Here is a 72089-nt window from a genome sequence, read left to right as displayed (position 1 = left end):
AGGCCCCAGCTTTGATTTGTTCTGCGTGCTAAGAAGTCTGCCGTTTTGAAGAAGCAGTTTCTTCAACTTGCCTATCCGATAGGCTATTTCGGATACTTTCGTCGCGAAGTAATAATGTAGATGGAATTAAAATAAACTTAAATGTTGAATAATAAAATTTCAAAATTACCAATACTATAGAAATACAGAATTTGCAAGATACTTTCTAAATTTTTACCGGACAGTTACATCTATCATCCAAACACCAGTGTTAAAAGCTATTGTCCACATTAGGTGTCTCCTCTCGGTACGAAATAAAAAATATATACGTAGCTATATCGATCAAAGCTCTCTTCTAGTCTGTAATTGTAATAACATCATTAATATACATATACACTCACACATAAACTAAATACACCTAATACTCTTCTCTCTCTCTCTCTCTCTCTCTCTCTCTCTCTCTCTCTCTCTTCCTCTCTCTCACTCTCTTCTATCCAAAAAATTGCTCTTTCATAGCCTATGTGCATTATTTCCTCTAAGTTTTTACACTTTGACTGATCTTAAAATTAATTTGAAGTATATTCAGGGGCCACAACAAACATTAATACTTCTTCTGAGTTTGGCTGTTACTGCAATATTTATTTTCTGTCCACGATCATTTCAATTTGGCCTGTACAATTTTATGTTTTGGAAAATAGATAAATTAAAACATTAAATATGTCTTCGGTGTTTTTCATGGCACCTTCTGGCTTCAACTAGGTGTCTCTATCAGTTTCTTTCATTGCTTCATGTATTGCAGTGTTAATTAAAGTACCCGCGATAACGAGTTTGGGACTTTCTTAGTGTATCACTTACATAAATAATGTAAAATTAACAGAAAACTAACTTTTGATTTATCTCTCTGTTTCAGACCATCATCTTCTCGGGAAGAAGGTATAGATGACGCCTACTACGAAGCCGAGCTGGATGGTCAGAATGGTGATTGCGATAAATATTTAGACGGCTGCCCTTTCAGTGTATTTGATATAGTAACAAGATTAGTTCAAGTACAACACTAGATTAATTAAACGAATTAAGCCAAATATGACATTTTTAATTCTTTTTTTTACGTTTCTGGAATTTTCTGGATTTTAAATATTCCTGATACAAAAATTACTAACCCACTAAAAACTCCTCGGTGGTCGCCCTTTGCGCTATGTTAGGGACCCCTGTATCTTCAAATAAATTATCACCACAGCCACGCTGTGCTTTTCTAGGCAATTCGTCCCAGGGTATGCGTTGTTCACGCTACCCATTAAAACCACGCGGTGCTAATACGATGGTTTGACACTACGTCAAGGCATCGTCTGTCTTAGAGTCGCTGCAGCGAGTGGAAGTTTAGAGACCCCACTCTAAACACACTCGACCATGGAAGCTCATTTTAGGGCTGAAAGTTGATGAGCTCATCCTCAAGCTGAATCTCTCCAATGCGAATCCCATACAGTTGTCTCCTTATGGACCCTTAGCACGAAGGCCACGGCCCTACTGATGACCCGCACAGGGTTGCTGACACGATTGCAGAAAAGAAAAGATTCTATCAAAGAAAGGGGCTAATATATAGCTAATTTCCCTATGCAGCAGTATTCATGCAATGAAATGCACCGCCCGCCAGTCCACTATGATGTCTCTTACCTCCATCCAAAGGTCGTCTGGTAGAGATCGCCTCGAATGAAAAGATCGCTTCTCGTACCATATGAATTGTTTCTTTTTTTTCCCTCTTTTTATTGTGTACGGTGTACAAAATAGTGTCAATAAATAAAATAATAAATATATCAAAATGTCAAATAATGATGTAACATATCTACATATAAACATTTTTTTCTACAGGAATATGACAGATTAATAATGTTTTTCCGTACAAAGATTGTTACAGTTAGTTTAAAATAAATTTTCACCTATATATTAAAAGTTTTTTATCAAATAGACATGTTACATGATAAAGTGACTTTGTTGCTGTCGAAAAGTCACTACTCGCTCAGCGAACGTTTGTGCTTACTCAAAGTAATTTTAGTACAAAGTGCCCCCTTCGTTTGAGTCGTAACTCTGACTGGCGTGGACGGAATTCGTTCCTGTTGCCTCCTGAGTGTTTGATAACTTTCCCAATAAAATGACTTTTCAACTTTTCTAACGTTTTCATAACAAAACTTTATCATATATAATCCTAGCAATGAGTTTAGCATTTTTCAACCAAACAGTTTTTATGTTTAATGAACATCATCATTATTTCAGCTGGACGTCCTGCGTAGTTCTATTGCAGATCTTTGGAATCTCAGTTAGTAATTACAATACCTAAATTGTTTAATAAATTTATCCAATATTTTACCGGAGAAATCCAAAATTCCCACAATGCGCCTCTAACGAGTAAGTATTTATTTATATATATAAGAAGAGTGCTAATAACCTATAGATCACCAGCAAAGTGAAGGGCGAAAGAGCACATTTACGCAAGAGAATAATTTTGTCAGATAAGATACATACAACATCTGTCAACACTGATAAACATTAAATATAAGTAGCCAATAGTAGTGATAAATAACGGGACATAATGCAACGAAAGCTGATTAACAAATTTCAGTTTTTGAACAATGGATACCACGAATTGCCGTGGGATGTGGGTTCATAAGGTGGACCCTTGATCTTGTTAAGGTCATCTGAAGATGTTCGAAGGAGATACCTTCCAATAGGACCTCCTGTCAATCTTTGGAAGAAGCCCATTTCCAGCTATGGGCCTGCTACGACTGAAATGGTGGTGATATAAGCTATACTCGATAAAAAAAAACTTTTTTTGCTTCTTAATTATCTTTTCGATATTTTATTTAAAATAATTTAATTTTTTATTAAGTTGTTGAACCACCAGCACGCGGTCGATGCGAGTAGATGTGAACAGCATCGACTTAAAAGCCGCATTTAACTTCGCCCACGCTGCCTGCTACAAAGACGCGATTTTAATTGAACCCTTTCTTGAGAGCATAAAAAGTTGTAAAAGACACTTTTTTCATTATTTCCACTTTTCAATGGCCTCTCTGAAAAGGGAACAAAGGATGAGAATAATGAAGCAATAGAGAAACAGAAATTTTGCGTTCGCGCTTGATTTCGTGAAGCAAATAGCGTATTTTATAAGGAATATTTTTATTTTTTCATAATTAAAAGTTACCTTATAAGTCGCAATGTCTTTCGTAAAATTTTATGAAATCTAAATATTCATTAATGCTTATCAATACATGTGTAAAAGGGTAATGTATCGCATATTTATCAATGTATTACTAATTTTCCTTTTACACGAAAATCACTGTAGATAATCCGAATCCGATAATAATGTAAATTAAACTTTAATTTAATTTATTTTTATGACATTGATCGAGCAGAATTCACAAATTTTTTTTAGTCATTTAATCTTCAGTCTAAGCATGTAGACAATTCCGAATACAAAAAACCATCATCGTCCTTATCTTTTCAGCCTTAGAACTTTCACTGGTGGATATAAGCTTCTCCTATCGATTTTCAAAAGAATGAATTGGAAATACAAAACGAAACTCATACGCTGCTAGATACAAACAATCATTTACCTAACTTACACTAAATTCACACCTAAACGTCAAGTTGAAAAGTTTTCTGCTTTACAAACTGAGTAATATATCGAATTGCAGTAACCACTAGTGCAAACCCGCTCCCAGCTCCGCGGGAAGTATTACAAACTTGCTGTCGTCGCTTCATCCGACGTTCGGATATTGAATCTCGCCGTATAAAAGCACAAATGCCCGTAAAGTGTGAAGAAATTCTCTTTCAAAATCTTTGCATATTTTCGTAGGTGACTTACAGATAACAAATATTTAATACATGTTATATATTAAGCATTATATGTAAGTGGTTCAAAAAGTGCATTTAAAATGAGAATGTCATAGCAATATTCATCTATACAGGGTGATTATTCAATAGTGTTAAACGTCTAAATAGATGAATGTAAAGCTCCTTTGTCAGTGAAAAACCTTAAAGATTTTACATTCCTTGCCCGTATAAAATTGGCTTTTGCCTCATTGCCTCTGTGTTTGGCACTAATCGGTGTAACATAATCCTTGAAGATGTCCCGTGAAGGGGTGAAATACGTGTTGAGTAATTTGGCGGTGGCGGTTGTGTGATTCGCATTGTTTGCCGCATACGCTTTTATCAGCGGGCTGGCGGGCGGTGCATTTGTTGCACGACTACTACTGCATGTGCGGAAGTGGTCTTTTTCTTACTCTAAATTATGTCACATGAACATATTTTTTTCTTTCGAAATACAATAGGCCAATATCTTATTCATTTGGCAGTACAAAATCTGCAGGGACGGTTGGTAAGCAATATTTATTTTTAATATGTAATGATCAGAAAAGTGAAAGAGCCTTTTTACCATTTTATCATCATGTTATTTATTATTTCTGAAACTATTTTATTTAATCCCCCGCCCCCGTTATTGGGGGGAGCCTTTAGTTCCCCCCTATTTCGTTTAGAGATAGAGAACTAACAATTTTTAATTTATTATTTTACATTCTTCTTTTTATTTCTTGCTTTTTCTTTCAGTCTTCTTAAGATCTTTCATTTGGTCTTCTATCATACGTCACATGATCTTACATACTCATCTATTTTTAGTTTCCTCCTTTTCATCTACATCCTTCACCTCGGTTCTCAAATATTATAGGTATTGGGTTTCTTATCTTTTTAATCATTATTTATTTGGTGCTTAAACCATTTTTACTAATTAAAACCATTGATGTTTGGATAGAGTGTACCATACATTAATTTCATACCAGCATAGGATCTATACATAGTCTACCTCTAGAAAATAAGGAAACACGGCGTGGTTAAGCCCTCCCACTAAGAGGACTGACGGCATAGTTGGAGTACCAGGAAGTCGATAGATGCAGGCAGCGTGAGACCGATCATAGTGGCGATCTTTGGAGGAGGCATGTGCCTTGCAGTAGACGTCTATCAGCTGAAAACATAACTAGGAGAAGAGCTATATATTCGTCGCTTTAAAGCTCTTTACTACCTATTTCCAATCACCCTGTATAACCATTTGAGGGGGTTAATATACTTTAACGTACGCAAAGTAACATCACTAATGATTTAGACCATTAAAATACATTTTAGAAGAAATTTAAATAAAACTCGTGAAGTGCGAGAAGTCTTTCGTGGATATTGAATTTCAATATTGCCTTGTATCGGCGCCTGTAAGCGCTCGGGTACAAGAAACCTTTGAATGGAGAAAAGAGTAGAAAAGTAAAATGCGCAATGTAAAATTCCTAGCACTTTGTGTTTTATTGCACTCGGCGCTTCAATATCTTCAGTTTTAGTTTCGGTTTAGCTCTTTCTGTAATGTTCTTTTTAAACGCGTTTAAATTCACGACCTTATGGAGCTAGGACGGTAAATGTAGATTTTACTTTAACTAAAATCCTCACGACATCTCTTATCATAACTATACCGTGGTCCACCCACGGGAGCGTTCTCACACGGACTACATGTCATTCGACGCTGTCACGTCTCAGCGAGAATTTAATCTTTTCTTCTTATAGAAGGAGCACCGGAAAGCAGCGCACCTTACTTCTCAGCTTCTCCATCTAGTGCTGGAGATGGAGTTTTCTCTTAGTCAAGTCTTGTAGTCTTAGTGTAGACGCCCACTGCAAGACACAGGCCTTCCTCTAGGATCGCTAAAAAGACTGATCTGACGCTGCCCGCACTCCTCAACTACTTCTACGGCCTCGATTATGTAGTTTGTATGTATATTATCACATGACAGGTATATTAAAAATAAGCTAATTACATACTTAAATGTCACCGTAAGTAGACTTACGAATTGTTATTCCTATCCGGTCGATTATATGTTTGAGATAAATATGTCTTAGTATGTGACTTGTCTGTAAATTGATAGTGCCATTTATTTATTTATTGTGATATTAGGTTAACATCTATTATTAAAAACAATAGCATTAGCCGTCAAGAAACTGTTTTATCTATTCGTTACACAAACGTAAATTAAAGTATTTGATTTTAGAATGTCAACTTCGGCAATTTAGTCTGTTTGTCCGACCATGACAAAGGTCTTCTCTATTCCATTCTACTACTACTATTAGCAGCCCAAAAAAGCTTACTGCAAACCATAGGCTTCCTCAAAAGATGTCTATGTGGGATATACAATAATCACCACGTTTGGCGACGGATTGGCAGCCGCAATATTATGGTACGCAGGGGACGCTGATGTCCATGCCCTGGAAACTTTTTGGTGAGCAGTGGTATTCCTATATATTTAATGCACAAAGTGTTATATATCTATAAATACCTCTAATATATACCTCTAATAATAAAATAAATTTTCTATATCTAACACTGAATTAATTTAGTAAAAACATACTTTAACGACTTAGCAAAACATGTAATGATTCATTTCTATTGATTCAGTCCTAATGACTGTTCCAGACGGGATACTTCATCATCATATCAGCCGCAAGATGTCCACTGCTGGATATAGGCCTCTTTCAAATATTTTCAATAGTTGGAATCGACCTGCATCCAATGTCTCCCAAGGACCTTAAAAAGGTCGTTTGTTCACCCAGTGGGTAGACATCCTAACCAGTGCTTTTGAGAACCTTAATGCCTGGTATATATTCTACGTATTAAATAGCCTGATACTTAAACTTACAAATTAATATTAATAATTAATATCAATGAATAAATAATCAACGGCGTAGCATTATTACTGTACTTTTGTTGAAGTTCGCTTCTATATTTTTGTTTTATCTGTGAAAGTTTTTAAACGAGCAGAGCAAATCCGTGGGCGGGCCGACAGGTAGCTGCGCAAACTAGTTGCAAAACAAATTCAGTACACGAGGGCAAAAGTTGGAACTGAAACGAAGCGCCATTCTGCATCAAAATTACTCCGAGTGCACTTCTCGTGGAACAGGGCTTAGTGCACTTTTATTAACTGATTTTTACGAGTACCCCACGTGTGGGCTTTATGTGATGAGGGAAATACAAAGCGCGGAGTTTCATATGCATCGGAGTATTACACCACTATGTTCACCACTACGAGAGATTCCATATTGGTGTTTTCTCAATTAAATTATATAGCGCTAATTTGTTTTGTGTGTTGAGTTACAGAAATAAATCATGGTATCTCACTCTGGCCCTCGTTGGTAAGCTTAAAGTCAGTCACAGGCCGTGCAGAGGGCTATGCTTTGGACTTGGAATCGTTCGAAAGTTTTCGGCGCAGCTCATTGGATTTGAAAATGGATAAAAGAGTGGGCAGACCTCATGACGGGCAGATATAATGAACACAGTTTTTTATGCATCTAAACTACAAAAAACTGTATACAAATAATTCTTCTGTGTTCGACTGACGACAACTGGAATGATTGAAATTTTACCCAGGCGTTTTCTATTCATAAACTATACGTCAAGGTTACAGGAAGTCGCCGGATACGAGCAGAGCAAGATTGATAGAATGATAATGATATTACACGATGCGAATGTCTATGTCTACCACTAATTTGTGATAACAGTAGTGAATAATATATTCGAACCGGTGTCTCATACTCTGGGCTTCATTGGCAAAATCAGTCACTAAAAGAGCCATAGATATTGCCACGCTCGGAATTTCTCTACGAAATCAAATTAGGAATGTGAAGATTCGTAGACGAATGAAATAACCGACATAGTCTAGCAGATTGATATAAAGAATACGGAATATGTAGAAGTGTGTTTTGTGTGGCGCCGATTAATTATAATCATATTTTGTGTTCTATTAAAGAGGTTAATGTAAAACTTTTTAAAAAACGCCCTAAGAAATTTCTTATTTATTTTATTATAATTTCTTACAGAATAGTTAAACCTTATAGTTAGTCAATTATAATAATGACTTGACTTGGTTACTTGACTACTTATAACTGACATGTATGATATACTATTACTACTTTATATTATACTGACATATATATACTTTAACCATTTGAATTTATCTTTTTTATATTTGAAGTTCCATGAATATAAATTTTTTTTTACATTAATTTTTTTATTTGTTGTTCATCCTTACCTTGGGAGTGACAAGGTTTTTTGTACAATTCTTTAATATTTTCACTACAATTTTTTTTCTCCTTTTTTTCCGTCACAATTTCAGTCACACATTCCTCTATTTTTCTTCTCATTAATCTGGTTTACTACTTTTCTTCTGCACATCACCTTTCTTCACCTTGCTTGCTTCTTCTTCGATCCCAAAATATCACAGTAGGTTTCCTTTTGTATCATATGTGACATATACCTCCTATTTGTCTATCTTATTACATTCTTATACAATTTTTATAATGTTTAATTATAATATATTCCCAACCCTTACTGCCTTTTATTTCTCTCTATCACACGTACGACGTCTTTGCTGAATTTTAGGAACAAAATGCATTTGATGATATTGTATTAAATTTAAAATAGGTTAACATTATAAATTGACTCTTAAACATACTTATACGTGCTAGTGGTAAAAACATAGAGCGCTATTACCGTGATATATCATATGATATTTGTTCCTTCCTGTTTCAAGTAATAAATTATTTGAAATTATTATTAACATAGCGCTCAGAATTGATTACTGCTAGTGCTCTTCCGGAATGGAGTCAACAGCAAGCGCAGCGTCAAACACACATTAGGTAGACAGTAGTGAAGTAGAGAAAAGACATCGTCTAGGTCATCGGTAGACGCTGAATGCAGGCTGCTTTCAATCAGTCCTATAGTAAATCTATGGTAGAGGCCTGAAATGTTGATAATAATAAAACTGTAAAAATCATATATTATTGACTAGTAACAAACACGCATTAAACGCATTTTAGTTTTATCTAGCAAATAAAAATTATATTTTGATATTGACATAACTGCAGCGTCATCCGAAAAACTGTCAATATCTTTAGATTATCAGCGCATCACTACACGATGAAGTTGCCCGCTAACGCTTGATTTTTGCCGTTATTCGAGTCTTGCCGAGTTAGACAACAAACGCACGCGCAATTTATGTTCGTAAATAAGCTACATTCGCGTGCACACAAGTGAATCACGTCATGGTTACCATTGAATATACCAACATTGTTTTCGCGATGAAATGATATAGTATAATTTTAAAACTAAGACTTTAATAAACAATCATAAATCACAATTTAGTTTGCTTTACCCATGAATGCTGCATTACCACATTAAATCACATGGGAATGTATTAAAGCTCTAATAATTGAAGACGTGTGGCCCGTCGCAATACAGAGCTCCGCATAGCGCAGAATAATTTTAATTAACAACAATTGCACTAACGTCAAACTAACTGCGGATGTTCTTGGAATACTAATTCATTCATGCATCATCTTGCAAACAGAGAGACACGTGAAATTATTACAAAGTCAATCGACACCAATGGCCTAGCGATAGAGAACTGACACTTGCAATCGTAGATCGCGGGTTTTATTCCCGAGGTCTTATACCTAAAGGTCTATTACCTTATTACTCACACTTGGAGGTATAATTATATAGGAATGCCATTTAACACAAAAAAAAACAATTCTAAAGGATAGGCAGCGACTTCTGCGTACCATAATACCACACTACAATCGCCAATACGGCTGCCAAGTGTGGCGATTATGGTATATCCCCATAGATACCCTTCACGGAGACCTGTGCCTTTTAGTAGGCGTCTATGGGCTGAAGCAATAATTGACTTCTTAGTCAAGTGCTAGTATATATTAATGTATCGATAGGCTTGCGTAAAGATTGAGCTCGGTAGAGTTCGTAGTAACAAGTGAAGATCTGTCACTGATGTTGAGACAGCTATAGTTTATTTCAACTACTCTCGCAATATTATGTCATGGTACAAGACATAATATTGCGAGAGTAATTACAGAGGGCTAATCTACTGTAAAACGTGATCTTTGTCTTGTTAAAAATAGCTAGTGATGCTATTTGTTATATCAGTTGTAGTGTCTTAAAAAAAATTATAAATTGTCTATTGTTTACGTTTTTGAAAATGTATTGCATGTTCGCAAAACGTTACCGATTTTAACAGGAAGATATACAAAATGCAAATATCAACAGCACATTTGTTTACCTAAACCTCGACTTCAACGAAGATATAAGTATTTCCATAAGCAAAGTATACAGTTTTAAATAGAATCTATTTTCATCTACTTTTAAAAGATGTCAAAGATCTTTTGTGTATTAATGGTTAGTTGGAATGAAAAATACTTTATACAAGATCGATATGTATATATCAATGTACAAGAGAAAATGCACAAGAATATATGTAATTTTATGTTGTTTAAAAATGTCTCGCTGAGTTTCGTCTGTTCTGCACAGGTGTTAGAAATTTTTCATTAAATCGTATAGCACACACATCTTGATTTATGTAAATAAGAGATGCAATCCATTCGAAGTTGAATAAATAACTTTTGAATTTAAATTCTGAATATAAAAAAGTTTGACGAATCGAACTCAATGGCAAACTTAGACCGGGTGAACGTAAGATTATTTTCGATTTACGAAGTAGGCCTCCAGTTTCGTTTGCCTTAAATTACGTTTTCCTCTTCCCTCCGACTTTTAAACCTGCTATTAAATTTTATACGACAATTTTCAGTCGCTTTCAAGCCTGTGTTATGTAATTACTTCGAGGGCCGCAATAACATTACTGAACAATTTTCTTCAGAAGATTAAGATGTTTGTGGAAGACCTCATGCGAGAAACTCTCTTAAGGCGTAAGTTGTGCACAAAGAATTTTTATTGTCATAAAGCGAATGAACATCATTATATGAAACTATTTATCGATAATTTATTTATTTACATTAGGCCTGCATATGAAGTTATTTTAGAGTAATTATTATATATTTTATCGCAACATATTTTTGACAATTTAATTTTAATTTTTAACAATCTATAATAAAATATAATTTTTTCATTTCAAATTATATTTGCTGACTATTTCTCCTTAAAAGAAGTGGGAAGAAAGAGTTGCTATCACTTGGAAACCTTTTGGTCACTACATGAAATTATGAAGAATACAGAAAAGAGAGAAACGAGCATATATAACATAATGTATATGTAAAGGAAAGATCAGTAAGACATGATAATGTCATATTTTATTCTTTTTAGTTGCAAACGTAACGATATCAGAACAAAACAAAATGACGTAAATACAAATGAACATTTACAGATATTTTATTTTTATGTTACCAATATTGAGATCAATAAATCTTATACATACACATAGGATGGATATAAAATTAATACACGAATATCCTCGGCTTCAAAATTGGATAGTAATGTTTTATGCCGATATTACTTCTTCAGTGTTAATAAAATTTTATTACTAAATACTTTTGAAAGCCTACACTTATACATATCCACTTAAATAAAACTACTACTATTGAAATATAATTAAGTACATAAAAAGTTATTTATGTATGTACGTATGTGCAAGCCATTAGAAGGGCAAGAGAAATATTTAAACAGTTCAGTAAATAAATTTCGTTCGGATAAACTCGTCAAATAAAGGGACGATTTCAAAGGCAGTGTATGGAGCACCTTACAATGGTGATTTTTTTAGAGCGAGCTTTGAAACGAACCTGAGTGAAAAGGCTTGTATATGGAAAGTGACATACATTCAAGTATTTATGTTACCTATCCCACTAATGTCTTTTAAAAATATTTTAAAAACATTTTTGCTTAATAATTTGTTATCGTGATCATGACTATTTCAGGCGTAGGGCGTGAACTGCCGAAAGCAAACCTCCCATACTGATTTCCATCCGGTACATGGTTTCCAGTATAGTACCTTCGGGCCCCGCCGGTCAACTGTTAATCTAACACAGCGATTCCCAAAATGCTCTATATCGACTACTAGGAGTCTATGACAACCTGCAAGGGGTCTACGTCAGCGAAAAAAAATTTGAGGGTCCATGAAATGAAAATGGGGGTCCACGATGGTGGATCTCAACACATACACTGATAGTACCTACCATAAGATAGTATGATGTAAGTAAATATACTTACATCATACTATCTCAGAAGTCTCAGAGCTTCGCTACCTTGCACTGACATATTCAATTCGTCACTCTATAAATACGAATGTAGGACAAGCAAATAAATTTACAAAAAATCAATATCAGGTGAGTAGGGGGTCTACCCAACATAGAAAAACATGGCAAGGGGTCTACGACACAAAAAAGTTTGAGGAACTCTGATCTAACACAACGTAACGTCTAATTATGAAAAAGTATTGTGACGGAGAATAGAAGAATGAGTAAAAAATATTTAGAAAGAATAAAATATGGACGATATAATATACATAGTCAGTGATAATTTTTGATATACTAGTCGCTGAGCAGCAAAAGCAACGTGGTCGTCGATAGACATTGAACGCAGGCTGCTTTCAACCGGTATTATTGTAATCCAATGAGGGAGGCCAGGCTCATATCCAACAGTGGATTTCGTACAGCCAGAATAATAACTATAATGAAGATATAAATTATAACGTATCAAAAGGTTTTTTTCGTATACTTTTTAAATTTCTTTTAATTATAAATTAAATATTAAAAAGTTGTCAACCTGAATCATATTAATTTTACAAAGTCCAAAGTTCCTTACATCTCGAACGTGGAATTCCCATGCGGGCATATAAAGTGTTAATTTACGATCCAACGCCGCGAGAGATCTCCTGCAAATTATCTTACCTTATATCTGTATCCAAGAGCGAAACTCACGGGAATTTAATAGGAAATCTCTGTTTACGTAGGAAAGGGGCGATTGGCACAAGGGACCTTTCGATTAGTTCCCACCCTTTGTAACCTTTAAAATAACATTTGTACAGTAGTTATAACATCTTATTTATAGTTAGCTTGCATTTTTCATGAATATAAGTATATTCATGAAAAATGCAAGCTAACTAAAACATAATAGTTCATTTTGACTTACTCATACATAAGTATGTATGAGTAAGTCAAAATGAACTATTTCTTTGTGTGAACTCACTTGATAAGACTAAATGGATCAAAGAAAAATGTCTGCAAGACCTATATCTCTAAGGTAATGATTTATACCAAATTATATACAACTTAAATTCTCAATAACGAGGTAAGAATTCATTCACATAGAAGAAAAATGTCATTTTGCTTCTGCTTTGCTCTTCCTTGATTGTTCTTTTTACTTTAACTGAAACTTGCTTAATAACAAACTGCACCAAACATTTAACGAAAATCGTAGATTTATTTTCAAATACATATATATATACTACTCTATAATATTTGTATATCCGCGGATCTGTTCTTGCGCCAAACATGCGATTGAAGATTTAAGATCAAGTTCGTTAGAAAAATCTTTAATTTATAGATCTCATCGATATCCATATACAAGAATCTATTTTATATCTAAAATGTTGTGAAGCGCAGAAATATTTCTAAACTCTAGATGTTGTCTTATTATTATTCATATAAACTAAGTATACACCATACATTCGGTGATACGAAGGAAAAATACAAGTAGCTAGTTTACGTTATGACACTACAGTTGTTTCTCAGTTGTGTTTTACAGAAAAAAACCATCAATTCGGAGACATTTTTTCCTATCGATCTTATTTGTACTGACTTTCCAAAAAAAATATTACATTACTGTCAACGCAAGAATAATCATGGGTGATTAAAAAACTTAACGTATACAATACTTATAATTATATTTGATTGGGTTCCATAACACATCAGTACGCTCTCTGCAATGTATAGGCCCTCCAATATAGCCACGATGTCTTGCGCTGGCTGCATCCTGGGACTTCCCGCAACCTTGACTAACCTCCACTTAGTGGGTGGCCTACCCACGCCGCATCAGGTCAGTCGTGGTCATCATCATCAAGTCGAGAATCAACTGCCATCGGTTTCACGAGTGATGAGCCTAACCCACTGTCACTTCATACCAAATAATTTTTCAAGTTACTTCGGTAACTTAAACTGTTACAGTGGATATCCTCATGTCTGATTCGATTTCGTAGGTAAATGAAAGTAAGAAACTAATCAACGATGGTAATTATTTCCATAATCAAAAAAATAACCTTTTGCAAGCCTGTTTTCCCTTTAATATTTTTAATAATATCTGTTAATCTCTACATAGCGTAGAAGGTAAACAAAGTTTTACAGCACACTAACAAGTAACCAGTTCTCAAAGTTTAATAACTGAAATCATAAATCATTTATTTTATACGAACATGTTGAAACGAGTTTAACTGAGAGTTGGTTTAGTTTCCCAGATTATATTCATTCCAACTTTATGGCACTGTAAGGTATACTAAATATCCCAATGTTTAATTTTTTTATGTTAACATTATAAGCTTAGCGGGGAGGAGTAATGCCTCTCAGATTTGTTTGTATTAGATCAAAAGTAATTGACCATTATTACGACATCTTTCTCTAATACTGCGTCACTTGAGCATGGCTTCTACAGTGATTTCTCAAATGGATATGTCTCAGGCTTCGCGTTTTACATCGTTCCATAACTGATTACAATAAATCTTATATTCCATTAACCTTAGAAAATACACGCAAAACTGGACAGTATTCATTATATTAATTTAACAATTATATATCTTTTTGTAGTAACATATTGGTAAAGAAAACGTAGCGTCATATATCATGGTCGCTTGTTTGCCGACAGAAAGCGCACTTAGTGTCAATCAAAGAATATTGCTACTACTCACAATCAATTAGAAGAAACATCGTTTTAGTTGTGTAGAACAAAAGAATCCTCAAGATATATGTCGCTAAACATTCCATATGTACATACATGTAATTTATATCTACACCAATACATTTAAGTTTGTATCTATATACATACATACCCACACATACATTTTTATATACCTATAAATTTTCCAGTGATTAGTACCTTTCAACGTTTTAAACGAATATCAATTTAATAAAACTATACTGTCATTGTATATTATACTCTTCTTCTTCTTCTTCCTTTCCTTTTCCCTTTATTTGGGGTCGGGTCTCCTTATCAATTTGCGCCAGGCCACTCTATCCTGAGTTGTCTCTGCATCAAGTTGAAGGGTTTCCAGTTCCTTTCTGATATTAGACCACCACGTAGCTTTTGGACGCCCTCTCCCTCTTGGGAATTCTAGGAGGCTTAAGGCAGTTTTTACCACGTGGTCATCTGGTTGTCGTTGAATGTGGCCATAACATCGCAATCTATTTTCCTGTAATTTGCTGGGGATCGGAGCTACCTTAAATGAAACGAACCTCTGATATATTTATCATTGTATATTATACTAACGTTATATATTATTAAACAATATTTCCGCAGCTCACGATCAATAAAGAAAAACATTATGAGCCGTCGGTATGTGCCATCTACCGATCTGCATTTATCCCAGGGTCATAAATATAGATATATAGACATGTAAATATGTATTTCGTTTGTAATGACAGGCTCCTTCAGAGAGTGTTTTAAATGGGTAATAACAAAAACATATTGCGGAAAATTATTTTGTTTCCGTCTAAAGTGCCATCGCTAGTTACTGGTAGCCAAATTAGACGTAAATTCCTTTAAAAGCTAAGTAATCTAAATCCTTACAAAATAACTAACACGTCCTACTTAATGAATAATATTTATGCGTATTTATTCACAATTTACAAAACAAAAATCTTAATCATTTTAAAAAAATTCCAGAGGTTTCTGGTTTCATTGATAAAACACAACTTATTTTACTGCGTAGTTTTATAGTATTATTAAACATATAAACTTGAATTTAAAAGAAATTGGGAGCACGCCGTTCAATTTTAGCTGCGAGCGACGTAAAGGTAACAAGAAATCAGCGCATAAAATTTAAAACCCATTCCACAGGTTAAAACTGAATAAATATTTCTCTGCTTTAGTTTGAAAGGAGAGGGGCCTTGTTAGCGAAAGGCGAAAGTTGAAGTTTCACAAACTTTGTACTCACTCCGGATAACAACGACATCTATTGTGGATAATATTAGTGAATAGTTCATGAACTGCTCGCACCGTCTGACTTTTAGCTGCTACAAGTAAAAGAAATTATTAAATGCATGTTTTCGTTTGAAAACTTCACCTGTTCACAATAGGTAGTTATATCAATAGAGAAAGATGGCAAACTAGTTGCGAAAAATCCTTTCTTTAATCCTAGTTTTTTGCCTCTTGATAAAATGGTATTTAAATTTCTCAAAATGGCGATATCACTTACCACTACCTATTATATTTTGTATTGTGCCGAACTTATTTAATGTCGGGAAGTAAGTCGGGTTGTTTTGACACCTTGACACTTGACTTGATGACGCTGTTAATAATGGTGTTATAATGGCGTCAATTGCAACGGCCGGTGGGTAAAATAATTAAAAAAAAAAAAAAAGACAGAACTATGAAATATTGTTTTATTTTTTAAAGTATTCACCTGTATTCGGAAAAAAAATTCTTATTTATATATATATATATATATATATATATATATATATATATATATATATATATATATATATATATATATAATAACATTTAGTCTGTACGAGAGATTTGTAAACATTACACTAATGAAACATTCCCCACGAGACTCATAGAGGAGAATCGATTTAAATGTGCTGAACTCTACACTCGTTAGAAGTGGAATCGAAGTAATTAGATTAGTCCCTAATCGCATAAGTCTTTGCCAACCGATCGAATAACGGTTTAGTCGCCTTCGGGTTATCTATACGATCCATGCGTCGAATACAAATCGTTGGCATCTTTTAATTTTCAGTTTCTGTTAGTACGGGTAAAAGTAAAAGTTTGAACTAAAACAACGAAAATTTTAAAGTAGTAGAAAATGCTAACATTTAACAAAAATTGTATATGATAATACATCTTCTGGAAGAATTGCTCTAATGAATGCATTCGTGAAAATTGTCAGAATAACAGTAAATTTATTGTGAGCTCTTTTCTGATCAGTACGCGTTTGAAAACTTATTCTAATTTTTTGAGACATTTTAGATCCCTAAAATGATTAGAAAATAAAAAAATAGTATTTAATTTTCTTGTTTGGATTAAAACAAATACTATGCCAAAGGTACATGTCGTTCTCACCTCATTAGTTGACGGCTCTAATCTTGAAGTTGTTGACTGATACGTGTATATGCAGTCAAACTAGATAAGGCGATCGATGAGAAAGAGGCCAATCGTCAAATTTAACTCAGTTGAGCAGCGTTTGGGACACAGTGAGCAGTCTCTTACCTCAGACCCCATAGGCACGCTTACAGTCAATCAACAAGCCGTGGAAAAGGCTATGTTCGGGATGTGTCCACTGGATTGAATCAGGAATGAGGAGATTCGTAGACTAAAAGAAGTAACCGAAGATTGAAAATTTAAGTGGCAATGGGCAGTCCACATAACACACAGAGCTGATGACCACACCGACTTTACGGTTCTGAAGTGAAGACCACACCGGGAAGCACAGCGTAAGTCATACACAAGATAAAGAGCCGGTCTTGGTAAGAGGAGTCTTCTTCTTGCGTAGGATGACACGAGATTCGGGGCGCTTCAAATCGGTCCTATTGGAAAACTATGGGCGTAGCTTATTACAATATCTGTAAAATATTTTATAACAAAGAGTTCTGTAACACTATATCCTATGCGTACTTCGTTTACATAAAGCCAAGGTTCGGTTCTCTCAGGCACAAGTGGAATGCTAAACGCTTATCGAATAATCGACCAGCCCATCCCGTCCCATGGAGAATCCATCTAAAAGAAGAGGAAGTCAAGAGGGAAGTCAGAGTAATAGAATATAATGTAAAAAGGTTGAGGTTATGAATCCTTAAGCCTGAAGCTAATAATACCAACGGTCAAGTAACATCGTTTAAGACAAGGACACTATTGTTAGTTAATATATATAGGCATTGCCAGTATAAGTAATAAAGTTCTTAATAACAATTTTCTGTCCAACATATCGTACATGATTAGTGATGCTGTTTAAAGATACAGCCGCAACCATTAATAAATATCAAATAATAAATAAACCATTGCTTAAACTTCAGCAGTCGTTGTTCGTGAATATTAATGGATTCGATTTATACTATCTGAGAATCTCTGACGAATGTTTGCTGCAATATTCATAGTTTTATTGGAAGATTCGCCAAATATTTATGAGTGAGTTTAGCTTATAACTAAATCTCTTTTAATCAGTGTACTGAATACTAATAGTTAGATGGCTTTAGATACTTTTGTAAACATGAATATGCACTTATAAATAGTCCAAAATTTATGCCCGAAGGTTAATATCTTCTATTTTACACTAAAACACCAATTTCATTCGCATTATTTGTAATAAATGTTTTTTTTTCTTTTTAATCGTCTTCTTTTGTTCGCGATTTAACTATAGCAACCTCAAATTATTCGATAGGAATTCCGCTTCTAAATTATTTTTAATTGTTAGATTTAAATGTAAACATTAAAAAGATTAATACTATGATCCGTATGGATTTCCCCGTACCCAATTTCTCCCACATGTGCTACATTAACTCATTACGCGATAGAAACGTAAAAGTCAGCAAATTTAACTCGATGCCCATCGATCTTAGCCCCCGAGGGAACTTTTGGATTCGCTCCAGATACTTCGACTTTTAGGCGGGTTATTTCTTATTTGAAAGTACCACAGTATAAAATATTCTTATTTAAACACAATTTATTTTTGTTTTTATTTAATTTCATTGTGAAAACATGTCTCGTTCATGACTGTTCTTACGTAAATATTTTTGGTAGTGGTTGGACTATATTATTTCAGAGGCTATTCAGCTGTAGTACATCAATTTTTGCCTTTACACTATTACACATTTCAATTATTGTTATAATTATTTACATTACTTTACGGTGATGTTATCAACTTATTTTTTATTAATGGCCCTCGTTATTGAAGGCCTCTCTTTCCACCTTCTTTTTTTTGGGACAGGGATATAAACCTACCAATTTTCACCGTCTCTTTCTTAACTAATTCTATTTTTCTTACTTCTTTTATCTTCATATTATCATTCTCACTGCATTCATTTATATTATATTCACACATTGCCTTCCTTCCCTCGCCACTTTTCTTGTTACACGGTTTCGTTACGCTTAATCACATCACCTATTATCTTATAACAAAACCGCAAGTAATGGCGGCTCTATTCCTCATTCAAAAGGAAAGTGATGCTGATAGGAATGATCTTACGCATTTCCATTTCACAAGCCACTCTAAACCCTCCGTACACGACAGCAAGTAATTGCGTGCACCACGGTCTAGTCCACCGCTGGGTCCGGTATCAATTTATTACAATGCCTTTTACTTTTAAAGTTTATGAAGTCAATTGTAGGGACTCTTCTTCATGATTCTGTCGCGAAACCGAGGTGACACCGTTCACAGGGTTTACTGGACAGAAGCTAACATAGTGGAGATAAATTAAAACCAAATGTTAGAATGTAGATGAGAGAAAATGGTGATGTGTTGAAGAAAAAAATGTGAACGATGTAAGGAAAGTAAAAAATAAATCATAAAGAAAGGAAGAAGAAAGATTAATAAATATACAAAAGTGAAAAAGTTAAACCCGAAATTGTAACGTCTCTGTCTCACACAAAGTAGGAGGAACAAGGAGTCATATGAAAAGAAAGAAAAAATACGTAACAGAGGTACGTGCTCCATGACGTCGAGGAAACGTCATCGGTATCTTGAGATCTGCTTAAAACATATTATAATCGAGGCGAAAAAAACATGAACAATACAAATGTCTTTATTATTACACACATAAAAATAAACCTAGAAGAGTCAAATATAATAGAAATTAGAATCAAATTTGGCTACTCTGTAATAACGTCCTTCAACCTAAAGCTACAAGAGTAAACTCATGCCTATTTTTTTTTTATTTAATGAGAATGTTTTGGATTATATTCAGAGCGAGAGTCCATTGTTATATACCGTAAATCTCGTCTTCTCTTCATTTTCATTCTTGGATAATTTCCGTCATTTATTCATCCAGGTTAACGGAGGTATAGTATCTATCTCAACGAACAGGCCACGCTGACCAAGATCTATTCTATTGACGCTATAAAGCCAGATTAAGCAACGTTAATATGGTAAGAGTTTAAAAATTGAATATGATACTTCTGTATTCTTCAACTCTATATGTTTGTGATATCGAGCACAGGCATTATTAAATATTTTATGTAGTTACAAAAATAGTACAGGAAAAATAAGTGGCGGAAGTGCACCAGCCGCGAGTGCTACGTGTTCACTCAGGTTAATATGTGTAGCGAGAGGTGCTTCGTTTAACTCCTAACTTTGACACAGTGTAGTGAATTTGTTTCACCGCTCCTCTTTATCGTGTATTTCGCTTTACCAGTACCTAACATATTGACTTTTCGTCAGATTCTCTATTTAAAATACAGTTTAAGTTTTGTAACATTTTCATTCTTATTTATTTTACGTGTAGTCGAATTATCGTCATCATTCATCGTTTTTTCTATTTTAAAATATACAGCAGTGGTTTTGAAAGGCAGTCGTTCGATCTTCAAAACTGCAATTTCAAAAATTAACGTTACCCTAACGTTCGCTCACCTTCTTAAGAAGATGGCACATTTAAGAAGAATAATGAGAAGATTCAGCATTTTGGCAACAGGAAGTACAATCATATTCATAGATTAGCAATAAGACCAGTTAAAAGCGGCCTATATCCAGCGTCTTTCGACGATCTTAATAAAGTCGTATGGCCTCGTTGGTTCATGTCCTTCACTACACTTTTCGGACGATGCTTTCCACTTCAGAACTCTAAGACCACAGTTGCCATCAAATCGACGATGCACTGAGATATGTCTGATACTTTCTTCAGTCTATGGTGCCTGTTATGTTCTTTTACGGATCTACTCATTCTCGAGTATATCTAGAAAAACCAAGCATGGCGATCTTCATGTGTCGTTGAGTAATTGTGAACATGCCAATACGACCGCGCACCTTTTTTTGATAGCAGACGGGTATATTTATAATCATAGATATGACAGAGATGTGTGCAAAAGTGTTCCTATAACTCTGCTATATAGAAATTAACACCGTGAAAATATTATTGGTGCAAATCTGACATTACTCTTCCTTTTGCAAGAGCGTAAAAGGAATAGAAAGTTTTTCATAGAATTTTGACAATCATGCAATCTGCATACGTATTATTCGCTGCTAATTTTAAATTAACTTCATTTGTATGTTGTTTTATTGTGAGTCCCTGCTGTGCCAAATGGGCAGAAAAATAAAGAGCGTACGCCTGACGAAGTAGTGATATTATGGGATAAAAAAAACAAGTAAAAATTACTCTAACTGGTCATCTAAAAGAGTGAAATTCATTGACGACTAATCAATGAATATTAGTTGATATGACTAAAAATGTTACGAACTATATTAATAAATGACAGGAAAATAAAAAAATTGTTATGAAAGACAAAAAATTTGAAAATAATTAAAACTAGATATAAACTTTTGCGAAGCTATACAAAGTCAGTTTGCACAGTGATATACACGTCTAATTTTCGCCGTGCATGCCTCAAAATACGTTAAATAGCTCAAAGTTTCATGAGACAAAATTAACATAGACTTAACGCGATCTTAACAATGATTTAGCGGATTTAGCGAGCGACTTGATATATCGCGACGCGTCAAGAGCTCTTGTATATTTAACGAGAAAATTTTAATGTTAAATATACACGTGTAGCTTGCTTGCTACGCATTTTTACTTACCACTGTACATAATAAATGTATATAATGTGTATAATATTAGGCATTATTAAATACAAAGAATAAAAATGATTTTTTTTATATTCTATTGTATTGACAAAACTTACAAAGCGGTACCAATGTGGAAAAACAATTGATTACCGAAAGCCGTGCATTAATTCCGCTTAGACGAAGCAATACACGCAGCCGAAGACCAGCTCAGAGGGTATACACAGTGCGGGACAAATTTAGCAAAAACGAGTCACGATTCTCGGTAAGTCAGTCATGGAACAGAAAGATGAATATTGTCTAAGCTAATGCTTAGTATATATAAGAGCTATGACACTATGTGTAAATTAAATAACATATAAAAAACTGTAAATGTTTGTCATCGGTAACGGATTACTATATTCCTATCTTTTTATTTATACATTTATCTATTTTTATTGTACTAACATTCTTTTGTAAAAAATAAATAACCTTTCAATCGGACCACCGGTTTCTTTTCTCCACGACATTACAAATGAATCAATTTTTAAAAAGTAGCAAATGTAACTAAAAGAATCAGAACAATCTATCATCAACATACCAGACGTAGTATATCCAATGGACTTCTACGTATATAAACGCACAGATATGTATACTACATAATATAAAATTAGTAAAATAAAGATAATTACGTCAATTGTTTCGTCAATAAATTTCGATGTATTTATCTGTATTTTCTGATTATACTGTATCATACTTTTGTACTGGAATATTTTTAATTTGCGATCAATTTTCATGGAATATCACCCTCCTCACTTTGCTCATGAACACGAAAAAATCTTGGACTTGATTATACAGTAGTACCTGATGTTATTTTGGCATCGTGGAGTCTAGAATGAAACTTGGTGTCTACAGATGGTCGTACTAAATCGGATCGGGATTTCGTCGGATTATTGTTTCGAGTAGGTCTTGTGGGACATTTGCTTTTTTAATGACAAAAGTTTTTTATGGTATATCCTGTCCTTTTCGACTGTTTGACCGAAAACTTCTTATATAATGATATGATCACGAAGAATTTTATCGTTAGTGTAGAATACAGCCCATTTATTCTAAAGCAACTTCCTTCTACACCATATCTTGAAAACATCTATATCAAGGGTAAGGAACCTTTAAATCAAAGAGAAAATTTAAATTTTAAAAAATTTATGTCCCCACATACTTAAAGTTACACTTGTTAATTATTTTTAAAAAATATTTATGTGAAGCATTAGATTTAAAAAAATACAAATACAGGCTGATTCCGCAAACGTTGTTTTGCCATGTATGTTATTTCTCGGAAACATTAAAAAACAAATAAAAAATAAGGGTTGATCGTAGAGGGATGAAAATTTAGGGTTGTAGGTATTTTTACATGCTGTATCATAAAAACAATAAAATTTTGTCTAAAAAAAATTAGGGTTGGACCACCCTTAACATTTAGGGGAGTAAAAAATAGATTCTGTCCGTTTCTCCACCCTGGCCGATATGAATGCTAAGATTCAGGAAAATCGGTCGAGCTGTTTCGGAGGAGTTTAATCACGCCCACCGTGACACGAGAATTTTATATATTAGATTAAAAATAATAGAACAGAAAAAAGTACCTTACTTGAATATTTTATTGACAAGTTGGCACTAATTTTTTCGATACAGACTGATCAACGTCTGCCGGAATTGCTGAGGCAACCATACGCAGCTTCCTAATTGTGCAGCCTTGATCGGTGAACTTTTGATTAACTGTTTTGGTATTGTATGTACTACAATTTTATTGCAATTAATTTTAAATAAATATGCTTGCCGTGGACCGACCCGTGGACTGCGAGTTGCTCATACCTGATCTATATGACTTCAGCCGGCTTTCTTCGATGTCAGATAGCATAAGAATTTATTAAAAAATTATGGTATTACAGTGTGCCTGGTACGTGTGTGTGGTTTCTTTAAAAAAAACGGACACAACGAAATTCATCGCTTTATATCGCAACAAAACTCTTCGAACACTTAATAAGTTTAACAATGTTACACAAAAGCCTTCCAAGAACGAAGGGTTTGATTATTTCTAAAATGTATAGAGTGGCTTCCATTGAAAACTATTTTAGAAATTCAAAAGTTTGAGTGAAGTAAAAAGACTTCTAGTGGGTAGGTGGACTGAATTTTAGAATACTTTACAATACACTTGAAACTAATGCAGTACGCTTTGAAAGGCGGTAGTAAGAGTGCAATTTTTGAAAGCAAGATATTTCATACATTACTTCTTAATAATTAATGCTTCGCCTTCCTACTTCATCTCGTACCAATTTATTAACTTAAACTTATGACTATGTTTAGTCCTAAACTATTAGGAACTCAAAATTAATAAAGCAGAACGTATCGATACTTATATGTTATTAAAAAAATATTGTATTACCTTTTTTTATAATCCTATTACGTTCTGGAAGGATCTTATAGAAATAATTCGAAATTGCGCAAAAACTTGAAAAAATGTAAAAAAATATGGTGACTTAAGAGTTACTATATTTTTTTATTGTCATATTATTGTCAAATGCGAAACGGTTTCTTAAACCGTTTCGCATTTGACATTTTACTATGAACTTCACGTTAATTACAATTCGACTGGAACATCGCGCATTTAATAGCTGCAACGGTCATTTTTAATCGATTTCAAAATTGATTTATTTCAAATTTAATCAATAAAGTGAAATCTTTTATTCGTTTACTTTTTTAGATTGAAATGTGACAGTAGAGTAACTTCTGCTAGTACAGAGTCTATCGGGAAAGCTTGTTATTTACAAATAATAAGTAAATATAACCTTGAACTTCTAATAATCTAATATGCAATTTATTAAATGATCTGGATAGAATTTTGATTTTGAGAAAGATTTTTATGATATAATGAGATCAGAATAAAACGACTCTTGATAATAAATGTTTATTTTATAAGATAAGATATTAGCTTAAATAATTTATACATAAATTAGATTAACTACGTACTATTTATTAATTAATCAATTATTTCACAGCCTCTCTTAACACCTATATTATTAAATGAATTATACATACGAAAACCATTTTTAATAATTTACGCATTGTTTATTATAATTTTATATTAAGTTTTTGAAATAATAATTATAAAAATAATGAAATCAAACCTGGAAGTGAATGATTATAATTTATTCGCGTTATATTTACGATTCCAACTAAACAAGACTATTCATACGTTTACGCGACCGTGACTATGGTGATAGTCTACCCAGTGAGGAACCTGCCCACGCCATCTACCAACTCGTGATCGTAACACGAGAATCTTTCGGCCTTTCTTTACTAAATATGTTCTCCTTTATCGTTGCGATTTTATACATATATCATTTTACTTTACTGCCATCGATATAGAAATAATAACATAATGCACATTTTTTTTATCATTAAAGCAATTATTTTTAAAACAAATTGAATTTTTTATAACGAATTTAAAAGTAGAAGATTAATTACAGCCTATTTTTAATTATTTTTGATTAAAATTATTCTATTGAAGTTCTTACAGTTATAACACTGGATGTTTTGTCAGGGGTTTAAAAAATACATTCCTATTTAACTAATGATGCCTATGGTCTCGACATCTGCTGGATAATAGAAGTTATTCTTCTTCATTGGTATAGAAGATATCTGTTGGTCTACCGGGAGCCGAGTGTCGTAGAGAGACGGCGACTGGAAGATAATGCCGAAGGTGCCAACGAAACAGGCGATGGTGAACAGCCAGAGGAAAAACCGATCGAGAACCATCGACATGAATTTCCAATCTTCAACCACCTGCGAATAAATTGGTTGCTTTTTATTATTGTTTTTATACACATAAAAAGTGGTATATATATTATATTTGTTTATTTATTAACTCTAAATAGGCCTACGACAATTCTTTAAGTTTACATTTATTTTGTTTAATATAGTACAAAGATAAATTTGTTTACCTATTGTAGGTGTACACGGCCCTGTCTAAAAACAATTATTTACTAAAACATGTTTTTATTATGATTAATATGATATTCATTATAATACGTGGCTTTTGAACTGAAACTTTCGTGAAAGGACCTAGTTTCAAGAGTATTTCTACGAGTAAAGAGGAATTCTCTATCCTAAACATCAAGTCTTGCGGGTTAGATATTGGACGAAAACATATGTAGATTCAAATGCAGCAATTACGGAAACAAATATAGACGAGAGGAGATATGGGCATACAAGCCGATGTTACAAACCTATGAATTGGAATGCGCATGTGTGTATATACCGAGGTCTTTTATCAAGGGTCTCTTATACCTGGTAAGACCAGAGCGACCACCTATAAATTTAGGGGCCGCCTAACGTGATGGTTAATGTAATGTAACAGCTCTAGATTAGTCTCACGAAGGAGTTCTATAGCTTAGTTGCTGTGAAGTGAGGAAAGAAATTTTTTAGTGTAAAAAATGTACAATATTTTCTCTGTACTTTTACAACTACACGATCCGCCTATGATAAATATCCTGCACAAACAAATACAAAATATCGCGTCATTCGCAGATCATTAGGACCCTCTCCTCCCTTTCGTCGTTTCCCATACGTTCCACATAATGACCACGACACAACATTGTATAAATAAAAGAATGCCCATGAATAAGCAAGTGTATGAACCTTTCGTTATTAATTACTATGCGACAACAGTTGGAAGATTAATATGTTAAATTAGGCAGCGTTGAGTTTGTTGGAAATGTTTCGGTGATATTTTTAATACACAAAATAATTGATTTAAGTTTAATATAAATTAGGTTATTCTAGAATACATCTCTTAGAGTACGTAAGTCATCACTATAAATAGTTTATAAAACGAATCAATGAATAAATGAATTTGAAATTATTATGTGATTAAAAGAATTATTCTATTCATTTATTCGCATGTTGACAATGCGAATTCTCAGCCAATCTCAACCAAACTTTCGCCAATAACCCAAAATATCAACAAAGACTTTTTACACTCTTTGTAGTTGAAAGCATATGTTATCCCGCTTCCAAAACTCCCCTCATCTCTTTCTCATTTTCTTTCTATATCTCTCCCTCCTTCTCTATCTAACATACTATCCTTTTCTATCTAGCCTATGACCTCATGCAATTATCCAACTTTATCTATAATATCAACATGTTACGATATATTACGAAAGTCACAGTGATGTCTATGGTTGATATCTCGAACGCCTTCAGTATCGTCACTAGCGATAACCATTTATCTATTCTATCCTATCTTTCGATCTCTAATGCGCTATGTACACAGCATCTTCTTCTTATTTTAGCCAATAGACGACCACAGCTAAGAACAGACCTTTCCCAAAGATCGCCTCGATGATGTCTCTCGCTGCCCGCATACTTCGCAGGATCGACGATTCTCTATGTCGTCGATCTTTCAAATGTAGGGCCTACCTGCCGCGTCTGTATAGTATACAGAATTATATATGTCTTATTATATTTGTATCACGTTTACACGCCTTACTTGTTTATCTCTGCACCACTCTACCATTACAATTGTATATAAAGACTAAATAAATAATTGATAAACGCAGATCGAAACTAGTAAGCTATTTAAGTACCTCATTATCCTTATCGGCGTCTTTAATATGCTGAGCTATGAACCGAACGCTTTGCAGAGCGGCCGCTACTTCTGGAGACAGGTGACGCGGGAGCATATTTTCTGATTCCGTTACTAATAAAACACGTTAAATTATTAGTACAGAAATAACTTCAATTTTACTTCCTTACTGTCACTATCATTTCATCCGCAGGACGTATATTGCTGGAACTAGGCCTCTTTCAGTAGAACCAGTAAGAAGCGGCATTATCACAGGCAACATCCAACTACTAGGCTAGCATTAGTTTTTAGCATAACATCTAATTTACATATTCAGATTAGTTAACATTAGTTATTTTATCAATTTTATTATTAACGGGTTACTTTCGTAATGCAGAAGATGGATGTTTCCGCAGGCTATAACTTGAGAACTTTAGATACTGTTATAGAGAATTTTCTAGAGTAAAAAATGTCAATACATAGTCAATATATATATGAAAATCTTATTCATGATAACACTATTGATATTGCACAAAAATAATTTCGCAATGTACAAATAAACAGTAGAAATAAAGGCAAGCTTATATCTTTCTCTATGCTCTATAAAATTAGTCAATATGTACAATTGTGGCATTTCTTGCATCATCTCAACTCTTCTGTGATATATTAAATAAATATTGTAGAACTATCAGGGGGACCGGAAAGTAATGTCTTTTCTGTCGATATATTTTACAGAAAATTCGATTGATTTTTACCGCTCCTATGCTAGAAGGCAAAAGGTTAGTGATAACAAAGGTAGATATTGTTGATTAGAAATAAAAACTAGTTAAAGGGTTAGGCATGTGAATTTACCTTAAGAAAGCGACAATAATTCCCGATCCTCCTTATATAATACAATAAATGTATGAACCTCATCAAATAAAAACTGACAACGAATCCTGGTATTTATTATTTTTACGAGACGTATTAAAGACATTTGTGAAAGTTATCGAAAAAAAGCCAGCTAAGTTGAAGCTCAGGATGCATTCGCAACTCTAGTAACTTCATTTTAAGTTCATTGCTTTCATTACATAGCCAAATTAAGTCTAGTGTTTGTAAAATTTGAATCTTCTGGCATTGTTCTTTTGGTGTACACTAGTAACAGCTACAAATATTCAATATGATATACAGTTAATAAATGGATAAAAGGTGACTACATAAACTGGGAACCTCGAACCACATACCAGAGGGCCGCTGATGTGCGCTCGCGCCCAGTATATCGTCCTCTGGGGCAGGCGATTTGCGGTAGTCACCGTTGTCGCCCTTGCTGTCGCCAAACGCGTCGGTCAAGCTGTCTCTACTATAAAAAAATAACCAAATATTAGATTTACGATCGCAATTTAAGTTCGGATACACAAAAAAATAAAAATTTTCACGTCATTTTTGTGATATATATACTGTCTGTTTATACATATTTTTGTATTAAAGAATAGCTGACATCATATATAAACAAGACAGACAGCGCGACTTCATTAGAACAAGTAACTCTACATCTGGAATCACCTAATTTTTATATAAAAATGTAATTATTAGCATCCACAGACATTAGTGTACGTGCCTTTATTTTTATATTTATGATTAATATTTTCGATTGTTTTTTGCTCACGTTTCGTCCACTGCTTACAAACAGGTTCTAGTCCTGAGGTAGGCAGCACCGTTCTTTAAGTACGATAATACTAAACCGCGATCGCTAATTCGTCTACCAAGTATATCCCACATAGATATCTTTGGGGGAGGCAAGAGCTTTGCATTGGACGTCTATGTGCTGAAACTATGACGACGACTAAGTTTTAATATTATTAAAAATGTATATATTAATAAAATGTATATATTAGGGGGACCGGAAAGTAATGTCGTTTCTGTCGACATACTTTACAGAAAAACCGATTGAATTTTACCACTCCGGCATTGAAAATTTATATACTAGTTAGCAAATGGTTGTTGATAACGAAGGTGAGTATGTTTTTGATTAGAAATAAAAACTTGTTAAAAATGTAGCCGTGTGAATTTATCTTAACCAAGCGACATTACTTTCTGATCGGCCTAGTAATAAAATATCGTAAGGCTTATCTAATAGCACGCAATTCGTATTTATTAATTCGTACGCTAACATCACTGTGATGGAAATGTAGCAGACATGTAATAATGTAGCACGAAATGGGTTTATTTTCAAATTTATTCAGAGTCATTTCTATTAGTATATTTAAAACAAATAGACGCTCTATTATTTGTTTTTCGACGTCCCAATCCGATGCGCATGGCTGACCGTGAGTGCATGAAAATCACATTTCGAAATTCGTACTCGTGCTTTTTTTTAAATATATTACGTTAGTTTTCAGTTTTTATTGTTTTAAAATTGTCCCGCTAACAGATCGGAAGCGATTCGTTATTTAGATTTTATTCGAGAGAATTTATAATAACAATGTAACTTAACATAACTTCAAAGTTTGAGTAAACTTTAGCAGAAGAAAAAACTTCTTGGAGATACGGTGACTTTAGTGCGTAACTAGCGTGCCTCTACAATGTACATCCTTTTGCGAGTGAAAAGGTTTCGGATATCTGCATTTTGTTGCACCGCATTTTTACTTTATATTCAACGAATTTTTTATCATATCTATCTCTATTTCAGACGTCAGACGTCTGCTAATAGACGTAAGCCTTCCAGATTTCCAATAGGTGACAGGATTCTTGAGACTTTTAATTTTTAATAACCCAGAGTTTCAATTTTGATACAAATCTTTTAAACCGAATGTTCACATTACTATTATTTGTTTTTATAGGTTAGCTGTACGTATTTTACTGTTGTATAATATTCTTTCCAACGAAATTAAAAAAAAATCTATTTTTCCCTTCATCGAGACCCTCAAGCAAACACAGTAATATTAAAAAAAATCACTTTAGTAAATCAGGCTGCTAAGGGTTAACAATACATCAAAAGTAATGTCTTTGTTCCAATGGAAAGAATCACAATAATAGCCGTTGTCAAATGTATTGCATATAATTCAAGGTAGTTAAGTGCCTTTTTTATTTAATTTACACTGCTGCCCAAATGACAATTGCAGATTCCAGTTCGTTTAAAGGCTTCTGACACAATACAGTTTACATTATTTAATAACATGGTCTTATTTATGAGGGCGACTTAGTCCAATAGTGAACATCTTAAGGCTTAAATAGTGATGATGATAATTAATTTTTTTAATAAAAATATGACAAATAATCTCTTAAAAAAATATCCAAAAACGTGTTCATACATTTGACATTCATTCTCTAATAGAAACAAAATGGCGGTAACTTAAAAAAACGACCAATAAAAACGCAACACCCGTTGCTTTTACACAAACTCAACAATATTAATAGCTTCGCATCCGTTCGAGTCAATTTAATTTATGCCCTGTAACGTGGGACGAGACGTAATTATATTTATCGTAAAATACGTTTTAGGGCACTCCCGTACACATGAAAAATTTTACGAGCCAACCGACAGGTTATTTATGCAACAGTTTAACAACAACTCGGAAAAGAAATTATAACAGCTATTTATTTTGTGAAAGAAGACGAATAGAATGTCTTGCGAAATTCGCTTTGATCAGAGGTTACCAACCTTTTATGGTCTAATTTCGAAACAGTTTAAACAATTTTAAATTATTCATATGATATTCAAAAATTAAATTTGAACTAGCTATCTGCCCTTCCTTTGTTTTTCAGGTTTCTTTTCCTCTACTGGCCTCTCTCATTGATTGCCAATAGGACCTGCTGAAAGCGACCTGCATTCATCATCTTTTCACCATTCACCCTCAACTTAAACACGGTCATTTGTACACTTTGTGGGCGTATGTCCCACGCTTCCTTACCGGTCACAACTCTCAAAAATACGAAGTCAATCAGACAGATAATAAAATTAAACCTAATATATATTTATATATATATATATATATATATATATATATATATATATATATATATATATATATATAAATTCTTTAATCGTAATTTTAAACTTATTAAAATTTTATACAACTGTAAGACGAGTTCTTTAAATGGCAGAACATCACTCACCTCATCTCCAACTCATTAGTGTAGCCATTCGACACGAAGGTATCATCGTAATCTGGCAGGGAGTACTTAGTTCTTCTCATCATAAGGAGCTTCGGCATCAGCTGGAGGAACAGCTTCTTCATCCACGGCGACATTGTGTGCGTTGATGGTGACCTAGTTGCATTCGTTATAAATAAGAAACCAGATGGTATATTTTGGTCTATAGCAAACCTCCAGGTTTAATTGTTTATCGGTTACCATTCGATATTTTTCTTCGCTTACAGTATCTATGATATTGTAAGTTAAATCTTCCACTACAGAGATCAAACTCGTATACCACGATCACTATTCCTTAGCCGATAAGATAATATTTCACCTGGTAGCCAATTAAAAATTAACACATGTATTGTAAATCATAAATGAATTGAGACTTTTTGATATATTTATTCATTAATTTACTACCCACTTTCGATCAGTGATAATTTCTGTACATTATGAAAAGAATGCCATTAAAACTCAATCTAATAGAAACAAAAATTACATTGAGTTCCCCTATATGTCCTTCATAAAAATACGCAGCTTTAAGCAACGCAATCTGAGGAGAACTCTGACATACCTTTTAATGTTGTCACTTTTATAAACATGTTATAATCACAGCAATTCACTCCCTAGCTTTGCCAAGAGCAGTGATAGCCTAGCGGTCAATAACCGGGTCTTGCGATCATAGTTCGCAGATACGATTCCCTGGATTCAATCTTATATAATTTACATTTTGTGAATGGATTATATATGATTGATACTGCTCACAAACAAGGAGGATGGACAACAGCGTCCTCTATGTACTATAATATCAAACTGCTATCTCAAAATCGCCCGCCAAACGTGGCGATTATGGTAGATCCTTCTATAGATGTCTTTGGAGGAAACCTATACCTTGCAGTAGGAGTCTAGGAGGTGCAACGATGACTCCCAAGCTTCAATATCAATATTTTTTTAATTATTAGATGATAATAAAGAAGCCTGTAGGATTCCAAATTGGCCCTGGTTGGCGAAAAGCCCACATACTAGCTCAAACGATCTTTCTTTAAGTCATTTTTATACTGTCAATATAACAGAACAATTAATTTCAATTCTTTGTTATCATTTAAAATCCTTCACACTGTATTACAATTTTTTACAACTATTTGTTAAAATAGCTTTTTAAAATTTATTAAATAACAATTCAGAGACATGTATTGTTTTACTATAAGTGAAGTTAAAACTAGTATGGGAAATATCGCATTGTTAGTCTAATTTATAGAATTGGCTTATGTAACGAATATCATTCTAAAATAGCAATTGTAAGACCAGTCATCAGTGGAATTACAATCTCTAAGTGCATTGCCGCAGTTAGGCCCCCAGAGTTTTAACAATATTAACAAAATATGTTACATTTACGTACACATTTATACTGGTGATGAATGCGTGGAGTGTCTATTTCGGAGGAAAGTACTCGTGATCCAACAATGATAAATTAAAAATTAATAACACCTATTCTAGATGTTCGTCGTAAATCAGAGTATTAATTAAAAGCGTAGACGATCTCGTGCTAACTATGAATTTACTGGGAGTAAATTTTTTTTTCAAAAATTTACTTGGGATACTGCCATTTTTATACATGCCGCTAAGCTGTAATGTATACACATTACTGAGTTCCGGTAAAAACGACACCGTAGCCTGTAAAATTACTGAACTTACGCGTGTATTGTACGAGTATATGTCCCTACTTGTTTAGTGTAATTGTAGCAATATGTGAAGATATACGATAAAAACACTTGATTTCCTATGACTACTCGTACTATCATTTTTTTTTAAACTTCAGGGATACTCCCCGCACATTGTATGAGTGAAGAGAGATACCCTGAATCTAGGCATAAGGTCAACTCTGCTTAAACTATTATTGACAACAGACGTTGCAAGGTTTTGTCCTGTAAATCGATTTTTCGATAAGTAAAGAAATTGACATGGATCTCAAAAACAAGGTTACCATCATCATGATTTAAGCCCTAGTATGTACACTGCTGGAAATATGCCTTCCTATATATTATCAATAGGAGCCTTTGGAAGTGTCTTGCACCGAAGGCTTTAAAAAGGTAAATGGCCGCTAGAACATTAAGTTACTGGACTGGAGACCATGAACCGGAAAATGTAGCGTAACATCAACCTTTTAGGCTTGAACGAGCTAGGTGCTCGCTGCTTGCCCAACAGTGGACGTTCTGCAGTCGTATGACTTCCCAGCCTTCTTTGATAAAACACACTAATCAAATAAGTTTGGTATGCAAAGCCTACTTCCGTTTACAATTAAATTTCCAATACTGAAATGTAATTTACATAATCAAATCGCGCCGCGCAAATGTTGAACTACGGGACTAAATAATTATTACCGCAAATCCCGACCATTTGTGTTTGTACAGTTTAGTCCGCTCCTGTTTTAAGTATAATATATTCATACATAATATTATACATATACTTACTACTACTTTTAAATACTATTAATAAATCTTCCTTTTCCTTTACGTCAATCTTCCAATTCGTTTCGTCTCTATTTCCAAATTATCAATTATTCATAACGATTCTAATATTGTTTGAAAGCTAGCCGCATTATGATTGTCTGTTATGGAAATTGCGATAAATGTAAAAATGTATTTATTTCCCTATATATGTAATACTGTTAACTTCATTAGGAATGTTTCACAAATAAATTTTAATCTTTTCATACTTTGCGCAAAAGTAAAGAAAACTCCGTGAGACTTCTTTATAGATATATCCAAATAAATATGTTATAGCTATATCAAAAAATAATCATTAAAATCAGTTTCGTCATAAGATCGGACAGCAAAATGAAGTAAGTAATAAAACTGTACAAATTGATTTAATTAATAAAATTGACTTCCACTCCAATTAATTGCATTCCACTCATGCAAACATGGCAAATGCATCCCAGTGGTAAAGGACTGAGACTTACGATGATAGGTCGCCAGTACGATTCTCAGGATACAGTCGTATATAACTCACATTTTGTGTATTAACTATATAGGATTTCTAATGCTCACAAACAAGCTTCCACAACACGATCTTCAACTCGCCTACCAAGCGTGGCGATTATGGTATATTCCCCCATAGATATCTTTGGGAAAGGCCTTACTGTAGACATTCTTAGGCTCAAACTACGAAATTATAGCGAATATATATTTCGCATCAATATCTTCACAAAATAATTACGTTTTAAAAAGAGTCGTCAATCTCATGACATGTTATACGCTATATTCGTAACAAGATTTTTAATTACAAAATCATGATCTACAATAACCTAATATGACAAAACTATGAATATTATAAGTTCACATCCCGTCCGTTTTTGAAAAAATCATGTGTTTACAAACTGCTCCTTAGCCGTAAAATAGATTTTTCTAATGAGTTAGAAAAGGTTTTTACAGAAGAAACCTTCCTCCTTTTTTTTACACTACTAAAAGGTAGTTAAAAAGATAATGTCCGCTTCTCTAATTTTAAGATAGCTGTCTTAATAACCTTAAAAGGAAAATAGAAAGCTGCCCAAAAAACCCGTCTGAGTTTGTTGGTTTTTTCTCAAATCAGAGCGCGTTTGTAACCTGCGTAGCTTTACGTTAAAGTATACAATTATAGAGATTCTCAATCTGATTCTAGTTTCTATCAAATTGGGATCTTTTCTCTTCTCTGTTTTTCTCATTTTGGTCACTGTAAATAATCTTATGTTCATAATAACACAAATAAATAAACAAGTGAATGTCCTGTTGGTCTTTCAACTTTAAAGTGTTATAAATGTATCGATAAAATACAATTACAATGATACGAAAACACTGTTGACAACGCATCGCAAACCCTGCATTGTAAATCACCATTGTAATTATTCCAGTTATTCAAAACACTCGCATGCAAAGCTGGTCGGAGATGTACGCAAACTGCATATTCAAATAACGTTAGCGTTAAATTTTAAGCGACATATTATAGCAGTGCTAATTGCTATTATAGCTATAACTCAAACCGCAAAGTTCTATTACAATAACGACATTTTAACAATGAAACTCCGTAATTTATGCCGCGGCTATTTGTGCAGGGGTATAGGGTGAGGACACACTACTGCGGCCAATATTATTTCGCGCCAATGAAGTAGAAAATTTTACATCAATTTAATAACTTTGTTGGTCGATTGATTATAGCTTTTTAAAGTAATTACATTATTTTTTTTTTATACATAACCAAAAATTTGTATAGGTTACAACTTTTTGGCTAAGAAAGCCTCGTGCATCGTTATTTCATCCGGGTAATAAATAACAAGATTAACATTTACAGCTTCTTATAAGACTAAACAAATTTGATTGTCTTAAGTGAATCGAAATAGTAAATGATTAATAAATATTGATTTATAATAGTAAATGATTGATATATATATATTACTTTGGGTTTTTATTAGCAGGATGACAGTCTCTCAACAAGCCGCGACTAAACTTGGGATTTCTCCACGAAATTTAATTAGTGAGGAAATTTAAAGACAAGTGAAAGTAACAGATAAAGCCCAACTGACAGCTGGCAGATCTTTTAACGTGTTGTAGAGATCACCAATCGGCCTTGAGGATCTGGACTGGAGACCACAGACTATCATGCGCAGCTTAGGACGCCCACCCATAAAGTAGACAGAGGTTGTTAAGGTCGTCCGAAAACACTGCATCTAGGCTTCTACCAACCGCACATATTGAAAACCTATAAGAAAGGCACATGTCTAGCAGTATAACAAACAGCCCAGCTGATTGGCAAATAGAAGTGGCAGAGGGTAGACCGTATATATCGCAGAACAGGTGACAACTTGAACCTTCAGATTATGGAGTGGAGAAAACGTACTAGCAAGCACAACGTAGTATACCCACCCATATGGTGGAAGGTCCTGAATTCATACGGCTTCTAACTGGTCCTATTATAAATCTACAAGGACCACCTATGTCCAGAAATGGATATCCTGTGGCTGAAAATGACGATGACGATTACGTGTATTAATAAATACTAGTTTTTTTTTTTTAAATTTCAAATGTAAGTTGCATTGTAAATTCTACATTACATAAACGATTTCAGATTAGTGTCAGTCCATTAAGGTTTAACCTCCATCAATACGTAATTAACAGGACTATGTTTAAGCACCACCGAACTAAATCAATTAATTAAACATAATTGATAGTTAGTAGTATGCATTAAATACAATTAAAACGATTATTGATTTAATAATTGATACACGTATTCCGGGTACGTATATATAGCACACACATGAACACAAACACACACACACACACGCGCGCGCGCGCACATAAATATATATATATACACTCACACACACACACACACACACAAAATCACACACGCGCATGCACACCAAGTCACAAACAAACGCGTGCACACGCACAAAGTCACATAAACATACTCCTATTAGTTTATTTTTTTTTGTATATTATCAAAAACAGTAACCTAAATTACCTTACTCAATACATGCAGATCGTTCAGCTAAAAATAACGCTACTCCTACTGTATCCACACAGGATATTGTAAAAGTAATGTACCTACGTCAGAGGCTGAGTTATTCTATTATTTTCACTATTTACGGCGCCCATAAATCGAAATGATGCGACTTATTTACGTCAATAACCTTTAGAAAGGTTCCAAATTAGAATGCCTTTAAGGAATCTAACATCAAAATATCGTTGTTTCAACCCATAGACACTACTGCAAGACATAGGCCTCTCTTAAAGGTTTCTATGGGAAGATATACCAATTACCACTCTTGGCAGGCGACACAGAGGACGCTGTTAGCACTGTTTTTTGTAACTTGTTTGTGAGCAGTGGCAATCCTATACAATTAATGCCCTATGTGTGAATCATATAAAGTTATATCTCGAGAATTGAACCCGCAACCTGCGATCGCTAGTATCTGTTCTTTACTAGGACTATCCAGCAAAAACCACTATATCCATTATTATCATTATTTCAGTGAGAGGACGTCATCTGCTAGACATATATGTGACTGGTTGAAAGCAGCCTTCAACCAATGCCTTCCAACGACCTGAACGAGGTCCTCTGTCTACCTTGTGGACGGAAGACCAACGCTGCGTTTGCATGTCCCTGGTATCCATTTCAGATCTTTAAGATCCAGCAGTTGTTCTGGGCGCTATTCACTGCTACATTAACTTGCCAATCTACTAGACTGTGTTGGTTTCTCATTCGTCTGTGGATCTCCTCATTCCTCTCATTCAGTCGAATATGTTTTCGTAGAAAAAGCCCTCAGGACAAATGAACCATTGTCCTGCTTATTCTGCTGGCTATACCCCAATCACTGCTGCCTGAACTTGCAAATCTAACGTCTGATGATCTCCTGATTCCTTATTAAATCTCGTAGAGATATAACGACCAACGCTCTCTCTAGAAAAACTTTTTACATTTTAGTATAACGAATCCTTATCATATTTCCAACATTTCCCCAAATAAAAACTTACGTTACATTTTTTCGATAGCATAAATATTCATTGAACGGAAAGGTATTCTCCGTAATAAAGGGGCCTACAAGCCAATTACCGAGTGCAGAACATTTACTTTTATAGCACGGACAATGGAAAGCCGGCGAACATTTGTCAAAGAGAATTAATACCCCGTTAATATAGATAGTGAAAAGTTATTACATTTTCCATCGGAACGTGTTTCGGATGGAAGGAAGACGGTATATTTGAAATTAAACCTGTAATAAATTTAAAGACTTTATTCGTTACTTTAATCAATTAAAATTTTATGGTTTAACATCGATCTTTATACAAGATAACTGGTTAAAAGAGTAAAAGCTTTGATGGTTATATTTATATCTCAATTACTGACAATTAATTTATGGTACTTTGTATGCAAAAACCTATGATTTCTGAAATAATAGATAACATTATAATAATGTAAGAAAAGTCAGAAAAGTCGTTTGAAAAATTCGGACAACCGCATAAGTCAACTCTGTGTTTGGCACTAATCGGTGTAACGTAACTCCTAAAGATGCCCCGTGGATGGGTGAAACACGTGTTGAGTGATTTTACAGTGGCAGTTGTGTAATTCGCATTGTTTGCCGCATACGCATTTATCAGCGGGCTGGCGGGCTGTGCACTTTGTTGCACGACTACCACTGCATGTGCGGAAGTGGCTATATTGATCCTTTTCTTTTTTCTAAAAAATGTTTGTTGACTACAACATACCTTTATGTTATAGTCAACAAATAATTTTATTTTTAACAAAACAGTACAGACGCTATACCTCCGACAGAAATATTATTAACTTTGGTTATATATTTATCGACTCCTACGGAAATAAGTAATAATAAAACTAGCGAGTTTGATTCCACTGATATAACTTTATAAATCACACTTTCAGCATTTATTATACAGGGTTGCTGCTGCTCACAAATATGTATCCATTGGATGGGCATCAGCGTCCTATGCGTACTATATAATACTACACTGCGATGCCCAACCCGTCTGCCATGCGCGACTTTTATGTTATACCTACTAGATATCTTTGGGGGCAGCCTATGCCTTGTAGTGGACGTCTATGGGCTGAAATGACGACGAAAAATTATCTACTCCTTGCGTATCTGTCACTACAAAAGATTTACGACCCTTTTTGGAATAATTATCACACATGTTACATCATCTGTGCCGATCTTTGGCGGTGTATGTAGCTTCGGCTACTGAGATTTCGAATATATAGTACTGTGGTAACATTTGTAATATATCAATTATTATATATATCACAATGCCAGTTTCTCTATAAGTTACTCTTGTTAAAACATCTACTTTAACATTTTAGTTTTAAGTTATTGCAGTTAAATAATCTAACCATATTAATTTTAAATAGCTGATATCTCTAGCCCAATGTTAATTAACGAAAGAATATTAGAATTTTTCCATCACTGAACTACTTTTCTAGGCAATTTTTCGTTTTGTCTTAAAAACACGTGTACAGGGTGATAGGTAATACGTGTAAAAGCTTTAAATATTTGGTAAACACTATTCAAAAATCAAATTATTTCCGAAATAATAACGTAACGAAATATCATCATTTAAGTAATAATCTATATTTGCAAACTTTGTACTGCCTGAAGTTTTTGGTCTATCGCAATATAAAACAAAAAATATATTAATGTAACATATTTTAGAGTGATAACTTTATACAGAATGATTGGAAACCAAGCAACCTGTATATGAAGGAATCTTTATAATACGTAAGCTCTTAAAATTATTATTTGTGTGTTAGAACATCAAATGAGTTTAAACAGGCGCTCGTAGCCTGGAGATTAATGCAAAATATTTGGTTCATCTGTTTTTGACGTAACTGTGTTTGTTTTCATAATAATATTTCTTTAGACTATTTAATAAGAAGTTTACAAGTACTATAAATCTATTTTAATTAGCACCCTATACGCAATTAGTATAGACGAAGTTGAAACTTTAGTATTATTTTATTTATAAGAATGTAATAATAACAACAAAGATCGAGGTCTCATAATTGTCGAGAGAAAAAGATACATTCATAAACTATGTCTGGATTTAGGTACAAGTTGTAAAATACGTGATTGCCACTATAAATATTAAAAATTATGTACATTTTTTTTTTTAATATACGGCTAATAAATTACAGGTCATACGACATAAACATAATTTCAACTAAAAAGTTGCAAAAAAAATTGAAACTTGACATATAAATTTCTTTATTTTTATTCTTGCTTTTTTGGATATTATATAAAACATACGTGTCTAAGCTTTGACGTATCTAGTACGTTAAAATATATATAAACTTTTTGAGAGGAAAATTCAAAGTCATGTTTTTTTTTAAACGTTCATTTTGAATATTCTGATCAATCTATGTTTATGTACAAATATCTCTAACATTAATCACGTTAACAAAAAATAAAATATCTCGTTAAAGAGAGTGTTATCTGCGTATAAACTTCGTATTTTCAATCTAGCCTTCCAATTTATAATAATCAGCAAATCACAACATTAATATCAAAAACTAAATTGAGTTGATTGACAATTATGTTTTTGTCTGTATAAACCTCAAAAATACTACTTTGATTAAGACGTCCTTTATTTACTGTTCTTTATTTAAATATTATTGGTCGATAATTATTAACTAATCACTAAAGATTTGCAGGAACCCTATTCAAACCATGCAAGTGGATTTGTTTTTTTAGTGTTTTTAATATAATAACTATTGTCGATTGGGCGCTACCAAAACGAAAGTGTGTTATTAAAACTGTATTATCCATCCAATCGTGTGTCGAAACTAATTCAATTTAATTATTTCTGCAAGGGAAACTTCTTTATATTATTTACAAAGTTATGGACATGCACGAGCAAAAAGAACTTAATACGTAAGGTAAATAAATTATAAAAGTGTGTTTAGGACAAAATAAATTTGATATTTTTAAATTTAATTCAAAAATTAATATAACTCAAAAAATAAAAAGGAATAAAAGGGGTAAAGTAAAATAAGGAAAACGTTGCAACTAAAATAAATAAACCTCACTCACCTAAAATGCACGTTAAGTACCAACACCGTCATCCACACACTTAAGGACACCAATATCATTGTGAACAGCAAATACTTCCCTAACAAAGGTATCGCCAGCGATGTCGGCGGTATAATCTCGGCCATCAACAGGAAGAACACAGTCAGTGATACCAGTATCGAGATGCTTAATGATATCTACGAAAAAGAAAAAGATACATAAGGATTACCTGAAATGGACGTTTACTATGCAAACAGTCACCCATACGCTGAGCGAGACGAGTATCATCGTGAATAGCAGATATTTCCCAAGCAAGGGAATCGCCAGGGACGTTGGCGGTATAATCTCCGCCAGACCAAGGAAGAACACAGTGAGGGACACCAGGATGGAGATGCAGAGCGAAATCTAAGGGAGAGAAGTCCTTTTTGAGTTACACGCTACTGTTAATTCGCAGTTGTCTTTCCACTCATTGTTACAGCGCCTTCAAAATGGCGACCGTTATTCCACGTCGCAATTTCCATCGCGTACTATTATTCCAGTTTAGTTCCAATTTTGAATACTCTTTGGAGCTTTAAAATAATTTAAATATCTTTTTGACCATTGTTTAACAGGCACCAATTTGAGAGTAGACGAATTAATAAAATTTGATTTAGATTATTTTAAATTTTTTATTCAGATTTAATTTTTAAAGCATTAGTAATTCTATAACAGAGATGAAATCTTTTTCAATTATCGCGTTTAATTTTAGAATTAGTTTTACATTTATACTGTGTGATTATATTTATTCAACTGTTTATGAACGAAGTTATCTTAAATGGATTTATTAGTAGAAATAATTTCATCTCTGATTACGAATTTCTAATAAAATAGATAAAGCAATATATAATAAATAAAGAAATAAAAGTAACACATGCTTTAAACGCGAAGCCAATTTCATAACATAGTGTAAATTTTAAAAATATTAGGTAAATAATAATACAAAAAATTTTGGACGATATCTGTTATATTTTTTTATTTTTAAAACATTTTTAAATTGATTCCGGTTACCTTTGCTGTAGCAACCTTATGTTACTTAAATTTTTGCTCCTGCGAAGCGTCAGACATATTGCAAATAATAAACATGTATTAAATTTAAATAACATTGCAAAGAATAATACTTTTATAGAATTGATTTAATGATTGCATTTGCATTGCTGATAATGTATTACTGAATCATTATATTACTGAATATAAGTCTGATCTTATACAATGATTAGATTTATCTTAACGTTAACTGAAGTTTATAATTTGGAATTTTATTTGGTTTATCAGTTTCTCGTGGAAAGACAAAAGTTAATGATGGGCAAAATAATTTTGATGGCACTACCACAACCACAACAGCCAATGAATCAAAAAAGACTAACACTTGTAACGGACGTGGCATTTGGCGAATGGAATATGGGTGGTTATGCGGATTGAAGGATGGAAATGAGCATGCCCTTGGATAAGATTTTCCTGCAGGCAACACTGATTCTTTAATTACCCGTGTGAAAAGACACTTTGACTTGTCATTTAATTGTAATTATCATATTTTTAAATAAAGTAAGTCGACAATTAGTAAATCTTAAGTAAATAAAATAAATCATTATATAATCATAAGGTAATTAACACATAATATTGAATACGCGAAATGACATCATATTCATTAATTGCCAAAAGAATTTTTTTACATAACCAAATTAGTTATATTTTCTCTCTCTCTCTCTCTCTATCTCAATCTTTCTAGTCACAGCTTCATCGAAATGAGATCGCGAAAACAGAATAGTCCGCGAACCATAACGCGAAAGAAACTAAGTTGTAAAAATATACAAGGTCATTAGTTATTGGTGTAAAGGCTTTGAAAGGGGTGATAAATTTATTCGCATATAATTAGTTTTTTTTAGAAATGTGATAGGCCAATAACATCTGGCAGCACAAAATCTGCAGGGGCAGGTAGTAAAAATAATTAATTTGAATATGCAGTAATCCGAAATTTGAAAGCACTTTTTCATACTATATTATAATAGAGTTATTTATTTTCAAATGTGGTGCACCATACATTAATTGTCTGCAAATGAACTATTTATTCAGTACTTTAAATCTTTTACGCTTATTATCAATCACCCTATGTATTGTTGTTATTAGATACATGATTAAATGAAATTGAAAACGACTTTATTGCTATATAGACCCAGTTTTTTATACATTTTTGTACAGAAAGGAATTAAACACTTAACGAAGGATTAATACGTCCGTTAAAATGTGTCGAAATTATCTATATCGGTCAGAGAATTCTAATTAAATGATGCCGAAAGACATGTTCTAAATTTAAAAAGCATAGATTAAAAATCAGTGTCGCCAACAGTTAAAAATTCACAACACACAATTATATACAATTCATCGGCGGAAAAGTTTCAACGCAACACTCAATTTATTCATACTTACAACTATACTCACGTTGGAATTAAACATTTTACCTTTTCGCCGGAATCGGAGGGCAAGTAAAATACAAGAACGGTTAGGAACGTAAGCCCAACGCAGGGAATGATAAGGTTGACCGTATAAAAAAGGGTCTTTCTTCGCATCGTTAATTTGAATGTTATGTCTGAAACAAAAAATGGCCAAATGTATGAAATAATGAATATTGGTTTTATTTTACTCTCATACGAGGTTCTTCAAAATACCAGGATCAGCCTTGAACATTCAGAATTATGCTAAGCATCTGACCGTGTCGATTCAACGTTGTAGTAGAAAGTTTAATTTTTTTTCTATTTTTGATTCACATCATTTTATTACCTGGGTGATGTACTCAGTATAAGAAAGGCATTCGTTTCTTCCATAATGATATCCTTCAAATTGAAAACTACAGGGCTTCCACCCACGTCCTAATTTAAAAATAACCTACAACAAATTCAGTGGGTTCTTTTTTGTTATCTTTTTCTCTATTCGTATAACAGTAATTAAAGTAATAAATTTACCATTTTTTTTTTTAAAAAATTCTTATATTTATTCGGAATTTTTTAACGAATTTTTGTTTAATCGACTTTTGAAATTTTCTCAAGATAATTCCGAGGTACTACAAGCAAAATTGTACATACAACATTGTCCACTAAAATGTTACTAATTTCGTTGAGACTACAGAAAGATATAAAACGGTTAATTTTTTTATTGGTAACTTAAATGTACACCGATTCGTGTACATCGATAAATTTCTTTTATTCGTTAATAATATTCATTAATATTTACATATGTATATGTAACACTTATCTCTGAGAGTAAGCTCTTTAATAAAGGCCAGAAAATGTTTTCAGACCTCAATTAAAAATGATGAATCTACACTTTGCATACATTTGTATCCCTTATCTATTTTAGACGACTTTTAAGCAGTGAATACTATATTCTATAGCTTTTATACATGTATCGATACTGTACGAAGAATCAACGAATTCCTAAAATACCAATCTAGATGAAAACTAATTGTGACGTTTTTTCTTTAAATTTTCTTTGAATTTTACTACACTTGGTTATTTAAATATGCTGTATAAAGTTCTGAATCTAAATTTAAAAACACTAGGAAATTTTAATTCATATACGACAGCTGATAGACGCCCACTGCAAGGCCTCCCCCAAACATCGTCACTTTGACCGATGTGGAACTGCCTGTTGGTCCACTTAGTAGGACTCTTACCCACGCTGCGTCTACCGACACGCGATCACCACTAGACACCTTTCTGACCCAGAAGTTTGCTTCCATATAACTCATAAATAATATCTAGTTTTATGTTTAAACCATATAATGGTACCTACCGGAGAACGGTTCAGGACAGCAAGGGTAATATTCTTCGTTTCTTGTAGCGGGAACTTCTAGAATGTCCCACTCCACTGACAAGTAAAATTCACTTAAATCAATACCCACATGAACGAGACTGCTGCCAGGAGATTGGTCCATGTGTTTTAAATCCACCTGCGACATGATACAACAATATTTTAATATTTATCGTTCACTATTGTCTATAATCTATCTTTTTAAATATACGGAACTAAATGCTACAGACATTAGCGTTCGATCCCTTTTTTAATATATCCGATTTTTTTCTTACTTTTTTGGATGTTACTGTTTAAAAATTCTCTTAATCTATTTTAACGTTCTGATTTGGTTCAGCTTGTTTATTATATATTTTAATAAATCATCAATAATTATTTGTCATACGTAATCATAGTTTGATATATACCGATGTGCCAGTGTTGATTTGAACGTGGTTTCTCACTTCACGCGATATTGGCAAGCTTACAATCGCTCTACGTGACATTGATAGTGCTAAGCCAGCATTTGTCTATGAGATCAAATCATGAATGAGAAAATCTATAAACGAACGAAAGTTACAAAGACAAAACTACATTACAGAGTAGATTGGTAAGTTAAAGTAATAAAAGTAGGTAGGTAAAGATAGTAGGTCCTGCCTACTATAATATATATATAAAGATAGTAGGCAGGACAAATAGCCTCTTGGGTCTGAGACCATAAGGCAGTGTGGGACGTCCACAAACAAAGCCGCTTTCCACGGATTTTATTGGAATATGGGGGAGGCCTATGTCCAATAGGTAACGCTTTACGGTCGAAATGATTATAATGATAATAAAATATTAAATAGACTTAAATCTTGTACATATCTCTTAGAAATATAAATAATAGTTAATAAGGAGATACAATTATAGTTAATTTGGTACGAATTGTAAATATTACTTTTCTCGATGAATGATATTTCCGATAATTTCAGAAGTCTTCAGGGAAGTTATTTAAAATTCTGATGCATATTTTACCTGGGCTCCATTATAAGTCCAAGACCCGAACTTCATGAAGCATGTCTGTTCATCAAATGGGAAATACTCGACGTTGATCTCGCATGACGACTTGTAAATAGCTGGTGGCTTCCAGTTCACCTCGCCGGTGTATTTCAACGTTGCCTTTGTCATTAGAGTCACCTAAAATGACACACGAAATACCAACTTCAAGTCGAAAACGAAAAGGAGGTAGAATTAAAATGTGGTATACATAATTCAGATGTTAACGCTACCCATACTACAACTTACTATACGTTGTAGGTATTTACGTAGTTTATATGAGAGATATTGAGAAGACCTACGTATGTCCAGAGATAGATTCCGAAATGATATTGAATAGAGATATCAAAAACTTTACTATGCCGATCGAATCTGTACAAAAATTGACTTTTGAATATTTAATATGAAGATACAAAAGTATATAAAATTGTGTGTAGCTAAAATACGTGGCGAGACACACAGAGGCACAAATATTAGTTTTCCTAGTTAGTATTTTAAGAATTTCCTTATTGTTACAATTTTACGTTTATTGTCATGACTTCTTCGTACAGTTGTTGGAAATTAGTTATTTTAGGTTAGAAACATAAATTATTAAAAATTAGGAACAATTAGCATAAATTACGATGCAGCGATAGCAATGATAGAATTTTAGATTTTAGATAAAATTTCTCAATAATTTGATAGGCTGTTACTCGAATACAAGAAGATTCCAAGCAAGAACTCCAAATCGTGTTGTATTGCAAGTGTGTTTTATCATTTAAAAATGTTTTTCTTTATTTAAAACAATTCACAAAACTAATGAAAACTTTTTGGTGATGTCAACACTTGTGAAACTATTTCTCCGACATATTTTTTTTCTTAACTTCATATCGAGTATAAAAATTAATTAAATCTAATATTCTTTACACATGTAACAGAAAGTAATTTTTTTAGTAATTATTAAGTAAAAAAAGTACAATATGTTGTCTTATCACTCAAGGCAATTACTCACTTCGTAATTTCCGTCCCAGTTATTATAAAGAACTATATCAGGCAGCCAAATGTGTTCCGAAGGTACGTAAAGCATCTCCACGCCGCCGTAATCCTCGGGATTCCACTGTAGCTTATAATCGAACCATTTCTAAAATGACATATTTTAATTTTAATTACAAAATTAAGTCAGTATTACTTACGCTTTACAAAATAAATATTAAAATATGAAACTATTTATCTTGTAGCAGTAACGATATAATTAGAAATCTTGAGGGCAAATAGCACAATTTGACAACATTTCTTGTCAATTAAGCAATAGGATGTTGAGTAGTGGACATATGCCTCACGGCTACGACCTTTAACGTAACAATGACATTGACTAAAGTGACCACAAAGAACCGCTCAAACTCAACAGTGGGAACTTTTCGTGATATCATTCCCAAAGGTGTATAAATAACCATGTTATTTTGTAAATACAAGCATTCCGTATGGAGTAATCATGCGGTTTATTTCGCACGCTATAGTTTCATTTTATTTATGATAGACAACTGTTTAAACGCGACGAAGGTAAGCCCCTAGATGCACCGACGACATAATTAAGGTCGCTGGAACTCGCTAGATGCGGGCAGCACAAGACCGAAAGACGCGACCAAGGCGTAGTCTTCTCTAAAATAAGTGATCTTTGGGAGAAGACTACGCCTTGCAGGAGGCATCCATCGGCTGAAAACAATAAAACTACTTTATTCCTAAAGTTCTCTATACATAGAGTTTTTGTTTACATCATTTATAGTACATTTGCGAAGCGAATTTCCACGAATTGACGGTCCATCTTCGGGGAAGGCGTACGTTTACATGGCACCTCAGTCACGTCATTTATAAAAAAGAAATTCCCATGCGTGTACTGTTTCATAAATATTTTTTCTTTTCTTAACTTTGTACTTTTTTTTCTAAGTTTTACAATCCGTCAAATTATGGGCCCATCCTGTACTTAGTTATTTATTTATGACTATAACAATTTTAAGCATCAAGGTATAACTTGCCTGTTCCACCCATAAGTTGGTTGTCATAACCTGATTCTTCAAGTTCACCTCCATCAGCTGCGACAGCTTCAGTCCCAGCCTCACCGTAAGGATGTCGCTTACATTCGTTACAGGTCGAATCAAGCGGTTATAATTACTTAGCAGGTCATCGTATAGCCTTTTTACATCTGGATTCGCCTCCAGTAGTTTAACACCTGGAAATTTTACAAATAAAGTACATTAGCGATATAATAATGTCATTAAATAAATAACAAATTTTATGTTTACTATTATACCTATTACTACTACACCCATTATATAGCTACATATTCTTTGTAAATGTATACATTTTCTTTATAAAAATCTCGATTTATTATTATTTATTACATATGATTATTTAATATTGTAGTGTCTAAATACAAATTCCTTTGTCATTAATCAAATGGTTATATTTTATTATTCTAAATTTTGACTTTTTATGTAAACCATGTGAAGGCTACCGATACATAAAAATCAAACAAACAAAATTCCTTAAATACGGGAATTATTTATCTTTTATTATACTTTATTTAAATAAATACTAACAAAAACTTATGACGTCTCATATAATAATATATAACGCATACTGCATTCAAAATAAAAACAGTATTTTTGTCAAATATGATTTAATACACATTCTTTCTACTATATTAAAACTAGACAAAAATTCTGAGAGAAAGTCATGGTATAAAAATTATTTAAGACAAGGGAAATAGGAAAATTAAAAAAAAACTCACCAATGCAGCTACGGATGTAAATTAAAACTATCCAAAATAATTCTAGCTTCATTCTGAAATTTTCACAATTTTAATTTATCAACTTGTTTACAATCCCTTAGATACGGTACCTCGCCCTGCAAGATTTGTGATGCTGAGTGCAGGCGAAATCAATAAGTTTCTTTGTCGACTGAAGCGCTTCTGTTTGCAGCGGCGAAGTCCAAAACTAGGTAGTCTGTAAGCGTTCTATTCATCAATAGATGTCGCTAGCTGATATAAATTTGCTTTAATGCAGATTTCATGCAGGATCCAGGACTGGTGCAATAATTCAATTATGGTTTAACAAAAAAAACTTTACAATTCCTACTGATTTTATATTTGGTTATATTAATATTGTCTCAATTTTTAATCAATTTAAAACTATGGTAGTATTGTTTATTGAATATGTATTCAACGCAACCATAGAGTTGCTATTACCGATTAACAGATGTCGCTAGCTAACTTTAAGTGTAATACTTGCGAACGACTATCAACTATGTCGATTACAGTTAAAACATCTCTCTTCTTCTATTCTATCTTCTACTATGTATACCTTAAATATTGACCACTGACAAATGTTGCGCTAAAGGTGTTGTTTGCGTAAGGTTTTATCTTATCTATATTAAAATATTTTGGCCATTATTAATACCTATTTTAGCCGTACACACAAAATTTATATCATAGTTTTCTTCCAGTTTAGTCAAAAATCAAACTCACGGCCTGCAATTGTTAATCACCATCAATATACCTTCAGAGTGAAAAATGAGACGTAGTAAATGCTTATTTAATTATATTAGATATACACTACTCATAATTTGTTGCATCAAGAAGGTACGAGGTTATAGGACTGAAAGCGCTTAGCTTAAAACCTCCTTTAAGGTAGCGATGCTTGTAGACTATTAGGGGACATCGAGCCGATACATACTATAGTTTCACCAAATTGGAAGGCCTCAGGAAGGATTAGGCTTCAGGGCTCCCATAAGGAGACGGCGGCTTAGACTGTCACTCGTCTACAATAACCTGCATTAGCATTCCAGTTGCCATTACCAATACCATTACTTAACTCACAATACTACGACTTCGGAAAGCATTAGCGATGGGAGAAGAAATGGCGGAAGAAACTCCAGCGACGCTTCTATCTGGAATGACATGAGCCAATCTCGATTCCGACGTGACCGGTCGATTTTCGAACAGCTTTGAAATATTTTGTATGTTGACTGTCTTAAGGTCTTCGCATCGTCCGGAAACTCAATCACATGTCTCTGTTTCAGAACGGCGCGGCATCTGTGTCGTGTAATTGTTTTGCAGGTACCTACAATCAACGAGTTTATATATTGACTGGAAGAGTCAAAGTGATGGATCTATGCCCGTTTTAAGAACTGGGCGATCGTTCGTAGTTTCAAGTATACGTGCAGACCTTTTAGCGCGCGTACCACGGCGCGCCCGTTACCCTGACCATAAATCAGTTTTGTATGACTTGAAGACTGAATGTCACGCAGATTTGTATGCGCGAAGCACGGGTTTGCGTATGTAAAACCTGTTTTTACAGCTTTTTTCTAATTATTGCTTCATAAACGGTTACTTTATGGGACAGTGATGTTTTACTCCGACTATTTAGTAACGGATAGTGAGCACATTTGCCAGCAAAAATCTTTAAAGCTTTCCACCTGTTTCTAATCACCCTATATAAAATGATCATTGTGATATGCTATAGGTCAATAACTTCTGGCAGTACATCTGCGAGTATAATAACAGTATTTAATATGTAGTAATTCGAATTTTAAAAATACTATCTCTTAAGGCGACGTAAAGAAACATAAACTAATCACATTAATACTTTTTGCACAAACTATTTTTAAGCATTTTGTTTAATTAATAACTCTCAAAAAGCTATTTAACTCAAGTATATATTTAGCATTCTAAATATTGTTACTTTTTTATTAATAATTATTATTAATAATTACATTGTTTTCTCTTGTGTTAAAATGTTTGCTATATATATTGAATATAAACTACTGAATATAAAGGCGTCTGTTACATCAATTATATTGCTATGAACAAAAACGACATAAAGTTTTTAAAAAAAGTTTATATCCCTTAAAAAAATAATGCCAATTTCATTTTTAGCAAAAGTCTAACCTAATTACAATAAATTTAAAACAACCAAAATAACAAAAAAACTATGAAAGTCATAATAAGATTCTACAAGAAATTTGTAAAAGTCAAATCAATTTGACCAATATTATAGTATTCCTGTAAATGTTATTACGTATAAAGAAATAAAAATAAAACCATTATCTTTTATTATGCTTAAATTCGTATGATTCTAAACTTCTTCTGTGCTTCTCCATGATTTCTTCTCTATCTGTAACAAAAAACATATTTGATTAAAAATTTACTGTGGTTATAGTTAAAATAAAATTTTTAATATGGCCAAAAGCCATGATGTTGAACTATGAAATTAACTGTTATAGTATCACATTGCGCGGGAAATCTTTTCAATTATATTTCGTATCTGTAAATAAAAAAAAAAGTATTATGCGATCCTCAAATTAAAAGCCAAACTCTCGATAAAAATATCCATAAAAATAACTATTATCCCACAACGAACGTGATAATAACTTAATAAAATGTAAATACTTTCGTCATACAAAAGTCTTTATGTGGGCAAATGTGTATTATATTATAATACACGTTCATATAATGTCCTTAAATTATCATTTGAACAATTTAAGAAGTATATTGACGAAAAATTTATAAATATCCTATTATAGTGTTAAAGATTTTTATCAATATATTTAAAAATGAATGCTTGTCTCTATGTCCTTTATACAGTTGTAAACTATGCATTTGATCATGTAATCATCTTAAGAAAAGTTGTTGTGCATGAACCTACGACGGTTTCTAAGTTAGTATGACAAATTTCCGACAGATGGCGCCACCGTAATTTCCATAAATTTCAAATAAGACAGTTCATTCTGATTTAAATAGAAACGAAAACAGTGAACGAATGTTGTAGTTTTGAGTTGGCTGACATAAAAATTTATGTAACATAATTAAAATAAAAATGAAAAGAAACGCTAACTAAAGTATCTTTTGTTAAATTCTACGCTGACAAAGTTGCAGGACACAGCAAGTTTGATAGTAAATCTTAAAAATGAATCTCAGCATGTTGTGGGATCTTCTAAGATCAAAGCGGGTTTGGAACCCTCGTAGCTTTATGACTCTAGTCTCTATCAAATTGTTTTTTCATGACGTACACAAGAGGTCCCTGTGCCTTACAGATAATCTGAAATAATTAATAAATATTTCCTATAGTATTGCAGCGCCCACTTGAAAAAACATTTTTTATCGACCGCTTGCAAAGCCGCAGATCCCGAGCGGCGCCAAAACAATTGTCTTGTTGACTGACAGACGTCGTCGGACTTCGGCTGAAACGCTACAGAATCAAATGCTTTACCTCTGGAAGGATACCTCGGCATAGGCCATAAGCTGAAGGGGTAAAAGTAGGCTATTGGCATTCTTCTTACTGCAATTGTCTTCTCCTGCATTACTCTGGAATCTGCAATACACAATTGCTATTATAAAATTAGCTGAAGTTATTGTAAAAACAGTATTTATATAAACACTATTTAAATGTACAATGTATATTCTAGCGCCACAACCGAAATTGTCGATTCAGCTGTTCAGATTTTAATGTTTTTTTTTGTAATTATAGGTGGTTAGAAATAAGGAAAACCAATTTCATCATTAAGTTATATAAAACATATAAAGGCTTAGTTTAAATTACACTAGTTGGACAACCAAAAAAATTAGGGGAACAAAAAGCTAAATCTCAATCGCATTCTCAAACATTTGTTAAGCAATTTTTATTTAACTACTACAAATATTCACTAGAAAAATAATACGGCAGATAAACGAATTGCTATGGTATAATACTGTAATGCGTAGAAGAGATAGTCGCAGTGTAGGTTATGTAAGCGGTGAGACAAGGGACGGCGTGATTATTAAGACGAACATGCGGTATTTTAGGACAGACGGTTGGGTTTGCGTTTGCGGTTGGGTTGGCGATGGCGTTCTCAAGTTACTTAATAAACTCAAATTCAAACACAATTGTACGTGAACTCCACTTGTCCCTTGCAGTTCAGGCCGCGTCGTAGTCGTTTTCAGTCTAAAAACGCCCGTCAAGACTTCATTGGTGCGAATGTCATTAATTTTTTTTTTTTGGAAAAAGCGTCAATAACAATCGTATTCGCCTATTCAGCTTACTCAGAAGACCATTACGAGAACGCTGTTTTAATACAATTGAAAAGATAAAAACCAAATCGAAGAAGGGTCTTGAAGGCTATACCGGAAAAAGGCTTTTCCGACGATTCCGCGATCTGGAAAAAATGTTGGCAAAAGTGCATTTTATCAAACGGAAACGACTTTGAAAGGAAAGAAATTATTTTTTAAGAATATATTGAATATTTACATTTTATAAACAAGTTCATTTTACTTTAGGATCACTGTATTAGTTTGTAAAAAAGATCCTATGAAAGATTCCTGCCGTGTGATAGTTTTTAGGCGATGCCGTTAAAAAAAGAATTATTTCGATGGCTGTGAGACAAGTCAATGTGTTATCGAAACATGTCAATAAAATAGTTATTTTTAACGAAACTGTACATAATGTGATTCCGATAAATAAATAAATAAATTAATAATCCCCTCTCACGCGCGCACACTCACGTACGATATATCCACTCAAGTATGTCTGGAAGTGCACGCCGCGTTGCTGGGGTGCAGTCCATCTTTTGATTAAGCATCTAGCTGGGCGGCGGGCGCGGGTTTTATTCAATCAAATCACTTCAACATCTGCAACCGATTCGCTTAACCCGCTTACATTGCTTGCGTTCAAAGTCGCACACACACAAACGCATATACTACACAAACATTATAATCAAGTTACATTTTTTGTATATCTCAAAAAATATTTATTTACATATGCGATGAATATACAAGTGATTAGATATAGATATAAAAGCTTTAAACTGGTGAATACATAGCTCATTTTCAAGCTTCAAAGTTTTTACATCTATTTCTAATCAATCTATATAAAGTAACCACTTTGAAATATGTTATATTATTTTTCTTATTGCAATGCGACTGGCCAATAACTAGAAGTACAGTTTGAATTGACAGATAGTGAACAATAATTAATTTTATTTTGTAGTACTATGAATTTTTAAAATAATTTTACTTATTATCATGTCATAACGTTATTTTGAGAGGGTGTACCATAGATTATTTATAAATGAGGTATACATTCAGCTGCTAAAGCTTTAACATCTTTAACTAATCATCCTGTATATTACATAGACTATATCCACTTGCCTTCATCAAAACCAGGATGCAAAAAAAAACTTTTCCATACGTGACATTGTCCTTGTATAAAACAAGGAAGGGATTGACCCATTGCAAATGATCCTACGTATCCTTTCAAACTGGGAAGTAATAAACTCAATGTCAAAATCATTTGAATGAACAAAACAAAACCATTCTTACGATTCCGCATTCGCTAAATCATTTGGCTGTCAACAGTGTTTAAAAGGGAGACTGATCTAATTTTACTCTTTATTCGAACTATCAAACTTTATGATTGTAACATTCATGATAAGAATATAAGTCAACACAGTAAGTTGTATGATTACATAGGTTAGCTAATTTGAATGAAGGGATACGTGAACAAACCAAAGAAGGCAGACAACATAGTACGCAGAACAGATGAGAAGAGACCGCGGACTGGCAAGTGCAGAATGTCCACCTGTACGGTAGATAGAGGAAACTTTGTTAAAAGAGACGCTGTGCACAGTCCGCTTCCAACCAATTTTTTTCTTGTAAATCTATATCTATCTTGATGCTGAACCTACTGCTGAAATGATGATGATAATATTATTAAATTCTATTTTTAAATCATCACTTCTTACTTTACTATACAAAGGACGCTATTATTTACACTTTGGCTTGACACCTTGTGAATGCCGATTTTGCAGTTGATGTGTTTGAAGTTGTGCTGCTAGGCGATTAAGGCTTTGTACAGCTTCATCGAAATTGAATCCGCGGAAATAGGAGGTCCGTGAACTAAACATTTTTGGGTGATCGTACCCCGGCTACAACGAAGACACCCACGTAGAAGGACTATACCCGTGTAGGTGTATAGTGTAGTGAAGCTACGGGAAGCGAGGACTACTCGACGGTATTTAACGCCGAGCGGTTGTTATATTTATACACAGAATGATTATTCATAGATGTAAAATCTTTTAAGATATCAATGGGGTTTTTAGTCATCAGATCGCTGTAAAACTTTTACTCCTATTTCTAAACAACCTGTATAATGTGATCACTCTGAAAAATTATATATTAATTTATTTTTTTAATTGGAATGTGTTTGCCCATAACTCCTGGCAGTACAAAATCTAATTTGGAGAATGTTTTTTCTTACTATAATATTATTACGTTATATATTATTTCTAAATCCACTGATTTTTAAATACTCGTAGGATGCACCACACACACTGTATATTAATTGAGAGTAAATGAGCTATGCTATACATTCACTCCTTTAAATCTTTAACGCCTATAACCAATAAACCTGTATAAATATTTAGGAAACCCGCAGTGTCCTTTGAGCACCTGAATGTGAATGTATAATAGCCTGTTGTCGTGCTCCGTGCCGCACGCTTTATCTCTCGTCAGATCTATTTGACCGGTCACACACTTTAGGCAATAAAATCCGAGGAAGCTGCGTGTCGTAATATTTGTCTGTGATCATCTTTGATTAATGTTCGCAGCGCAATGTATTCGTTTTGATCGAAACGTCTATTAAAATAGATGCTAACAATAGATTTATTACGAATTGCTATAGATTTTTACATAAATCAAAGTAATTAGCAAAGTTTAACTTGTGATATTATCAAAAACATGAGAAGATATGTTGAAACGAATGTACAGACAAAGCCCGGTGAATTGACAAGTTAGTGACAGTTAGCTGAACAAATGCGTAGCGTAGGACACTTCTTATTGAAAATCTATGGAGGTCACCTATGTACAGATTAACTATTTCAGAGGTCTGTCTTTTGAAAATTTGATATTAGGGTACAAAAGCACTACTACAAACATTAACACACAGGCACGCGAGCTCTCACACACACATCTATATCGATGTCTATATATAAATATCGGTATTTTTTAATTAATATTTCAAAATAAATGACAAATTTTATTTAATAATACTTATACTTAATAAAAATAAAGGCAGTAAACTTAAAAGATGGATCCAACAATAAATTGTTGTAAAGACAACATATGACATATATAACCTTTATTATTAATATTAAGTTTACGAAATTAGTAAATCTTTAAATTGTTTCCAGAGTACAAACAAAAAACAAATTTTCGAGACAAACAAATTATAAAATTAAATCATAATTTTAATTCAACTACGTAATAACTTAAAAGCTTATTCTTAAAATCAAAACTAGTCTTAAATTCATTTAAAAAAAATTGAGGCTCCGGTTCTTAGTTTAAATTTCATAATTTAAAATTAGAACTTGAACAGAATCGCCAGTGTCAATGTAAACACGGATTCCTGCGTCAAATGTTAACAATTGGATTGTTCCGAGCAGTGATTGCTTCCCGGTTGAGCGGTAGGTGTGAAACCGCCATTTTTCACTTAAGATCCATCACGTACGTAGCGAACACGTGTTTGCCGAACGATAATTTTGTTTTCGTTTGCGTCATTCGTTCACGACACCTACTTATAGGCAATATTATTTTAATACAATAACACATATAACTTTTCGTGGTTTACATAAAAAAAAAATTAGTACACCAACCATATAGAGCACAAATCTTTAAGATTTTTTTTGGAATAGTTTGTTAATTATCGCTTCAACCTTAAAACACCCACTGCTGGACATTGGCCTCCCCCAAAGACTTCCTTAGGACCAGTAGGAAGCAGCCTGCTTCTAGAGTTTTCTGAGCTTAACTAAAACAAAGAGTACTTTTTACTTATAAAGTACTATTACCATGTACCTTACAATCATAATGCCTTGACATTCTAGTTACACGTTCAGTAAGTTAAAAAAAGCATTCATTTGCAAACCCTCCATCCCAGATTCGAGCGAATTTAAAAATGATAATTAATTTTAACTAGGTATAAGACTGTGGATATATATATATATATATATATATATATACATATGTATACATATATATACATGTATATATATATACATATATATACATGTATATATATATATACATATATATATATATATAAGAGGAGATACACAGAAGGACCAAGATCACTGGTGTACCACGAAGAATTGCCCGTGTGAAGGCGGGGCACATCGCTCATGAGACCGATGGCCGTTGGGACAAAAAGGTTCTCGAGTGGCGATTACGATCCGGTAGACGCGGCGTGAATAGGACCACTAGGTGGACCACGACATAGTTAAGATTGCGGAAAACTAGATACGGGCAGCGCGGGACCGATCATCGTTGCGATCTTTAGGGGTGGCCTATAGGGTTATGCCTTCTAGGCGTCCGTCGGCTGAAAATAAGAAGGTATAAGACCAAAACACTGATCTTGTTCAAAATATATATGGCGTAGACCTTTATTTTACAAAAATATTTTAATTATAAAAAATTATAAAAATACACAGTTCATCAATTGTATATTGAAATTGGAAATAGCAAGTTAACGTTTCGTCCTTCTACGTCCCTTAGTCTGTTGTTGACTTTACGGAGTATTTTTCATTGCTTAAGCAGTAAAAGGCGTTGTTATACCAAAAAGAGCTAAGAATATTATTATGACACCCATTAGTTAAGGATTTTAATAAATCATTAAACCGTGTTAAAGTTAAATCTGTCAGTCATGGTCAGAGCGCGCGAAAAACTCGGCCACAGATAATACACGCATCCGTCATCACAAGGAAGCGAATTACAATTGGCCACTTAAATAAAATCAGTTTCTTACAAGACGAAAATATTCGTGTGATTTGAAGAAAATCGACATAAACACAGTTTAAAAAAATATATAAATTTGATTCATTTTCCACTAATGATCATAAAAAGAAACTTTCTTTATCTGTATTTCTTTTATTCATTTGACAAAGTGAGTAAAACTACGTATGCAGTATGCATCTGTTATTCTTTATAGCTATCTACCTCAACATTATATATAAGGAAAGGGGAGCGCAAAAGGATCCAATGAGGTCAAAGTATCAACGGAAGTATCAAGCTCTGCCCGTTACAACCGCTATTGCGACGTAAATCTTAAATCATCTGGCAGAAATTCATTCGCGAACGGTAGGTACCCCACTGACTTTATTTATTATAAAGTTTTTAATCAAAATAGATTTTACTTAATAGTTTTATTGAAAGCACAAATATTCATATCCATTTATCATAACAAATCGATTTTTTAGTTGTATTTACTTATTTTAACTGTAATAAATACGATATAAAATGGCGGGAAAGCGTTTTAATTTTAGATTTTTAATCTGTTTTAATACTATTATAACCAAAAAAATGGGCATAGAAATTTAAATGCGGTTTATATATATACATATATATATATATATATATATACGACACATTTTTTTTTCTCCCCAGTATATAAGACATTTTTTTTGGTAATAACCTATTCGCATATGTCATAAAGGCACGTACCTAAATCATATTTGGATTATTTCACATCCGCAAGCACTATTCTAGGATACCGCGTAATAAAAACTACGTAAATAGCAAAATCCATAAGGTGGGCAGATGACCTTTTTAACGACTTCGAAAAACTTTGAACGCTAGCCTGGAGGCCTATATCGAGCAGTACGCGTCTTACGCCTAAAATAATGATAATGGTGAAGAGACAACATTTCGTCTGCTGGATTTTTGGTAGTGTCACCTACTACGGTTCCCCCAACTAGGGATCAATTTAAAAAAAAAGGATTAACTTATTTTTCGGTCTCAACATGTAAAGATCGTCGCACTGCCTTTTTACAATCTGCCGCCATTTCTTCCTTACTGGGGCATTTGACACGCGTTTATTTATAGTAGATGATAGCGTGCATTCACTATCACATTCGCATATTTTAATAAGGCGTTTTCTGGACCTGCAGCCATTCACTATAACTCGGAAAAAAGTCTCTACATAGTGACGCACTTTTTAAGCATAATGCAACCAAAGTTGAAATAAGTAAGTATATGAAATAAGTAGCTGTTCCAACCTACATCATTTTTTTAAAATTAATTAAACATCGATTTTTTGGTTTTGATTGATTTGGCAGCTCAATTGCATTAATAAACGATGACTGTTTACGGCCTAATTTGGTTGAAAGTTACGTCATTGAACGAACGCCAGAGACAGTCTGAAGTCATTCTTCCCCAGCACTATATTCCCAAGGTAACAATTATTTTCTGTTTTGTTTTGGCGCACATGTTTCTTCAAAGCAATACTGGAAACTCTATGGGTCTAAAAAGACTAATCTTTGTAATTTTATACATTTTAAAAATGAAAAGATTAAATGAATCAAATTAATTTATTTGAATTACTCCACTCTTCCCTACATTCGAGAATATTACATACGTAGCCTAAAATCAACGCTAACTGTATGAACATCAAATTAATTGTTTAGGTTTGTAAAAATAATAAATCTTTTTACAATATTGGAACGTGTAGACTTTACAATAATTTTGCTAAAAAGAAAAGTATTGACATCGATATTTTGACCTCAATCTTGATGCCTTTAAAAAATAACTTAAATAAAATTTTAATTCTTTAACATTACTGTACAGCCATCACGTATTGTAAACAAACTAATTGATAATATTCTTTTGATGTATACTATTTTATGTACCCTTTAAATAGATCAAAAAAATAATTCAGAAAGACACCTTGTATGCTAAATATAACATTCTCGATAAAAAATGTCAGCTGTACAAGAACATAATTCCAGTTCATCTTTATTTAAAGCCAATGTTAAATAACTAACTGGAGTCGTGTTCTTGGATGGATGACATTTATTGACAAAGATCTTGAACGTGTCGTAAAATAAATTGTATGATGCAGCTATACGTTCTGACCTACGACAATGACCTATCTGAATGAACTTGAAATCGGTCACATTTCTGACCCGAGTAATCGACAGGAAATTTTATAACAACAATATTAATTCATTCGCTTATTTACTCAGTTTCCTTTTAATCGCTGATCGTGATTACTTGTGACCAAAGTGTGTTACCAATGATGACTTACGATATAGAAACGTGGGTTGAAACACTGAACCCCATTAGCAAGCTCAAAGTCGTTCAACGACCCATGGAGAGGGCTATGCTCGAGAATACTCTATGGCATCTTATTATAAATGAGAAAATCAGTACACGAACAAAAGTTACTGACATAACTTAGTGGATCGGCAAATTGAAGCGGCAGTAGGTTGGTCAAGTTCAAGTGATAGCGGGCAGGTCAAGTTGAAATAGCAGTGTACAGGTCAAGTTGAAGTGGCAATGTACAGGTCAAGTTGAAGTGGCAATGTACAGGTCAAGTTGAAGTGGCAGTGGTATTGACCAGAATAGATGCCCGCTAAAGCCTTAAGGTTCTAGAATAAAGAGCATAGACCAACAAGTGAAACGTAGAACGTCCACCCACGAGGTAGAGAGACGACCTTATTAAAGTCGTCCGAAGACGCTGTATACAGGCCGCTTTAACCGATCAAATTAGAACTACAGTAGAAGACGATGTCCACCAGTGGACGCTTTACGACTGAGGTAACATTTTCGAAAACATTTGAATAATTAATAATAGTTTGTGGGATTCTTCCTATGGTCAGTAGGTCTTGGAGTTAATAACAACTTGAAGAACTTGAAGAAACTTCAATAAAAATCGTCTGCCAATTATCAGTCCAGTATTGTAGAACGCTTTCTGTCACGCGATGTATATAAAGAATTATATTTCTGTGGAATTTCCCTATTTGATGCGCCGCTGACGACGGCGTAATATTGTGCCTACAAGTTGTAGTAATAAGTTGTAACCTATTCGAAAACTTAACATACGTCTGTTCAACTTACCGGACTTCCTCAGGAAAAAATTTACGGCAGAATCTTTTGATAAGTCGGCCCGGCAAATTGTCCTAAACCTCAAGGCATTTAACGGTCTGTAGCGCTCAGGCAGCGATTTAAACTAAAATAATTTACCAATTAATGTATAATCGAGTAAAAGTTTTCAATGATATTGTTTATATAGATTTTTGCTGTATTTACTTATAACAAAAATTGTAAATAATTATAAAACGCTGTCGTGATTTGCGGCTGGGAGAAGAAAGATCCGTGTCAAATGGCAACCCTCTCCCGACTGTCTGCGCTCAATAATCGCGAAAAAAATATATATTGTAAAAAAAACACCTTGTCGATACAAATTACAATTAATAAAAAAGTACATCAGTGAAATAAGCCCTATGAATGTTCCATAAACAATATATATTGTTTCGAAGTATTTTTCATTTGTTTTTCTTTACGTCAAAATGATATGCGAAAAAAATTCTGATGTTAATAGACTTAATGTTGTTTCAGTCTCGTCATGAATTAGACTGCATAACAGTCACAGTAAAGTTTAATTTAAACGTTTTCAATTATTTCTATGTCAAAGCTGCACCTCGCTCTGATCGCCCACTTACAAATATATACATCGATACTTATGTCTTAAGTAAAAAATGTAAAATTGTATATAATTATGAATTGTGTAAAATATATATATCATAAATTAAAACAAGAAAACGTTTTTATTAAACACATAAGTTAAATTTTTTCACGTGGTAGATATTTATTTAACAGTTTATTGTACACAATAAAAACACTAATGTAACAATACAAATATAACTGACACAACAGGCACTACTTATTTCTAACCAGAAATTTCTTCCAGTAGGCCTACAAATATAAGAAGAGAGATATTCGTATGATTGTATAAGTATATAAGCGTATGTACGTAAAAGTTCTCGCGAAAACCGATCCATAAATAAAATGCGACAGTTACGAACGTCCTGCCGCGGCGTTAAGTAATATTGGGTGATGTGGGTCAATCGGTTTGTCGGATCAAAGGCGCCGACCACGACCCACCGCTCAAGTGTTTGCATGTCAACGATCTACGAGTCATCGCGCACAGTTTCTCGGGACAATTTTAAATACAGATACAATACACTGAATGTTTAACAACCTTAAGGTTGTAAAATGTTATAGAGCAGTACTCATTTGTTGACAATTAATGTATGTGTACGCTCTATCCAAAAATCAATTGTTTTCAAAATATTTACATTAATTATAATGTATATTATAACTAATTGTTGTTTACTGTCTGTATACTTATTTCATATTATACAGTCTTTATACAGGAAGTTTGGAAATATGTCTAAAGCTTTAAATCGTCCTATATGCAAGAAGCAGTACACGATATAAATAAAACACTTTTTTATTAACTAATCTAGTATATATTAAGTTGTATTTAACTGTGATATAAGTAACTATGATATTTAATAACACCACTTCATTAAATAAAATAAATTACAAATGATTCTGGCCAAGTTTCTTGTGAGTAAAAAAGTGAAACTAATAAAATGTTTAATATGTTTAATACTTCTAGTGTAAGATTATTTATTTATTTAAAAACTTTTTATACATTTTCGTATAACGACTAACTTAATGCCCAGGAATTTCCTACCAGTTAACCGTTTGGGTGGTGTAGATATAAATTAATAAAGGTAGGTGAAACTAATTGATATCATAAAACATGAGAAATTTGATTAAGGTAATACAAAGTTCTATTACATTTTTTTTATAATTTTTCTAATAATGAAAAATGTTAGTGTTCGGATTGTATTTCTTTTCAACCCATACAGGCTTTCCCTTAAGACGCTTGGCAGGCAAGATAGCGATTGCAATATGGTATTGTTTTATACAGAGGGCGCTGTTGCCCATCATCTAGAAACCCATCATATTTTTTGTAAGCAGTGGCAATCCTATAAAATTAATCCAGTGTGAGTTATGTAAGATTGTATCCCGGGAAACAAACCCACAACCTACGTTCGTAAGTCTCAGTCTGTACTTGGGCTACCACTGCTCGACGTATTGTTTTTACTAACTGCGTAATAGCAATTGCACATTCTGGGCAAATCATTGCATCGTTGATAAATCTTTGTAGTTGTTTCAATGCTTACTGTGTGATATATTAAATGAGGTTTCACAAGCCTCGAATAAAAGTTATTTCCAAAAAAAAATTGAAATAAAAAGGGGAAACATAAGATTAAGACCATATGGATCGTACGAAATATAGTAGGATTAGTACCAGTAGATTGACTAATATTAAACTAACCGAGTCAACAGAGACATTTAATTTAAAAAGATCACGTGGTGCTATGGATTCTCTTATCGTAAAAAGATTTTAAAAATCAAAACCATCCATAGACTAATTACAAAAGTCCAATAATAGGTAGCGATAATTTCAATTTATCCTTTTTTGGACCTAAAAGCACACTAAGTATAAATTAAAATGAATTTTATGCACAAATCATAAATAAACATCTTTAAATATTTTGAAAAAAAAACAGTACGTACATCCTGGCCGAAACTAATACACATCGACAGAAGCTCCAACAAAAGATCTAAAAATAAGTTAAAGTCAAATGTCAAGTTAAAAAATTAATATCAATTTCAACAAAGTCTAAACGTTGCCAAGTGTCAACGCGTGTGTTGCCAGTCGAACAAATCTGCCAATATGCGGTCGCGATGCCACCGGGCTCCCTGCGTACCAATGACCTCATTTGCTGGTCCGTTTATTTTATTGAACTTTAAACATGCGAATGAAACTTTTAGCAGCTCGCCTTGAAGATGATGCGATGCGAAATTACATAATAAAACGGAGTGGAAATAACAAACACACAAACCAATTAAAGATTTATTTTTCCTTTCCTGGTTAATAAAACTGTCTATCAAGTTTTAATAGTTTACATTTTTTTTAGTTTTGCTGGAAGATTCTTCTTCGCATAATTAACTAAAAGTAAAGTTTGACTTGACCTCTCTCTCTCTCTCTCTCTCTTTGAATTTCTAGTTTTTAGGCCTTTAAGGTGATAAAGATAACGTTTTTAATAAAAAAAAGGTGTGTAACCTTTAAAGCTTTTAGATTTATAGACTACCACCCTGTAAGACCTGGCAGTCTTGTAAATAGATGAGACAATACAGTAACATAATGTTTTGCATTATTTTTCTTTTACGACATTTATACACCTGCTTACTTGCTATCTCTGTACCACTAGAGAATGCCCGTACGGCATTAAGTCCGTCATTGCACAGATTAAATAAGTAAATACCGAGACTAACCCGTTTTTTAATTGCTATTAGAGTAATAAGTTTCTGGTGGTGGGTATGAACGACGGTTGAGTATCACTACAGTAAGAAGTTCTGCTGACTTTTTTAGATCTTACATGAGATAATTACATTTATATACTAACTCTAGTGGATGCTTAATGCTGTCGGAACCGCAGAACCACGTCTTAGAAAGAAAGAGCAAAAAAAACGATGAAAACCGCCGACAAGAACGTTAACGACGGACTGACAGAACAATCAATTCATAATCCTCCCGTTTCGCCGTACGCATGCCTAAAGCGCAGCAGAGCGGTTTCAGTAACACTATAATACAGACGTTATCTAAATTCAATGTAAACCGAATATGAAGTGACACAGGCATATCACAGCAACGTGACGAAGGAAAGAGAGAATTTGCTATTTTAATTCATATGACAGATGAAACAATCCTGCAAAGGTAAGTAATGACATCAATCGAAACCACGCACCTAAGTTTGTACTTCATTGTCTTTTAGCATTGACATGGAAACGCTATTTTACGGCGACCAATATTAGAGCAGCGACTTATCTAAGTAAGATAAGGACCAATATTTAGCCACTTCGCATTTGTCAGCGAGCTGTCGGGCGGTGCACTTCGTTGCACGACTACCACTGCATGTGCGGAAGTGGCTTTTTTCCTTTTCTTACTTAGGATGGACTTCCGCAAGGTAACGCCTGATTCCATTAAATAGCGACATATCTTATTCTTCATTTTGCAGTAATTTATTCTTCACCATTATCATTATCATAAAGTCAGATGATAGACTGCAAGCCATGGGCATGCTTCAAAGATCGTCGCATTCTCCGGTCTTGTACTGCAGGAACCAGCGACTTTTAGCGACCTTGACTATAGCGTCGGTCCACCCAGAGGGGACTTTCGGTGTCTACCAACTCGTGATCTTATGACGTACAAAAGTGACCCAAGTGGATAAAAACATAAATTATTAATTTAATAGAAATAAATACAGTATTAAACTACCCTTTATTAGTACTTTTACCTTTTTCATACTATGGTTGTCTGTAAGAGATTGCCTTGTGTGATAAGACCGCCCATTGTACTTTTTTGTATATTATTGTAAAACTTATTAAATGTTTCTTAACGTGTACAATAAAGAAAATTAAACAAAAAAATATAGTGTACATTTCCATAATTAAGTCGTTATATTATAAATCTCACAAGTTTGTAATTGGCACCTGTTTAATATGTTACTGGTTAACACGTATATATTCTTACAAATGGTTAATGTTTTAAAAAAGTAAAAAACTGTAATCCATGTTACAATAATTTAATATTAGACTACATTTTTACGAATACTGCTTATACACTTTTTCATATTTCCCAAATAATAAAAATAAACGAATTCCTTTCTAACTTAAAAATTTAAAGGGACAGTTATTTACACGGCGCTTTGGTACCGCGGTATATTAATCATTAAAAATATGACTTCACCCGAAACATGGGGAACGTGTAAATAAATAAAATTAATCAAATAAAAATTAAACATACGATGTTTGTCATTTGTTAAATTATTTAAGATATTTAATATTTAAAATTATTAAAAAAAATCCCAGGGGTTTTTGTTTTCTTCTAAAAAAAATTGTAAATATTATTAATAATTTTCTTCTCGATAAAATCAACTTTCTCAACCTGGCAGTTGAAATAGAGAAAGAAAATAATAAAATTTAAATTTAAAAAAAAAGTAACAGTCCAGCAGAAATGATAAGAGAAAAGAGGTGATGTATGAACGGTAACAGAATGAAAGATTACGTAAGGAAAAGGAAATAAGGACGAAAGGAGAACGAGGAGATAAAATTAGAAAGTGTGTTATATAAAAAATAGTCCCTGCATACCCAAGATAGAGGAATGTACGAGAAACATCCAAGAACGGAGACCATTGAAAAAAACTGGCAGTTGTATCTGAAGAAAATTGGTACCAATAATACTATGTGTACATAATTAAATGTACGTTATATCAATATCTTGGCTTTTAAAAGGTGATTCGGGAAAGAAATAAACTTTCACGACATATCTAAGACTTTCCTTTTTTTGTTTTAAATAGGGAATAAAAAAGTATGCTATTAAATAAAACTTTCTTTATCATTCAAGATCTTTTAGTGCATCAAAACGTTTAGAATTATATTTGTTGAGTAATTTACATGGTTGAATATGTATATATCGACATAAAATATATATATATATATATATATTATTAAGTTTCTGACCGGCTCTTAGAAGATCAGCATTCCTAACCGATGGTTGCTATTGAGATAATTCACGGTTAAAAAGTACGTGTAAATGCACACTTAAATAAAGATATTTCATTATTAAAGCCTTTTTGTAAAAATAAATATTTGTTTGATTAAAAAAAAATATTTAGTGAGTGCTTTTTGTAAAAATAATAAATGTTAATGAACCTTTATTCTCGGATCTCCGCGGAGGCGCAGGATCGGCGACGGCGCCAGCGACGAGCGCGCATGCGCACAAGAAGGCAGCGGCGAACGCGTGCGACATGCGGGCGGATTCAATGACTACTAACCGAGCAGAACAACCGCTTCTAAACATATACTCGATAGCCCTCATGTCGGGACTCCATGGAACTTCTCATGCTGTTCTCCGATGGTAAGAACCATAATTAAATTACGCAAAACAAATATATTTATAATGAATTATTTGAAGTACAGGCAACAACAACATGCGATAACTTTCAAAAATACATTATTAAATAAAAATCAAGTGAACAATTATTCTATTTATTTATTTCATCCATATCAGCCGATAGACGTCTACTGCTAGGCAATACAGTCAGGAAACAGATTTTTTAATAAAATTCCGCAAAACATTATTGTACTAACATTTATAAAATTCAAAACGCATATTAAAATATTATATTTCTAATATGCGTTTTATTATTATAAATTGACAGAATAAGACTTATTATTCATTAAGCGAATAATTAAATGACAAGTATCATTGGAAATTATTTCTCTTGACTGTTTTGTTCTCATTTAAGCTATTTAAGACAAAGTGTATATTTATGAATCTGTATTGTTAATCTTTTTTAAAAGACGTGTTGTTATAGAGTTATGCTGCTTCTTCTCCACAACTATAACACCTTGTGAAGCAGGTAAAGTCAAAAATAAAATATATTAAAAAAGAAAGTTGACAATCAATAAGAGTCCTGTCAAAAGTTCCAATGTTGAATAAATTTAATTTTATCTTTTTATCTTATTTTTAAAGGCTTCCCACTAAAGATCGCATCCACTGATTCACATACCGTAATCTTATTAAAAAGTTAGAAGGTAATTATTACTGTATATACTATTTATTAATTGCTTACTTACAGGTTGTTTAGATATCAATATGTTCTATAATATTTCTATGAATGAAGATAAATAATCATGGTTAATATGTATTTTTTATACAGATTTATAATATGTTATAAAGAGCTGATAGACGGATGGATTATTGATATTACGTCCAGATACCACGTTTTAAGCGCGTTTCTAGGAGCAATTCCTCACCAGATATAAACAAACTGGTGTGCCTTCTCCGCCGCCCTTCTATAGAAATGCTAAGCGAATATTATAGACGAATGACAGCACCAGGCCGAGATCCCCTAGTAGGTGCCTTTAGGCATAGTCATTTTATAAAGCGTCTGCTGAGGCGATCTAAGGACTCGACGGATACACAATCTGACGAAGTCATAGCATCTCGAACCGCGGCTTCTTCGAGAGCCCTGGATCTTGTCTACCTTAAAATACATCTCAGGATATCGATAAAGGCATCGAGCTACCGCGAGCTCGCAAAATCTGCAAATGCCATTTAGGCAGCAGTGAGAGTTCCGTCGAAAACAATTCTGCGAAATAGCGGTTGTGTTGACTTTGCATACCGTCGATCGAAAAGTCGACGCTTAAATCCGATGTTATGCATCCAATTCTTCTTGACAGACTTTCAATCGTCTTCTTGAAGGCCGTCGAACTTTGAGTAACGGCCGAAGAACTTGTGAGCCGCGCGAGTGTGGCAGCTTTTCACAATAATATTCCGGCAGGTAAAGGTTCTCTATTCTGATAGAGATAAAAGACGACGAGTGCGTAGTACTAGGATGGCTGTTCCAAATGTAAGGCTTAGCGAATCGTACATTATTTTGCTTAATGTATATATATAGCTGGTGTGCATCGAGCGGCAGCCGACAATCGTGTGTCGATTGCTTTTTATTTTCTCACATTTTGCTTCGACATTTTCACGTGCTCTTTTATTTTATTATTTATTTAAATTTATCAAGAAGGTTTTAATGCGAACCGTGTTGTATGTGTGGTAATAAATGCTTTAACAGAATGCTTGTGTTTAGTATTGTTTCCGTAGATGTTTTCTCTGTGAGCCCTAGGACTTTAACACCTTCATCGGTACTGAGTTCACGGAACGAAAGGGTCCGTGAACTAGCAAAAAACTTTTCGTATTCCAGTTACAAAATAACATTCGCATTAAGGTAACAGCTCTACACGTGTAGATTTATGGTGTGATGAGCTTGGGATGGCAGTTTAAACCACTCGGCAATCTGTGGAAGGATATGGCACCTACCTCGAATCGCCCACGCTGCTCGTGCATAGGAGGCCTGAACTACCTCGGCAAACTGACCATATGGGCTTTTATTTCTCAATTACATGGCTATTTAGACACGAACGCGAGTATTATCGTGAAAAGTTCCCAAACAGCCTTTAACAGAGATCAATGTGTAAAGATTTTTATACAAGTCAATCGGTGATCTGTTTTTACCCTGTGTGTTCTATAAATTCGAATTATTATCAATTTAACATAAGTGAAAGATTTAACGATTAAAACATAAATTAAGCAAAAATCGATATCGACATCGAAACGCATCGCTATTAGAGAACAAAAATGAAATTGTCAACACTATTTGTCAAGGATAAAAAATTAAAAAGAGAGATACGAATTTAAATAATGAAAACACAAAAATTACAAAACACACTAAAAAGTCAAGATCTATACGGATATTTTGGAGGTGAGTATAATAAGGTTGTAGAAGAAAACATTAAATTGAGAAAAGAACTAGCTGATGCTGTTGAGAAGCAGCATCAAGAAATGTCTAGGGCTATACATTTGAAGAAAGTGAACCAAAACCTACAGAGTCAAGTTCACGAAGCTAAAAAACAAGCTTGCATTTTAAAAGAATCTTACAGAAGTCTACGCGAAGCTATTAACTCATAAAAATGTACAGCAGATCGGTATATCATTTGGAATCTCAAAATAAATGGTTGAAAGAAGAAATCGAAATATCTAAAAAGAAACGTATCGAAGCAAGCAAAGAAGCGAAGAAACTGGCAGAGGAAAATTATTATTTACAAAAGTGTATGTATAATGTTAGTATTGAGATACATAAATTGAAACGTGATTATCTAAAGTTACTCGATATTTATACGTAATCTTAATAAAAATAAAATATAAATGTTATTATTTATTTATTTTTGTTACTTTTAAACTAAATTTTATGCAAACGCTCGGTTTCCGATTAGTCTAAAGAGGTATCTTAAATTCATAATCCATAACCTTAAAACGAACACATTAGTTTTGTGTCCAACGGTCTTCTTGTGACGCCTATCGCCAAATAAAATCGAAAAACCCTTAGCCTTTTGCCTTTACTTAGAGAAAAAGATACCGTTAAAACTCAAGGATTTTTTATTACACTTTCCTTTAGATTTCATTCGCCATGCCTTTACATTAAGCAATCAGAATTTTCAAACATTTACGGAGCAGTTGTCAACTATTTGCTACCCTATGTAGTACTAAAAACATACCCAATATTTTACCTGTATTACATGGTAAATATCTTTCAGCGTCATCTATTATTTATTAACAAAACTTAAAATAAACTTACCTTTCCGCTGGACAATAGATGGCGCTATCACGTTATTTAAATTTACACACTGCGCATAAAATAATCATCTCACTCAATAAAAAATTTGTCATTTTCTTACTTCTAATTGATTTCTAGGAACTTAATTCGTAATATTAATCTGAATATTTTTTTAACTGCAATGTACTAATCTATTATTAATAATTATAACAACCTGTCATATTTCCTTGTAAATAATTTACATATATACAGAGTAGGGTCAGCCAACCAAATAAGCCTATTTCATAACTTTTTACTACAATGCTACATACAATGTAGATTTAATTCCCAATAGCAATGTCCCAATATAACTGCAGCGAAATGAGTAAGCAGTAGTAATAAGTAATGAGAGTAGTGGATAAAGCATTACTATCATAGTTCAAGATTCCGCTAGCTGGGACAATTACTAGACCAATAAGAGTTGCAATTTATTTATTTTTGGACATTATTCTAATTTATCATAGGTGCAAACACAAAAGGGTGTTTGCAAGTATATATTAGAAAATCCTACCTAGCAACACAATAACTCAGGAGCTGTATCAAGAGTAAAACTGAAAGCTTGCATTGTGCAGGAACATAAATACATATAGTCATAAAGAAGTGTTTGATATACGAATGTTAACACAGCTCGACTCGTATACTTTAGTTACTTTCACAGTATTTTATTACAGGCCGGTACCGCCAAAATTAACAAAAAAATTGTTTAATGAGCTAGTTATAACTTTTTAAGGAAGAGATTCCTTGAAAAATATTTTTAAAGAAATTAGTATTCTTATGGTCACTTCCAATACACATTTAGTAACATATTCACGCTGCAAAATTTAAAATTTTGTGTAAAAATAGTGACAAACCCATAATAAATTTAAGAAATAAAACTCCAACTTCTAAATTTCGTCTATAAAAAGATAACAAACTCTTCATAGGTTAAATGTAAGCCTTTATAATAAAATTACATAAGATGTCTTAGACCTTCCTTTCTTAGGGGTCATATCATAATTAAATAATTTTATTATAACATTCAAGAATTTTTGATTAATAGAAAGGGTGAAATTTGGTTTGTTAACTCATTTACATGATAAATATTAAAATGAACATATCAAAAATTGTAATTTCATTGAAAAGAAATCCCAATTTTCCGGCGGGATCATCTCAGCAGATCAGCATTTCGGGCCTGTGGTAACTTAATGTTAAAACAAAGATTCAATTGATTATAAATGCCTACCTAAATAAAGATATTTTGAATTTGATTATAATATGAAATTTTATCAATTTCAAGATGTTACTTATTAAAGGGTTTACTTAATCTATCCTAAAACTATTAATTTTAAAAACGTGTTTTTTTCTCTTTACTAACAATTTTCATTGGATTCAATAATTAAAACCATTTTTATGATTTACTGCAAATAGGTTTTACTTTTAAATTTAATTACAGACCATAGCGTTAACTGGAAAGGAAACATTTGCCTACAAGATATTTCTATGATTAGAATTTAATTTACGTAATTAACATTGTTAGCTGGTTTTTAAAAATCAGCTTAATAGACGAGAGGCAGTGAATTATTTCGCATTTTTTAGAAATGCACGTATACACCAATAAATTCGTCAAAAGTACTTGTTTTAAGGAAAACTCACCAAGTCCTGTTTAGTTGAAAGAATATAACATGACTATTTTTATCGTCAAAATATGACATGAAGGCCCATATAAGTATTTTACCTAAAATGATGTAAAAAAAGTTTGTCCTATAGAAAACTAATGGGGGAGACCACCTATGGTCAGATCTTTGACACTAATCATATCTTTCATTATTACAGTAAACAATGAGGACTTAGGAAGAACAAACTACTGGACATTGTTGTTGTAAAACATTTATTAACTCCTAGTCATCTATTCCCTCATCATCTTCTCCTTCTGGCGGGCAAGCTTCTTTTTGGAAAGCTTCTTCTTGGCGGGCGCGTCTTCAGAGGGTGCTGCCCTCGCGACTGCGTCCTCCCGCTCACTGAGGCACACCTCAATGTGGCATGGAGATGACATGTATGGGTTGATACGACCATGAGC

The 72089-nt window shown here is 33.3% G+C and overlaps 3 protein-coding genes across 4 annotated transcripts in view; 1 reads left to right on the top strand and 2 right to left on the bottom strand.

The window, feature by feature from the left end:
- The window catches only part of LOC137923434 (uncharacterized), a 4996-nt gene extending 3959 nt beyond the window's left edge, over positions 1-1037 (top strand). The window contains exon 5 of the mRNA XM_068766684.1: positions 890-1037. Coding sequence (XP_068622785.1) covers positions 890-1037 — 148 coding nt within the window. The remainder of the gene's footprint in view (positions 1-889) is intronic.
- Positions 1038-25285: 24248 nt separating this feature from the next.
- On the bottom strand, positions 25286-66635 carry nAChRbeta2 (nicotinic acetylcholine receptor beta2). Of its 2 annotated transcripts, XM_068766359.1 has the most exons (12): positions 66537-66635; positions 52150-52251; positions 47917-48110; positions 46896-47024; positions 45884-46045; positions 44870-45026; positions 43540-43667; positions 41274-41449; positions 31468-31620; positions 28596-28711; positions 27395-27507; positions 25286-25592 (listed from the first exon to the last, which is right to left on the bottom strand). In XM_068766359.1, the coding sequence occupies exons 1-12, from the start codon at positions 66631-66633 to the stop codon at positions 25374-25376; spliced, it is 1746 nt and encodes a 581-aa protein (XP_068622460.1). In that variant the 5' UTR covers positions 66634-66635; the 3' UTR covers positions 25286-25373. The 2 variants fall into 2 exon arrangements, with proteins under 2 accessions (XP_068622460.1, XP_068622461.1); XM_068766360.1 differs by lacking the exons at positions 52150-52251; positions 66537-66635 and adding an exon at positions 48672-48723.
- Positions 66636-71883: 5248 nt separating this feature from the next.
- RpL17 (ribosomal protein L17) overlaps positions 71884-72089 on the bottom strand; it is a 3571-nt gene continuing 3365 nt past the window's right edge. The window contains exon 4 of the mRNA XM_068766466.1: positions 71884-72089. This exon is cut by the window's right edge and continues 39 nt beyond it. Within this exon, the coding sequence (XP_068622567.1) occupies positions 71919-72089 (171 nt within the window). The 3' untranslated portion in view covers positions 71884-71918.

The sequence above is a fragment of the Battus philenor genome, unplaced genomic scaffold, assembly GCF_028537555.1.
Source record: "Battus philenor isolate CCGP_79_NKW_IND1 unplaced genomic scaffold, ilBatPhil1.0.hap1 SCAF_21, whole genome shotgun sequence".
NCBI classification, from domain to species: domain Eukaryota; kingdom Metazoa; phylum Arthropoda; class Insecta; order Lepidoptera; family Papilionidae; genus Battus; species Battus philenor.
This window is presented reverse-complemented; position numbering and strand designations above follow the sequence as displayed.

What these genes read in the sequence shown, in the direction of transcription:
- nAChRbeta2 (XM_068766359.1), bottom strand. Translation starts at nt 66,633, where the DNA reads ATGTCGCACGCGTTCGCCGCTGCCTTCTTGTGCGCATGCGCGCTCGTC. An exon ending in GCCGAGGTATCCTTCCAGAG is followed by an intron (nt 48,111 to 52,149) that starts GTAAAGCATTTG and finishes TAAAATTTCCAG; the next exon opens with GTGTTAAACTACTGGAGGCG. An exon ending in ACTAATGAGTTGGAGATGAG is followed by an intron (nt 28,712 to 31,467) that starts GTGAGTGATGTT and finishes ATTTTTTTATAG; the next exon opens with TAGAGACAGCTTGACCGACG.